At 36.5% G+C, this 59,950-nt stretch overlaps 9 protein-coding genes and 3 non-coding genes across 20 annotated transcripts; 3 read left to right on the forward strand and 9 right to left on the reverse strand.

Moving 5' to 3' along the window:
- Positions 1-2,433: 2,433 nt before the first annotated feature.
- LOC111446726 (exportin-2-like) lies at positions 2,434-6,076 on the forward strand. The gene is made up of 2 exons (XM_023085666.1): positions 2,434-5,493; positions 5,621-6,076. Exon 1 carries the CDS (start codon positions 2,560-2,562, stop codon positions 5,491-5,493), a length of 2,934 nt encoding a protein of 977 aa, XP_022941434.1. The 5' UTR covers positions 2,434-2,559; the 3' UTR covers positions 5,621-6,076.
- A 959-nt stretch (positions 6,077-7,035) lies between these two features.
- LOC111453403 lies at positions 7,036-10,021 on the reverse strand. 2 transcript variants are annotated; one of them, XM_023094503.1, is made up of 3 exons: positions 9,804-10,021; positions 7,870-8,802; positions 7,036-7,668 (listed from the first exon to the last, which is right to left on the reverse strand). In XM_023094503.1, the coding sequence occupies exons 2-3, from the start codon at positions 8,793-8,795 to the stop codon at positions 7,212-7,214; spliced, it is 1,383 nt and encodes a 460-aa protein (XP_022950271.1). In that variant the 5' UTR covers positions 8,796-8,802; positions 9,804-10,021; the 3' UTR covers positions 7,036-7,211. The 2 variants fall into 2 exon arrangements, with proteins under 2 accessions (XP_022950271.1, XP_022950261.1); XM_023094493.1 differs by having other exon boundaries at positions 7,870-8,806; positions 9,804-10,020.
- Positions 10,022-11,907: 1,886 nt separating this feature from the next.
- Positions 11,908-28,804, reverse strand: LOC111454255. 3 transcript variants are annotated; one of them, XM_023095691.1, is made up of 16 exons: positions 28,319-28,804; positions 27,015-27,976; positions 23,393-25,113; positions 22,483-22,912; positions 20,800-21,028; positions 20,148-20,312; positions 19,744-20,016; positions 19,053-19,304; positions 17,678-18,067; positions 16,204-17,565; positions 15,928-15,984; positions 14,483-14,917; positions 14,116-14,339; positions 13,609-13,742; positions 12,735-13,168; positions 11,908-12,565 (listed from the first exon to the last, which is right to left on the reverse strand). In XM_023095691.1, the coding sequence occupies exons 1-16, from the start codon at positions 28,418-28,420 to the stop codon at positions 12,479-12,481; spliced, it is 7,257 nt and encodes a 2,418-aa protein (XP_022951459.1). In that variant the 5' UTR covers positions 28,421-28,804; the 3' UTR covers positions 11,908-12,478. The 3 variants fall into 3 exon arrangements, with proteins under 3 accessions (XP_022951459.1, XP_022951443.1, XP_022951452.1); XM_023095675.1 differs by having other exon boundaries at positions 27,015-27,996; XM_023095684.1 differs by lacking the exon at positions 23,393-25,113 and adding an exon at positions 25,227-25,296 and having other exon boundaries at positions 25,364-27,996.
- Positions 28,805-29,821: 1,017 nt separating this feature from the next.
- On the reverse strand, positions 29,822-31,922 carry LOC111447184. Its single transcript, XM_023086252.1, has 3 exons — positions 31,735-31,922; positions 30,674-30,961; positions 29,822-30,128 (listed from the first exon to the last, which is right to left on the reverse strand). The coding sequence occupies exons 2-3, from the start codon at positions 30,921-30,923 to the stop codon at positions 30,094-30,096; spliced, it is 285 nt and encodes a 94-aa protein (XP_022942020.1). The 5' UTR covers positions 30,924-30,961; positions 31,735-31,922; the 3' UTR covers positions 29,822-30,093.
- Positions 31,923-32,821: 899 nt separating this feature from the next.
- On the reverse strand, positions 32,822-38,108 carry LOC111451571 (ORM1-like protein 3). The gene is made up of 3 exons (XM_023092048.1): positions 37,627-38,108; positions 36,767-36,915; positions 32,822-33,227 (listed from the first exon to the last, which is right to left on the reverse strand). Exons 1-3 carry the CDS (start codon positions 37,810-37,812, stop codon positions 33,089-33,091), a joined length of 474 nt encoding a protein of 157 aa, XP_022947816.1. The 5' UTR covers positions 37,813-38,108; the 3' UTR covers positions 32,822-33,088.
- A 1,600-nt stretch (positions 38,109-39,708) lies between these two features.
- LOC111441685 lies at positions 39,709-41,985 on the reverse strand. The gene is made up of 2 exons (XM_023078773.1): positions 41,424-41,985; positions 39,709-40,774 (listed from the first exon to the last, which is right to left on the reverse strand). Exons 1-2 carry the CDS (start codon positions 41,515-41,517, stop codon positions 40,038-40,040), a joined length of 831 nt encoding a protein of 276 aa, XP_022934541.1. The 5' UTR covers positions 41,518-41,985; the 3' UTR covers positions 39,709-40,037.
- Positions 41,986-43,383: 1,398 nt separating this feature from the next.
- Positions 43,384-49,099, reverse strand: LOC111441674 (bifunctional fucokinase/fucose pyrophosphorylase). Of its 2 annotated transcripts, none has more exons than XM_023078756.1 (7): positions 48,487-49,099; positions 48,036-48,303; positions 47,342-47,706; positions 46,852-46,978; positions 45,742-46,755; positions 44,893-45,623; positions 43,384-43,906 (listed from the first exon to the last, which is right to left on the reverse strand). In XM_023078756.1, the coding sequence occupies exons 1-7, from the start codon at positions 48,820-48,822 to the stop codon at positions 43,514-43,516; spliced, it is 3,234 nt and encodes a 1,077-aa protein (XP_022934524.1). In that variant the 5' UTR covers positions 48,823-49,099; the 3' UTR covers positions 43,384-43,513. The 2 variants fall into 2 exon arrangements, with proteins under 2 accessions (XP_022934524.1, XP_022934533.1); XM_023078765.1 differs by having other exon boundaries at positions 44,893-45,620; positions 48,487-49,098.
- Positions 49,100-50,206: 1,107 nt separating this feature from the next.
- Positions 50,207-51,586, forward strand: LOC111441689 (ATP synthase delta chain, chloroplastic-like). Of its 3 annotated transcripts, XR_002710218.1 has the most exons (3): positions 50,209-51,106; positions 51,289-51,371; positions 51,426-51,586. XR_002710218.1 is itself a non-coding variant. In XM_023078787.1 (2 exons), exon 1 carries the CDS (start codon positions 50,387-50,389, stop codon positions 51,074-51,076), a length of 690 nt encoding a protein of 229 aa, XP_022934555.1. In that variant the 5' UTR covers positions 50,207-50,386; the 3' UTR covers positions 51,077-51,080; positions 51,287-51,586. The 3 variants fall into 3 exon arrangements, 2 of the variants coding, with proteins under 2 accessions (XP_022934555.1, XP_022934549.1); XM_023078787.1 differs by having other exon boundaries at positions 50,207-51,080; positions 51,287-51,586; XM_023078781.1 differs by having other exon boundaries at positions 50,210-51,106; positions 51,289-51,586.
- Positions 51,587-51,930: 344 nt separating this feature from the next.
- On the reverse strand, positions 51,931-52,003 carry TRNAR-CCU. The gene has a single exon. It is a non-coding gene; the product is annotated as a tRNA-Arg (tRNA).
- An 80-nt stretch (positions 52,004-52,083) lies between these two features.
- Positions 52,084-52,156, reverse strand: TRNAR-CCU. The gene has a single exon. It is a non-coding gene; the product is annotated as a tRNA-Arg (tRNA).
- A 253-nt stretch (positions 52,157-52,409) lies between these two features.
- TRNAR-CCU lies at positions 52,410-52,482 on the reverse strand. The gene has a single exon. It is a non-coding gene; the product is annotated as a tRNA-Arg (tRNA).
- Positions 52,483-54,321: 1,839 nt separating this feature from the next.
- On the forward strand, positions 54,322-57,757 carry LOC111448937 (serine/arginine-rich splicing factor RS31-like). Of its 3 annotated transcripts, none has more exons than XM_023088732.1 (6): positions 54,322-54,418; positions 54,680-54,805; positions 56,373-56,485; positions 56,636-56,865; positions 56,970-57,263; positions 57,385-57,757. In XM_023088732.1, the coding sequence occupies exons 2-6, from the start codon at positions 54,700-54,702 to the stop codon at positions 57,413-57,415; spliced, it is 774 nt and encodes a 257-aa protein (XP_022944500.1). In that variant the 5' UTR covers positions 54,322-54,418; positions 54,680-54,699; the 3' UTR covers positions 57,416-57,757. The 3 variants fall into 3 exon arrangements, with proteins under 3 accessions (XP_022944500.1, XP_022944508.1, XP_022944517.1); XM_023088740.1 differs by lacking the exon at positions 54,322-54,418 and adding an exon at positions 55,734-56,248 and having other exon boundaries at positions 54,677-54,805; XM_023088749.1 differs by lacking the exons at positions 54,322-54,418; positions 54,680-54,805 and adding exons at positions 55,507-55,522; positions 55,734-56,248.
- Positions 57,758-59,950: the final 2,193 nt, after the last annotated feature.

Genomic DNA, 59,950 nt, shown 5'->3' on the forward strand with positions numbered 1-59,950 from the left:
ACGTTTCACATTTTTTTTGTTTAAACCTACTTAATTAAAATTTTAATTAATTAATTAATTTTTAATTTTTATTAATTTATTACACATCACTTAATTATAAAATTATAGTTAAGATCGTACTCATAGTAAAAGTTGTGTCCATTCATTAATCACTACAAATAGTTTGATCTATCGAGATTTGTTTGTAATTATTTAAATATTCAATTTTTGAACCATATAATTTTTTTTCTAGGGTTGTACTATCAATATCAAATTCATCTGTTTACTACAAATTATATCAAATTTATTCCAACGTAATTTTATTTTTCAAGAAAATGTTGTTGTAATATTGAATAATAAATTAAAATTAATAGTAGTAATACAAACATTTAATTGAAACTATAATATTCTTACCTATTTAAATACATATGTTTAATGTCACAAAAGTCTAACTTTTAAATATCCCATGTGTATCGACAAAAACAAGACATGTAGTCCAAATAGATAGTACACATCTGTCATGTTTTAGCATATTTTCATTATAAAAATCATTTATAACATTTTATTCATAATTATTTTATGTCTATCCAAAGAAATGTCTTAGTTCATAAAATTATTTATTTATTTAAATATTAAATATAACTTAAAAATTTTCCAAGACGAAATAAAATTAATAAATAAATAAAATACTCGAAATCCAATAACTAAAGAGCATCTAATTTAATTTTTTATTATTTGAAATGTAATATTTATGGTTGGAAACATAGTCACGACACATGAAACACGTGCGACCAACAAATCTATCTCATTTTCAGCAATCTTCATAAAGCTGCAAAACTGAAGCCACGTTAATACGGAGACGGCCAATTTGTTTGCTTGTTTTTTTTTTATTATTTAATAAATTCAGAAAATGATTTTATTCTTTAAAAAAAAAAAAAAAAACTTAGGATAATTGAGATGCCACGTTTCAGATTGTGATTGGAGGAATGGGGTAGTTATATATAAATGCTTTGTTGGTTCCAAAGCGTCAAATAAAACCAACTGCCCCTTCACGTGGTACGCACGGATACAAACAAATCCCGGGACCCACATCAATTACATTTTTTCTTTTCTTTTTTTGAAATAATCACACAAATGTTTATTTATTTAAACGAGGAAATATAATTATTAATATATATATATATATATATTTTTTTTTTTCTTCTTGGGTGGAGAAAAAACCCACGCGGCTCACGTGGTAATAATAGAAAGTGGACGTGAGAAGTTGCGTGGTTAAGATGGTATTTAGGGAAGGTGGACCCCGCAGTGCTGTTGATGACGTCATCGCCCAGTCTATAATTTTCTAATTTATCATTTTCTCCCCCACTTTATTTCCAATTTTCAAATCCACCCCACACTTCTTCTGTTTCTTATAACTCCGACACAACGTGTGTGCCCAACCTCCAAATACCCACTAAAATGTGCCAACTTCATAATTATTTTCAGATGGGTCCTGGGCCAAAAGTATGTGGGTAAAAGCTAGTGAATTGGGCCTCTGGGTTTTCAATAGCCCATTAAAGCTGGTGTGGAGCCTGGAGGCTAGGCCCATTATCCACTAGATTGTACAGTTACCCTGTCGGCTCAAATGATTGATTGGGCCTTCCAGCTGTTCAATGCAATTATTTTAAATAATTTCAGCCCAATTATACCAAATAATTTAAAAATACTCTTATTATTTTTTATTTACATTTTTGTAAAGATAGAGATAAAAAAATAATAATAATGATAGAGCTTTGAATGAATTAGTTAGTATTTTATTTAAAAAATATTTAAGATCCTTAAAACTTTTTAAATATTAAAAATAAATGCATTAAGAGTGTAAATTTGGATTAAAAAACCACCGTCCTACTTGTGATACAGATAGAAATCACACCATCAACGTTTAGTCATAAAAATACTACACATACAGGCATAACACACGAACAAATAAGTCTTGTTAGTCAAATTTTTAAATGTTGGGCTAGCATAAAAAAAATAATAAATCATACCGATGTCGAAAAAGATGTCCTTTGATGAATCAAATGTTGAAGATTTTTGGTCCAAAAACTAAAATATTTATATGAAAAAAAAAATGAAAGCGTCGATATTAATTGTTTTCAAATTGATTTTTCTTAAATCAAGACTTGGACGATGAAAGTCTCACATCGGCTAATTTAGGGAATGACTTCTTCCTTTTCTACTCACTTGTACGGTTCGGACTCCACAAAGGAAGAGGGAGTCGATCATGAATTTATAATCAAGAATATTCTCGAGGCCTTCTAAGAAAGCCCAAAGTAAAAACATGAGAGCTTATGCCGGGAGACACCATCATATACATTCAACTTTATTATATTTAAAAAAAAAATAGTAAATTGAAATAATTGGTATGATTTTTGGTAATTATTCATAATTTAAAGGTATAGGGTGTTGGGGGCAAGAAACTTTCCCGGTCTCTTCCTCCTAGGAGAATTGGATCATCACCTCTGGAATACAAATTCCCACTGAATTCGATTCCATCCCAAATCCGTTTCCGATTTGGGTTCTCATTAATTTCTATGCGCAATGGAGTGGAACCCAGAAACCCTACAGCTCCTTTCCCAGTGCTTTCTTCACACTCTCTCTCCCGCTCCTGAGCCCCGCCGCCGCGCCGAAGCCTCCCTTGCCGAAGCTGCCGACCGTCCCAACTACGGTCTTGCTGTTCTTCGTCTTGTCGCCGAACCATCTGTCGATGAACAGATCCGTCAAGCCGCCGCCGTCAACTTCAAAAACCATTTACGGCTCCGATGGCCATCCAATGTGTCGGACGACTCGAATGCTTCTTCTCTGCCTTCGATTCCCGACTCCGAGAAGGACCAAATCAAAGCCCTAATTGTGCCGCTTATGCTTTCATCTACTCAGCGAATCCAGAGTCAGCTAAGCGAGGCTTTGGCTTTGATTAGTAAACACGACTTCCCGAAATCGTGGCCTTCCTTGCTTCCGGAGCTTGTCGTGAGTCTGCAGAAGGCGTCTCAGGCTTCCGATTATGCATCTGTTAACGGTATTCTTGGCACTGCTAATTCTATATTTAAGAAGTTTCGGTATCAATATAAAACCAATGATCTTTTGCTTGATTTGAAGTATTGCCTGGACAATTTTGCGGCTCCCTTGTTAGAAATTTTTCTCAAAACTGCTGCTTTAATTGATTCTGCTGTGACCTCGGGTGCTCCTGCGGCCACTCTACGGCCCCTGTTTGAGTCTCAGAGGCTATGTTGTAGGATATTTTACTCGTTGAATTTTCAAGAGCTTCCCGAGTTCTTTGAGGATCATATGAAAGAGTGGATGAGTGAATTCCGGAAATATCTTACTATCAATTATCCTGCACTTGAAAGTAGTGGCAATGATGGGCTTGCTTTAGTTGATGAACTTCGTGCTGCAGTTTGCGAGAATATTAATCTTTATATGGAAAAAAACGAAGAGGAGTTTCAGGGGTACTTGAATGATTTTGCTCTTGCTGTCTGGGGCTTACTGGGGAATGTATCTCAGTCATCGAGCCGGGACCAGCTGGCTGTTACGGCTATGAAGTTTTTGACTACTGTTAGCACGAGTGTACACCACACCTTATTTGCAGGCGAGGGAGTGATACCTGAGATTTGTAAGAGCATAGTTATTCCCAATGTGAGGCTGAGGGATGACGACGAAGAACTATTTGAAATGAACTATGTTGAATTCATTAGGAGGGATATGGAAGGTAGCGATCTGGACACTAGAAGGAGGATAGCTTGTGAACTTCTTAAAGGAATTGCAACCAACTACAAACAGCAGGTGACGGACATGGTATCCTCTCAAATACAGCAATTGTTAAGTTCATTTGGGCTAAATCCTTCTCAGAATTGGAAAGATAAAGATTGTGCAATATATTTGGTTGTCTCACTTGCCACTAAGAAAGCCGGGGGCTCTTCTGTTTCAACTGATCTTGTAGATGTTCAGAATTTCTTTGCATCAGTAATCATTCCAGAATTGCAAAATTCAGACGTTAACGGTTTACCAATGCTTAAGGCAGGTGCGCTCAAGTTCTTTGCTGTGTTCCGCAATCTGATATCCAAACCTGTTGCATTACAAATGTTTCCTGATTTGGTTCGGTTCCTTGCTTCTGAGTCAAATGTGGTTCATTCCTATGCTGCTATTTGTATTGAAAAATTGTTGCTGGTCAAGGAGGATTCAGGTGTGGCCAGGTATAATTCTATGGATATTGCTCCAACTTTTCCCGAGATGATGACTAAGCTCTTTAATGCCTTTAAATTTCCTGAATCTGAGGAGAACCAATACATTATGAAGTGTATAATGAGGGTTCTTGGAGTTGCTGACATACCTCGTGAGGTTGCAGGACCATGCATTGTTGGGTTGACTTCTATTTTAAATGAAGTATGCAGAAACCCAAAAAATCCTGTTTTCAACCACTATATGTTTGAATCTGTGGCTCTTCTCATTAGAAGGGCTTGCGAAAGGGATCCTTCTTTAATATCAGCCTTTGAGGCTAGCCTGTTTCCCAGCCTTCAAATGATACTGGCCAATGATGTTACCGAGTTCTTCCCATACGCCTTTCAACTGTTAGCGCAGCTTGTGGAATTGAATAATCCTCCTATTCCACCAAGCTACATGCAGATTTTTGAGATCCTATTGTCACCTGAATCTTGGAAAAGAGCCTCTAATGTCCCAGCACTTGTTCGGTTACTTCAAGCTTTCCTTCAGAAGGCACCTCATGAACTTAACCAAGGTGGGCGCCTGACACAGGTTCTTGGAATATTTAGTAATCTGGTCTCATCTCCAAGCACTGCAGATCAAGGCTTTTATGTGCTCAACACTGTTATTGAATCTCTTGAATATAGTGTGATTGAACAGTACATTGGCCACATCTGGGCTGTTCTTTTTGGACAGCTCCAAAGTAGACGGACAGTAAAGTTCATCAAGTCACTTTTGATATTTATGTCCCTTTTTCTTGTTAAAAATGGTCATAAAAATCTTTTGGATACGATCAACAGTGTTCAGAATGGCATTTTTATCCAAATCTTGAAGCAATTTTGGATACCTAATCTTAAACTGATAACTGGGGCCATTGAGCTTAAGTTAACTGCAGTTGCTTCAACCAGACTTATCTGTGAGTGTCCAGCACTTTTAGATGCTGCATTTACTGAAGACTGGGGGAAAATGCTGGATAGCATTGTTACCCTTCTTTCTCGACCCGAACAGGAAAGGGTTGACGACGAGCCAGAGATGCCCGATATTGCTGAAAATGCTGGTTATAGTGCAAGCTTTGTTCGCCTATACAATGCAGGGAAGAAGGAAGATGATCCTCTGAAAGATATAAAGGATCCGAAGCAATTTCTCGTAGCATCTTTGTCAAAGCTTTCTGCTCTTTCTCCTGGGAGGTATCCCCAAGTCATCAGTCAGTATCTTGACCCTACAAATCAAGCTGCACTGCTTCAGTTCTGCAGATCTTACAATTGCCCGATAGCTTGAGTAAGTTATTTAATCCTGTGGGTTGTGATTGTTAACAAGTTTATATATCAGGCACGTGTTTCTGTTATTAATCTCTATAGTGTTAACATCTCCCTGTATCTAATCATGTACTCCTGCAACCTTTCAGGAGTTTGTGCTGAATTGAAGCAGGTTTTTGTGGACAAGTTAATCTTTAAACTTATTCATCTCTTGGCGTTATTCCATTTGGTGACCTATTCAAGTTTCATATCATCGTGTACTTCCACAGTTGTGGAAATGGTCGGTCAGGCGAATCAAACATGGTTTACAAAGTTTTGGTACAACGCTTCCTTCCTTCATCCTCTTTTTATGTGGTCAGTTCAAGTGTCTGTCATGTTGTGCATGCAGAGTCAGTCATGAACAAAGCATAGATGTCCATTGCGGTCTAAGAGTTGTACTGTTGCATCGAGTCTTCCTCTCCCTTTTGCTTCTATTCTGAAATTTTCTCTTGTCATTTTGACATCACATGTAAACACTTGTTATCTCATTGCTGTGATATTCAGCTGCAAGTTCATATACATAGCAGTTGGGTTATTGTGGCTGGTGTAGAAAGATTACTTTTTTACAATGTTCTTATCTGCATTTTATCTGGATGATTAGAAGTAATTACATTTTTTGATTGTTTGAATCTATGATAATAAAAGGTTAAATTACAAATATTTATCAGAAATAAAATTGCAAGTTGAGAAATCTATTAAATAGTTTTTATTGTATTTTAATCTTATGGAAATTACAGAAAGAACCTCTTAAATTAGGTTTTGACTAATTATATTCTAGACCTATTAACCAACTAAACCTCAATAATGTAAATGTATGGGAGAATGTTTGATGAGATCATATCATCATCTTTCATGGGTTTTCATGAATTGGGTTGCCGATCCGGATAACTCAAATAGGGTTCACGGTTTAACCCAACCTAATCCTCTATTTTTGAGTTGAGTTGGGTTGTCGGGTTTTTTTATTATTAGTTTTTTTTACTTATTCATCATACATTAATAACTAAAATGTCATGAAATTCAAATATCAAACATGGGTTACAAACTTCAAATATTCTTCATTTCATAATAATCTTAAAACTAGGGTTGGGTATAACCTTATTTTTCGGGTTGGTCGGATTGACCTAACACAACACAAAAGTGTAGGTCCAACTTTTTCGAATTGGGTAATTCAAATGGGTCGATATTACCGGACAAAAAGTTATTATTATTATTATTATTATTTTGTAATTTAGCCACAAAGTCATCTTCTTGATCGGAAAAGAAAGAAGGCAAGAGAAGAGAGAAGCAAAGAGAATAAGGTTAATTGAGTCCACTTCATGAAGTGACTCATGGACAGTACCGCTCCCTCAAGCAATACCCCCTCGCCAATAGCCACCACCACCTGCTTTTCTTGTCCTTTCAGAGTTCTTAAAAGCTAAAACATGATGTGGGAGAGTACTAAGAGTTTAGTCCCTAGAATTTGTCTTTACAGCAATTTGATTGCTTCTAAGAACTTCAAGTATGAAGTAAAATGAAGAAGAAAAGCTAAAGAATCGAAACAGAGATATATTACTTGGATCCGTTAGCTCAAATATGATCCTCATATATACAAACAACATTCTACATATTGTAAATCTATGCTACACAGATACACAAACAGAGCTTATACTTCATTCAGAGTACGTACCCTTCTCAATTCATCCTTCATTCTAAAATCTAGGCCTACAAAGAAGGAAGCATCCACCCTACAGTCCACCCCAGAAGCAATCCTGCACTCACCAGGCTCAATCCTACAGCTATGGCAACCGCATAAGTCGAAATATCACTCCCATGCCGATCCCGCTTGATTCTTTTCTGCCCCGTGAATCTCCGCCTATTCTTGTAAGGCATCCATGGAAGACCCATTGGAAAAAGAGTGGACATTGGGTGATCATTGTTCTTATTCTGCAGGCTTTCTAGTTGCAGCAGTTGAAACCATTGCTTATATGCAAAGAGTTGGGATGCTTGTCTGAAGAACAGCTCAACTATATGCTCCTTTTCGGCATGAGCTCGCTTTGCTGCAAGCTCAGCTTCCCTCGCACGGGTTTGAGAATGAAGCAGTGCATCCATTAGCTCAGCTTTGCTAGCACTGTCTTCAGAAGTTTGTGTTGTTTTTGTCAAATTGTTGGGAATTGTACAACTGCACTCAACACAGTAGTTCCAGTTATATCTTAGTAAGGCCTTGCTAAAAGATAATCAATCCATGCATTTGACTCGACTATTTAACTTGGCTACAAAACTGTTCTAAAAGAATGGCAATGGTGAGAGCCTACTAGAATATTCAACAAAGTTGCAGATCAGGAAATCATAGAAATATAGAAACCAGGAATTCACATTGTACCTCAAAGATTTATGAGGTCCACACAGCAAGTTCCCTTGCTCAGTTGATTCGCCTGGTTCTCTCTGTGTTTTGCCAAAACGACAAAAATCGATCCCGCAATTTCTGTGGTTTGACTCGAGCGTAGAACCCCAATTCATATCATGTTCATAGGATTGCTTTTGAGCATAAGGGTGTCTCTTAAGATTCAAACATGTTTTCTTAGGTGGCGGAAGATCACAATTTTCTATATGATCAAGAGATTTCTGTGCCACCCAATAGGCTAATTCATCTTTATCTGTTATCCACCACCATGGCTCAGACTTGTCCTCTTGAATCCAAGGAGAATCTGGATCAAAGTAAAACTCATCTTGTTTTTTGGAAACTGTTTTGCTGTTGAAAGAATCCTTATCTAAACATCCAAAGTTCGCTTTCATATCGTCTGTACCATCCAAGGTCTTTATGTCTTCATTCATAATGATATTAACCCTCTTTGAGCAAATAGGAGAGACACCATGATCAGTGTCTAGAGAATACCTGCTGTAATCATCAATTTCGCAGACAGTTTTGCTACCTTCAGTAGGGTGAATATCAATTGAAGTACACGATTTTTCGGTACCGGAATTTGAAGTTTCATTGCCAGCCTCCAAAGCATTAGAGTGTTCTGGGGTGAAAATCTTTTGGTATCCATAGCTAGATTGTGGCTGAAGCCACCATTTCGACTCGGGAAATAAACTAGAATATGAAGAAGCTCTGCTAAAAGGCATAAAACCTATGGAAGGTTGATCTGGTTCATCTGCTGCTGTATTGGCAGGTCCAGAATCAACAGGTTTGGTCGTTGAAGATGACGATTGACAGCAAGCTAATCTGGGAGCCCTTTTGGCATCTTCTTGAACAAAGCAACGATTTACTGTCCTCTGAAAAGCAGCCCTTGCTTCTGCTGCTGCCATCAAAGTCCTATCTATGACACAGCAAAGCAGAACTTTAACCAGATATCCACATGAAACAACTAAAAAACCAGAACATTGAGAGCCTTCAAAAAAGCACATAATGCAGAAGAACAGGTTGAAGATGGTGTTCAAGATTCATATGAAGCAGAGTAACTACTCATAACAGCCAGATTCGCAAAAAATTACGACCACATTAAGAAATAGTCCGATTATACCAAATAATTGTGTTCCCCTTCAAAGTGATGGAAAAAGGGGACAAGCTCAATTTCAGCAAGCATGCACAAAAATAAGGAATACTTCGACAACTTCTAAAGATATCAAGGAAATCAAGAAACAAGTTAACTTACTCCTATAGGTCACAAGCCAAATCTGGATCAGAAAACATTTGAAGTTCATGAACTTGAAATGAAGAGTATTAATTAGTAATCACAAAGAAGAGGAGATATCTGAGTTTGAATCCACAGTTCATATAATGGTGATTTCAGTTCAAGAATTGCCATATAGAAACTCACATTAGTTCTTGAGATATAAATTGGCAAAGTTGAACAACCTCCCCAAACCTCTTAATAAACACCCAAATGCAAGTTCTGAAGGATTGATTAACCCCACTTGATATTCATTTGTTTTGAACACAAATGGCAGCAAAAGGAACACAAAACATCATCCCAACCAGTTAAATTTAGCTGCATATTTGAAGCTTAAGCAAAAAACCAAACCCCCCCTTTTGCCCTTTGCTCATAAACATTCCCAAGTCCAAATCAGAAAGGATTATGTAAATTGAAATCAACATCAAGAAAGAAAAGGATCCAGGTTTAGCAGACCCAAGAAAAAAAAAAAACCCAGAAATCAAGCAACTCACCAACACAATCATTTTAACAAACAGATAGAACCCACTTAACAGAAACAAGCTGAACAAGAAGAATGAAAGCAACCCAATGATCCAAAACCCCTCAGAGATCCGCAAGAACTAAAAAAAAAAAGCAAACAGATTGTAAATTAAATGGGTACCTTGAAAATCAAGCTGAATCAATTACAGAATTTGGGTCAAACGCAAGGCTTTAAGAGATTAAAAATCTCGGGAAAAGAAATCTAAAACGAAAGGAAGAAGATGACGCATCGCGGGGGAGGAGACTGTAGAAGAGGTGTCAGTCTTCCAAATTCTGCCGATATTTTTATTGAATTTTTATCTTTTTCTTCATTCAGTTATCATTATTTGCGGTCGATTTCTGGAGGGAGCGCTTTAATAATCAACAACAAGATTGAAACAGAAATGTGGACTGAAACGGTGTCGTTACGTTCAAAACCCAACATTTTCTTGTCCCACTAGCTGTTTGCAAAAAACCAGTTTTTTTTTTTTGTTTTCAAATGGTTTTGAATAATGATTTTAAAAATTGTTTTTCAAATACTTGATTGGACCAACGTGACAATTACATATGACCATATATTTGATCAAAAGATTAATAGTTTAAATAAGAAATTAAGGATCACAAATATTCATATAACTCGAGAATCCGACCAATTCGAACTACTCAACCCAAATGGGTTAGATCTTTCTGTTTTTTTGGGTTGAGTTGAATTTTAGAAAAAATTGAAAAAATTTAAGTCGGTTTGCGGGTTGACATTTGTTTGGTTAGGTCAACTCCACTAACCCAAAATTATAACTCAACCCTACATTTAAGATAAATATGAAGATTATGAATGTTTGACGTTTATAACTTATGCGAGTAATGCATTGTAATTTGTGAATATTTAACATTTAAGTTGGATCGTGACCAATGTTAGTAACTCAATCCTACCCAACTAAATTGAAAATAGTAGGGTTGAGTTATTGTGAACTCTATTCAGGTTGTTTGGGTTATCAACTTAATCTACCCAAAAGTTACCCAAAAGTTCGGATTTGTTCAAAAGATTTCCTTAATTGAATCCAATTCATATGTACCTCGACGACCAAAGACGTGAGAAACTAAATGTAATGAAGGTGTTGGGCCCATGGTTTTGGGGATTTCGCACCTTGTGAGGGAACATAAATTGAAACAATGGGTATAGCCATTGAAGCATGATAGAGTTTGGTAGATGTTAGTTTTTGTGGTTAAAGACAATTAGTGGGTGATTTTTGCAACCCCCATATCGTATGGCTTTATCACTCAAAAAAAGTTTATTCTATGGGAGCCTTTTGCTTAGCCCACTGATTCAACCATGCCTTAATCATACCACCATGGAACAAAATCTAAATCGATTGACTACCTTTTTCTTTTTCTAGTTTTAGGAATAGTTTTAGGAATCATGCGAACTTAAGGAAGGATCAAATCCAATAATAAAAAAAAAAGGAGTGGAAAAATAAGTAATAAAATGACGTAGAAGAGAACCCAGATTCCAAATGAACGGAAGCGTGACTGAATTGATCCTGATCACTTTTCGGTACGAAATGAAAGAAGGGAGGAGATTCTTGAGCGAAAAAAAGGATCCAATAACTTCGAAAGAATTGAACAAAGAGCAGTATGAGGTGAAAATTTAGACTCATTAGAGAATTTGAGAACAAAATTAATTCAAAATTGTTTTCTATACACATTTTAGAATAATTGTCTTTTAATAAATTTGACATTAAGTATTAATATAAAGTAACGAAGATACTGTCTTTATTTTGATAATTGTAGCTAAACTACAACAATTTTGCTTCAATTTACCAAATACTAATATGCTTCATATGACAATTGGTTATTGATCTTCCGAAAATCAAAACAATCCCAAATGGAGCCTTAATCCAAACAAGTATCACGATTGTCACTAAATCATTTCAACTCATCGTCACATAAATTTTTTTCATCTAACATTCTATTAGATTTACTCCAACGACAGTTTCGAAACATTTGTGGATATCATGAAACAAAGAATAGAGCTTTAAGTTAGAGAAGCTTGAGGCTCAAGCAAAGTCTCTCTTGAGAAAGAGGAATGAGTCGGCTTGACGAGAGGCCCAGTCGTTCCAATCGATCATATTCTGTCGTTCGTCGATCAAGCAGTAATATATGATTAGACAAAAAAGAGGAAGCCAAAAATGATAATTCACATTCAATTTCAACTCTGCAAAAGTTCTTACAGAATGTACAGTGAAAGGAATGACACACAAAAGAACAGTTTTACTTTCCTTTATGACTGGGAAACCAGGACAAATAAAGTTTATTCACATCTCAAAAAATTTACTCAAACATCCAACATTATGGTATATAGCAGAATCCTTAACCTCAACGAAAAGAAAAGCTAAAAATTGAAAGAGAGAAGAACACCAATTATAGCACTAACCAGAAAATTCTTTGTTCACTCCATGTATGTCTGGATGATGCCTGTAGTCCATCCTTACTTCTATTCTGTTTGGGTTTGTAACAATCATAGCCAAGGAGCCTTTCCTTTACCTCATAACAAGATAATAGACTCAAGTTTGCTGTAATCCCTCAGCGAGGAAAACTAGCTTCTTCACTTCATAAGTAACTATTACTACATACGGTCACAGCATGTCGAACTCGACTTTGAAGATTACAGGACTGATTTAAGCTTATGCACCGAATGTCTTCTTAAACATGCTGAGTCCTACACACAACACAGTTCTTGTGCCAGACCTCTTTGGCACATCTCAGATTCCCACGTTTTTACAGTCAGTAACCAAACTATTGTGCCTGTTATGTATTAGATCATCCAAACTGAACCAGCTTTACCAAGCCATCTCCACCACAGGTAAGAAATCCACTTGAGATAACTTGTATATCAGTAACAGCGGCCTGTAGCATTACATAATTCAATGAGCTTTCGCATTGTGAAAGAGTTTGCTTCTATAAATGTATATCTTTTGATGTCTACCAGCAAATATACTAATAAAATATAAATTTCATACATGGTAAGAACTGAATTTTTACTAGTACTTCACAGAACGACAAGAAAAGAAGTTACCCGAACTACTTCACCGAAACCTCGGGAACTTGGTTGCAGAAAAGTGTGTCTATCATGCAACTTTGGCCAATGATGCACTAATTTAGCTCTTTTTGCATCCCAAAGTTTTACGTCTCCATCTTTACTTCCGGTCAAGAACAAACTTGTATTTGGGATAGAAGATATTTTAGTGACACTCCCAGAGTGAGCCTTCGGTATGTACCAAAGCATTCCATTTAAGTTTTGTTCACCAACGGTACTCGGCATGTCAGAATTCGAAGCATTGCTAATCATTTCATCTTTTGAACAGTTTTTTTGTTTCTTAGTCCTACCAGTGACTACGTATCGGAAATCATGAATTGCCACGTCTCCACCTTTGCCACCAGTAACTATGAGGGGAGAAACAGAACCGCTCCCTATTTCATTATCAAACACAGAAATAGAGCGAGCACCACCTTCGCATTAAAAGAAGGAAGATGCTTAGTACTATGAACAGGCCCATATCTAAATCAAAATTTTAACAGAAAAAAGAAATACCAGCTTTGACAACAGAGTATGTATACCATCAGCAGAAGATCTAAACGTTAAAGTGTGTCGTACAAGTCCACAAACAATCTAGGGCCCTGATAAAGTATTGGGGAAAATATATAATTTCTTGGTCTTATAAAACTTCGTCCTATAAGCCGACCAATAAAGAAATTCTCCGATTTGAAATAATACTAAATCTATCTCCCTGAAGTGGACAGGTTTGGCTTTATGCTCTTTTTAATCAACCAGGCAAGTCATACGTTTTACACAATGACTATTCTGCTTCATTCATTAGAAGATAAAGAATTTGAAAGATAACTAAGGTAAAATGTCTCGTTTATGAAGTTAAATATGACTTATAAGATACCTTCGTGACACATAATGGCTGCTTGGGAAGTTTTAGGTGGAGCCAGTGTATCCCATATGACCACATTAACTGCAGTAGAGCTATATCCAGCCACAGCTATTATTGATCCACTGGAAGTAACATAAGTGACATCCCTGCAAATTGACAAATAACAAGTTGAACAATGAAAATATACCAAGATATTAGAAGTTCTAAATAATTAACTTCCAATCTGAAACCTAAGAGTGAAAAACTATGTTAGAGTGAACTCAAACGCTTATACAGGAAGAAAGAAACAGAAGCAATATCACCAAATAAAGATCATTTGGCCATGGATATCCAGTTCAGTAAATTTTAATTCCACAAATTACATTGACTCCTGGGTAACAGCGTGCAAACTTAAGCTGAGTATGAAATGTACATGCTTGAAGATTCAATTTTATATGTAAAACCAAATATTTTTAGTAAATGTGTAAGAGTAGATACTAAATAGGTATTTCTTTGAGGCTCAAAAGTAAAACTACGTACGATGCATGGCCATTAAAGCATAAAGAAGATTCCGTTGGACGGACATTGCTTCTTCCTCCAACCTCCAACTGCCATGAGCATACGGTCCCATCTAATGCAGCAGTAGCAAATCTGTGTCCACATTGGTCAAACTGCACAGATGATATTGAGGCTAGAGCGTATGGTGGAGGCACATTTGCTGCAGGCAAGACACCATAAGTTGCAGTAGCTCTGTTCTTCCCGAACTGCATTAGTTTAAATTTACACCATCCAAAGAACAGTTGACGGTAAATGATTAAATAAATTTTAAAATATAAAGTTGGAGTTACTCGTATGTTCTACTGCACAAATCCACTACTCTAGAGCAAGAGATATTATTAGTTCATACCTCCCACAAGTATACATGTGTATTGGTAGAGCCAACCAAGAAAAGAGGTCTAGAAGGATGACTGGAGAAAGCCCTCGAATTTGTGTGTTCTGCTGTAGCTGGAGGGTCTACAAATTCCTCGAAATCCTCTTGTGTTTCCCAACCTAAGCCAGAAGCACCAACACCTGCATAACCCGAAATACCAAATGCTCCACCTCCAGTCAAATCTCTCCCAGGCCTTACAGATGATCCTACACCCAGAGTAGCACCACCTAACCCAAGGTGTGCCCCTTTGCTGCTCCCAAGACCAACACCAGGAAATACACACGTTGGAGCTGGTGTTGATTCAGAGGCTGCCCACCCATTTAGATTTAGAGGCCACTCAGAGTTTGACCAGATATAATCCTCATCATCTCTGGAGGCCATCCCATCTTCCCAGCTAACAAAAATTATACCCTGAATGCAACCAAGTTGGAATCAAACACCTTTAATAGACATGATTGCATACATATGATACAAGCCAGAGAACAGTTGGTCATCAACTTGGATAAATACTCGGTTACGTACATCTGCAAACATTGCCCTTTAAGCACCATATCTAAAATATTACTTCTTAGAAAAAAGGAAAAAAAGTTAATGCAATCATATGCTTCCTGCATTTGACAAAAGATCAATTTTACCAAATCTTCACAAACCGATTATGTGAACCCATATACTCACTAAAGAATCTTTTAAAGGTCATCAAAAGTTATTCTCTTAATACGTTTATTGAGTCTTCCAAAGATTTCAATCACACAGCATATAAACCTTTGCCACGAAGTAAGGTTCCACGTCAATAAGTTTTTAAGATAACAAAACAGAAGAACTGTACAGATTTGGAAAAAAACAGATGAAAGTAGAGAGAACAAAAACAGATGAATACACAACCTAGTTTTAAGCTAACAAATAAACTCCTTTCCATCACGCACAGTTTTTTTTTTCTTCCCAGAAGTGTTAAGTAGCTTTAGGTATGAGCTCCCAGTATAATAATTAAGTATAAGAGGTTCGACTTGCTATGTCATCCCTCTCGTGAAATTAGAGTAATACACTATGAAGGCTAATTTGAGGGTCTGCCAGAAGTTTGATGATCTTTAGCAAATTTCAAATTTCGATGATTCAAACCTTTCTTTTTTTTTTTCTTTTCTTTTTTTTTTTGAAAAAAAAAAAAATAGGAAGTTAGCATACTTTACAAGCATACTTCAATATAACCTCGCCATAATAGCCACATTGTGCACATAGTTTATGTAATTAGCAAACAAAGAAAGTATCAACTTCAAAATGGCTAAATGATTGAAGCCAAAACGATTGTGTAAGGTAGCACATTTTCTAATAATTGAGAAAATTGAAGATGAACTCAAATACTCCACACTAAACATCGGGGAGATTTGTAGTAAGGAAAAAAGCATAATATGAGGATGAGAACTGACCTTTTTATTGCTAGCAACTGCAGCTTGTCTTTGATCAACAGAGTTGATACACAATGCCTGCTTTAATAAAGAAATACACTCAGAACGTTATATCAAAGTTTTGAATATCTTTTTACTATAAGGAACATGCAAATTACTTTTCAAAACAAAATCAATTTCTGCCGTCTTAAATAAGAAAGATATATTATCAAAGAGAATTTTAAGTAAAAAGAAGCAGAAGTTTCCAATCCTAGAAAAGGGTTAGTGGCCACAACATACGATTGGATTGAAAATTACCTCTAAAAGCTCTCCATTCCTCCTATATATCTCTTTAGGTTTCTGAAAAGGCATGGCATCATCAAGGGTGGCCAATTCCTTGTCAGATCTGACAAGAGTTTTCCCATTACGAAGTAATTTACCAGGTGATCCAGTGGCATCGCTGACAGACCTACTAATATGTGCAGCTTCATGAGTACAATTGTGCTCTTTCCTTGTGATGCCATTGTAAATATCACTCCATCTTTCAGAGAGTTTACGATCAAAACAATGCAACATATGAACCTTTTCATGTGTAAAGCAGTCTGATATTAGATTGGGATTGGAAGTAACGTTCCATAATGTTTCAAATTCACCTCTGATACACATATCCATATCGTAAATCTCATCAGTATGGCCCTTGTCATGACTAGATAGAGACTGGCAAATCTGTTCAAACCAAACAGCAGTTGCCACGTACAGCTTCTGATCTAATTTATATTGCAGAGATGATACCAATTGTTTTAGTTGATAAGAAGAAACCTGAGCAAGGACGATAGTCAGTAGAGCAGTAAGACTCACTGATACCAATTCAATCACATCCTTTGAAATGGCTTTCCAATCAGATTTAATGGTTGAAAGACTTTGAGCCCATGTATCAAGGTTCCCAAGAATGATACTGCTCAAGCTACCCTCCTTAGATGCATTAGTTAAAGTAATCAACTTATGTTTCATGAATTTGGACATGTGATGCCACAAAACAGCCCCAATAATGTGCCATCTTTCATCTCCTGGAATTGAATGCACAATGTCATCACTTTGTGCATTAGGCATGCCTTCCAAAATCTGATGGTTATAATCTACATCGGTCAATAAATTTTGAGCTATCAACTCTCCAATCTGAGGGAGGAGTTGCTTCAGATGTTCCACGTCAATGTCATGAGGAGATCGTGCATTTGCCAAGAGTGGTTGCAGCATCTTAAGGAGACATTTTGAGTCTCTCAATAGCCAAGCAGACGTGAAATATAAGTTATATTCAACCAAATCAAGAATGGTCAGGAGCTTGGAAACAAGATCGTCTTTGAGAGAACCATGTGTAATTCTCAAAGCAGCTCTTAAACCCTGTAAGGATAGTAAGAGACCTTGAAGGTAGTACCACCAAGTATCGAAACATTTTGACCCTGTTTCGCCTTTGTGAAAAGATAAACTGCAAGCAATAGTGTACCGTGAAGCTGAAAATAAAATTTCTTGTGCTGTTTTGAGTAGTGACTTGTGCACGAGAGGATGCAAGAGGAAAGTATAAATCTTCTGGTTCTTGTCATCCGGGCATTCTTGAGAAGCAAATCCATGAAATATATCATATCCAATAAATTGTAGCCCAACATTACACAGAAAGACTAACATCTGATAAGAAAAATGGACAGGGAATGAATATCATTTGGAGAAAAGAGTGGAAGTATCTGACATATGAAACAATAAATTAAAGAGAGAATATCACACTCAGAAATCCACTTACCATACTAACAAGAGAGGCAGGAAGCAACGAGAACTTCATTTCAAACTGTGCAAACCCTACATTTAACTTACGCTGAAACCTTTCAAGAGATTTCTCATAATCCATCTCATATTCCTTCAAGCAACCCATGCATCCAACAGATTCTAAATTTATAGTTGGAAAGCTTGGATGCTTCCTTATCAATTTTGAGAAGTATTGAACTGCCAAATCCAATTTTGCTCGATACTCCAGATGGACTGCAAATTCAACAGAGAGCCAACTGGAGGAATCTCTGGGCGATTGCTTACAGATTTTTCTTATAGTCTCAAAACACAGAATATCGACTCCATTAGTCCCATCTGAAACTTCAGTAATGCTTCCACAGGTTGACATTTGTTCCAAAGCTTCAAGCTTAAAATCAAATGACAACGCCAGAAAAGCAAACACAATAAGTACATGAGGTATGGTATGGAACTTTTCAGAAGAAAGTTGTTGGATTTTCCTTTATTCTTTTGTATTATTATTTTTCCATTATGAGTCTATATTTGTAATATTCTTTCTATATCGATAGATGGTCTTTCTTCTATATAGAAGACCTTGTATTTGATTTGAATATAGAAGAAATACAATATCTTTATTTCTTCCCTAAATTCAAGTTGGTATTAGAGTGGAAGATCCCAAGTTCAAACCTATGTCATTTCTTCTCTAATCAATATTGATTTTGATTTGTTGAGTCTTTTATAAATTTCCAAGCTCACAAGTGAAAGGGAGTGTTGGAGTGTTGATATAATTAAATTTACTATAACCCATCACCTTAAAATTTTTTATTGATCGGTGATTTAACATAAATAAAGCTTTCTCTTGGTTATCTTTTCAATAATAATAATAATAATAATAAGTTCGTCATGTGCATATTTAGAAGTGAAAATCATTTTTAGTACAGATACATGCTACAGTTAGGACCAAGACAATATCTATGATACTGAATCATCCTATTCCTTGGTCTCCTTACCCATTTTGAAGTCTTCAATTTAACACATATTGTTACATCTATTGGATTGCTCAATTGGATTTTGGGTTTTCCATTAATATGTTGCTGATTTCAGCAAAGAGTTATGAAGATTGTTATCAAGCTTTAATAATTTCTCATGAATTGGGTATGGTTTATGGATTTTAAATCATTTTTAGAACTTCTTCCCTATGAATTTCAATGGACACTATGTTCTAACAAAAATATTCTTTTTATGTAACAGCTTGATAAAATATGCAATTATTGCTTAGAAATTGTCATTTCTACTCGTGACTGGCTTAAAAATTGCTTGAAAATTGTTATAGACCTTTTCTTTAAGCAGATAAACCATCCGAATAACATCATTAACCAAATATAAAAACTTACAGGAAGACCACATCTGTTTAAAGCAGTAGCCGTCATCAAGGTTGCAATCCGACAAAGGACCTCAGCAGATTGCTCTCCAACTGCTTTCTTCATGCTATTTTTGGTTGCTAACAATAGACAATACAAACCAACGCTTGGGTCTTGTAAAGAAATATGTCTACTTGAAAGAAACGGTATCCCAGTAACAGAATTTGACTCTGACTCCAAACCAAGCGCGTTCAGGAAAGATTGAGAGTAGTTTCCTAATTCCCACTGCAAGTGAAAGAGAGGAAATTTTAAGTTCTTGGTATACCAAATCCAAGGAAAACACATATATTTCACTTCTGCTGTCCTATTTTCATATTCATCATTTGTTTGAAGTGGTAGATGCAAATAAAACACATACAGTTTAAACATTAACTATTATTTATGTGGTTCGATAATCTACCGATTCAATCGCTCGTGCTAACGTGGAAATGACTTGAGGGGGTGCCTTTCCAACTTATATTAAATCATAGGTTTTTTTAAGAAAAAGTAAGAAAGAAGAGGAGTGACATGACGTTTATTAAGATGTCAAGGCGGTAAGAGGGGTGTGTTATGCAATAATTAAATCATATGGTGAAGAAGTAATCATTTTTAAATGATAGGAAAAATTTGTATTCGCATCTATGGGAATGTATTTTGCATTTATTTCTTAAAATGAATGATGCACCTCAAGAATGCTTGCAAGCCAGGTATCACCCTTCTCAATGGCAGATGGAAGCATGAACTTTGTTATTAGGTGTTGCTGAAGAGGTCCACCACGCCCTTCAACTAAAAGACTAATTACCAGTGCAAGCTGCTCATCCCCAAGATTTTTCGCACAGACTCTGATAGCAGAAGAAGTATCACCACCAAGCAAAAAAAAAGCAACAGCCAATTCCAGTTGATGTTTCCCCATTAAAACATAGGCATTCTTCAAAGCTGCTGCCTTATTTCTCTCCTCCTGAAAAGTGAAAATTAAATGAAACCACATATTAACATGATTTAAAGGGGAAAACGACCCTCCAAAACTGTTCTCTTGAAAGATCGTGCACATAAATTTGACATTTTCCAGATGGCATGTCAAAGGAGCACCTGAAAATTGCGTGAAAGAAATCCCACCAAGGGTTTATCTTTCTCATCCCTGCTAATTTTTAAAAGGCCAGCTAAAACTTGGATTCTATTCAGTGTGACATACAGAAGCATACAATCCTTGGGATCTTTTTTCTTCAGATATTGGGATCTCGCCAGTTTCTCCATCTGCATATAACATGGACCAATTAAAAAGAAAAACAAGAAAGGGAGTTAAATCAATTGTAGATAAAGCCTTTTCAATTTTCCTCATAAAGACATGATGTTTCCACTCAAATGAACTTATCAACAGGATGATAAACTAATGGTAAATACTTTTTTCAATACAGTCGGATTTGAAAACATTTATCCAATGGTGTTCTAAAACCCATGGCCAAACCTCATTTAAGTAGACAAGAAAATCATAATCTACTTCAAGTGGATGGCTAAAAGATTTTTAGGTTGCATTCATTTTTGCAGGAAAAGAAATGTATTTTTTTTATATGAATTAGGACAACTGCCTTGATCTACATTAACCAGTACCCAGTCTGATGTTTATATAAAGAGTTTTCACAAAAAGAAAGACAAATACCTAAGTATTGAAGAATCAATTTGATTTCTATGATTAAGTCGAGCTAAAGAATTTATACTAATATACAAGATCTCCAAGTATTACCCTTGCACGCAACTGTGTTGTATTAGTAAACCAAATTCCAACACCCAAACTTCGCATTTCCTGCCATGTTGGTTCTTTAGAGATAACCGAATCCAATAGATTTTGCTGACAATCAGAGTGATAGGCCCATCCAATCAATCTTGAATCAATGGTCAGCTCTTCCAGAGATGCTGATCTACCATCACGCCGAAGAAATCGCAGTTGTTGAAACCTCAAAGCAATCCAATATCTAGAGAATGAAAATAAATAATCACTACAACATGGAACAAGAAAATTACATGATTGAATACTACAGAATACTACCCCATTTTGAACTAGTTAGAAGGGAGTAAAATTACAAAAAAGAAAAAGGTAGATAAAGTACGCCAGGATGAGTAACAAAACTTCGTCAAATTAGGAATTCAGGAGCTTTTCCCTCCATATCCAAGTCACTGAAGAGCCTACGGTTTATTTTTATATATAAATTGTTGTTCTAACTGGATTTTTCCCCAATACAATAACCTTATATTTAAGTATGGGACCACATATTGACCCAGATTGTAATCACTCGGGAAAGCTTTTTGTAATTCTTATTGATTTTCCATCCCTTCAATCAATTTCATAACCTTTTTCCGGATTAATATATATATATATATATATATATATATATTTATACTTTTCTTTTTCAGTGTTTTGTATACTCCTGGGTTGCAAATGAATATACAACCAGAAATGTACATTCTTGCTTAAGAGCAACGAAACAGTAGAAGTGCTTGGTCACCCTTTGCTTTCACATAGAACACATAACTGTTACTTGGAAGCATGGTTGGACATTTACAGTGAATTTTTTTCAGTCATGTTAATAGTTAACACGCCCTTGAAGAGCAAATGGAAGAGCTATAATTGAATCTTCGTGCGGTTTTTGTGGTCGTTGAGAGGAAATATTCTAGATACAAGACTTCAACAGCTGGAGGTCCAGTAATTTCTTGGTGAAGTTCTTGGTCAAAGAATTATCTGAAGAAAATGGGTTTAACTAAAATTAAACTCGGCCACTGAAATTACAAAATTTAAGACTCTCTTCCTCTATGCAAAGTTGTACTCCATTTCAACAATTGGATATGCTCCCTAAACTAGCAAATTTGAGTTCTGTTTAGTTCTTCTAGTCAAAATCTTTTAATAACAAACATTTTCCTCCCACACCTCTTATACAGCAATATTTTTTTGGTAACACGGCATAGAGCTGTGGAAGGCACAACACTTGAAGGGCAATATCCTTCGTTTGATCCACAATCAATTCTCAAAGTGCTAATAAAATTTCACACGTCAAACTAGCAAATCAGGGATCTCTTTACATGGAATCTAAGGTGTATAGACTATACACTAACGATTACAAGGGTACCATACTCTACTTGAACGATCAAATGAAAAATATAGAAAAGAAAAGTAACAAATGTTCAAAAATTAATGAAATAAACTGTACATGAACTTATAATCAATTGAAACATTGAAAACTGGAAAAAGAAAATCCACGGTTTCACAATAAGAATATATGTATATACACACACACATATATATATCTGCAGGGCATAGTGACAGTGAGGCATATATAAGAAAACACAAATAGTGAAAATGAGGCAAGGGTTTCCACACGCCGTTTAACAAAAAGTGTAATTGAGAAGTTACAAAAGCATTATTGTAAAGTACCTTCTCCCGGGCTCATCAAGACTTTCGTAGGCAGATGCAGAAGATTTATTACTGATTTCATCAAGAAGATCTATAATTGCTAGAGTTTCTGTCTTCTCCATGCTGGTTAGCCCTGCTGATTCATAGAACTTCTCAAGAGGCTCAATAAAGGTGCTGAATTCAGATTTCGTAGAGGACGGAATGAATGAGCTGTCGTTACTAATAGAATCCCAATTGAAGGTCCATGGTGAAACACCTTCCTTAAATTGGGATGCTAAGCCATTCATACTCCACTGAACTTCTTTATCAGTAGAAGTTTTCGCAACTCCTTCAAAATAATCTGACAAAAGGATCTCCGGAATAGTATTGGTTGGGTTTGCAGAGCTCTTTTTATCAGAAGAAAGATGCTCAATAAGATGACTCAAAGCTGAATATGCACGTTTCCACTTACCTATTCAAATTGAGGATTGCAAATCTTAAGCCCGAATGAACCACTAAATTTAACTGTACCGAACAGAGAGATGATAAAAATTCTACAGAAATTTACCTAAAATTAAACTGCTAATGGTTGATTATTTTGCAGCCTCATGGTGCATTTTATCTGACCATTTTAAAGACGAATTATAGTTTTCTTCGAGAAAACATGGAAATTAACAGTTTCATGCTTTAACCAGAAAGTAGGAAAATAAATGTTTAGTTAGCTGTGGCTGGTGGCAAGTCAACAAAAGTAATAAAATTAACGAGACTAAAAATGTAAAATTTATCAGATATAAAAATAAAACAAATGGATAAATGGATAAAATATTCTCTGTGCTCATAAAAGCATATAATAAGATGGATCGTAATGAATTATTGTTGGAAGCTTTTAAGGGAAAATCCTTAAAAAAAAAAACAACCAAACTTGCCGATAGGCAGTAATTTATATAATCACCTGAATATATATTAACGAGGAGAGCATGAGGATGAAAAGAGGACAGTGATCCACACAGTTTATCAGCTATATCAGGCATGCTTATAAGACCAAGCGAAGTTGTACTTTTCATCTGTGCACCCCGTGGATACGAACTATTCGATAGAATATTGGTTTCAGCATGAATGTTTGTGAGAGATCTTGGTCTACGTTTGCTGTCATAATTATCATCTGATAATTTTCTGATACTGCAACATTCATCAGCAAAAACAGCGACATCAGTCCCATTGACATGGTGATTTTTAGTTTCTCCAATGTAATAAGGGCTGCACATAGCATCATGGTTTTTATCCCCAAGGAACAGCCATGGACTAACTATACAAAAGTAATGATCATGTATAACTATTGCTGTGCTCTTCGGCCCCCAGAGGAAGCCACAATTAGATGGTAAAGTACGAGCAAACCCAATGCAGATCCAAGTCTCAGTATCCAAAGATTTTGTGATGCCTGACAAGGTCTGACCAAAATGCTTCAGGGAGTACACACGCAATTCATTTTGCAAACAAATTCCAAGTAAAAATTGACCATTTCCTAAAGTTAACCAGTCTACTGCAATGATACTGCTTTCAAAGGACAGTTCATCTTCAAACAAAAGGGTCCCTGCACCAAGGCATGCAAGCTCCCATAAGCGAACGTTGCTGATATTAGGTTTATGGCTGTTCTTGCTAATTGTTGCAATTTTCCGTCCACAATCGGTCAAACACAATGCAGTAATGGGGCCTTGATGAGTGACAACAACACAAACAAGCTCCCAAGACACGTGAAAGATCGATGGTTTGCCTACATTGCTTCTCCAAAGTTTCAAACTTCCATCAGCAGAGCCAGTAGCCATAATATATGCAGGGGTATATGGTTCACCTGAAGAAGTTAATTTTTGCTGCACAGGAACAAAAGTTCCTTGGTGCACCACGGCAAAACTTGTAATCTGCTCATGAATTTGAGAATTTGGGAACTGTGATGAGCAAGGGATTATACTAACACAATACTTTTTGCTTCCAAAAGAACTTTCAAATGTCAATATACTGAGCTCAGCTATATTTTCATCATCAATACCACAATTGCAATGTACTCCAGTCCCAAAGATATCATAAGTATGTAAGGTGATTTCCCATGATAGTGCCTGAAATCCTTCCATCCATAGCCCTATTAACATAAATTTATTGAATCTATATGTTGTATTACAATCAGAAGGCAAAGAAATAGAAAATATATCAGTTGGACCATTCTCAAAAGGACCATGACCAGTGAAAGGTATGGTACATAAGTAGTGACATTCAGTATTTTCTCCATCACTTTGGCTAATCCTAACAGCAAAAAAATCAATTCCTCTCGCATGTCCCATCAGAAGAATCAGTTCTTCATCCAATATTGATGGTGCCCACTGCACACTTGTATATTTTGAGCATGAATCTTGAGTTACGAGTTTTCCACAAAGTTCCCAGGTATGATTAAGTGTTGGAGGGCCTAATACACAGGTGGAGATACTAGATAGTGACCAGAAAAGAAGCAAGCCATTAGAGTCCAAAGAAGCAGCTACTTTGACCTCACAGTTGTATGGATGTACAGCAACGTGTAAGATTTTTCCAGCATGACCACTTAAATTCAATTGGGTAGTAACTGAACGAGAGAAGAAATTGTCTGACCTTTTTTTGTCAAAGGATACATCCCCTACGTCAGTTGATGTCTGANTATAATAAGATGGATCGTAATGAATTATTGTTGGAAGCTTTTAAGGGAAAATCCTTAAAAAAAAAAACAACCAAACTTGCCGATAGGCAGTAATTTATATAATCACCTGAATATATATTAACGAGGAGAGCATGAGGATGAAAAGAGGACAGTGATCCACACAGTTTATCAGCTATATCAGGCATTAACGAGGAGAGCATGAGGATGAAAAGAGGACAGTGATCCACACAGTTTATCAGCTATATCAGGCATGCTTATAAGACCAAGCGAAGTTGTACTTTTCATCTGTGCACCCCGTGGATACGAACTATTCGATAGAATATTGGTTTCAGCATGAATGTTTGTGAGAGATCTTGGTCTACGTTTGCTGTCATAATTATCATCTGATAATTTTCTGATACTGCAACATTCATCAGCAAAAACAGCGACATCAGTCCCATTGACATGGTGATTTTTAGTTTCTCCAATGTAATAAGGGCTGCACATAGCATCATGGTTTTTATCCCCAAGGAACAGCCATGGACTAACTATACAAAAGTAATGATCATGTATAACTATTGCTGTGCTCTTCGGCCCCCAGAGGAAGCCACAATTAGATGGTAAAGTACGAGCAAACCCAATGCAGATCCAAGTCTCAGTATCCAAAGATTTTGTGATGCCTGACAAGGTCTGACCAAAATGCTTCAGGGAGTACACACGCAATTCATTTTGCAAACAAATTCCAAGTAAAAATTGACCATTTCCTAAAGTTAACCAGTCTACTGCAATGATACTGCTTTCAAAGGACAGTTCATCTTCAAACAAAAGGGTCCCTGCACCAAGGCATGCAAGCTCCCATAAGCGAACGTTGCTGATATTAGGTTTATGGCTGTTCTTGCTAATTGTTGCAATTTTCCGTCCACAATCGGTCAAACACAATGCAGTAATGGGGCCTTGATGAGTGACAACAACACAAACAAGCTCCCAAGACACGTGAAAGATCGATGGTTTGCCTACATTGCTTCTCCAAAGTTTCAAACTTCCATCAGCAGAGCCAGTAGCCATAATATATGCAGGGGTATATGGTTCACCTGAAGAAGTTAATTTTTGCTGCACAGGAACAAAAGTTCCTTGGTGCACCACGGCAAAACTTGTAATCTGCTCATGAATTTGAGAATTTGGGAACTGTGATGAGCAAGGGATTATACTAACACAATACTTTTTGCTTCCAAAAGAACTTTCAAATGTCAATATACTGAGCTCAGCTATATTTTCATCATCAATACCACAATTGCAATGTACTCCAGTCCCAAAGATATCATAAGTATGTAAGGTGATTTCCCATGATAGTGCCTGAAATCCTTCCATCCATAGCCCTATTAACATAAATTTATTGAATCTATATGTTGTATTACAATCAGAAGGCAAAGAAATAGAAAATATATCAGTTGGACCATTCTCAAAAGGACCATGACCAGTGAAAGGTATGGTACATAAGTAGTGACATTCAGTATTTTCTCCATCACTTTGGCTAATCCTAACAGCAAAAAAATCAATTCCTCTCGCATGTCCCATCAGAAGAATCAGTTCTTCATCCAATATTGATGGTGCCCACTGCACACTTGTATATTTTGAGCATGAATCTTGAGTTACGAGTTTTCCACAAAGTTCCCAGGTATGATTAAGTGTTGGAGGGCCTAATACACAGGTGGAGATACTAGATAGTGACCAGAAAAGAAGCAAGCCATTAGAGTCCAAAGAAGCAGCTACTTTGACCTCACAGTTGTATGGATGTACAGCAACGTGTAAGATTTTTCCAGCATGACCACTTAAATTCAATTGGGTAGTAACTGAACGAGAGAAGAAATTGTCTGACCTTTTTTTGTCAAAGGATACATCCCCTACGTCAGTTGATGTCTGAGAAGATAAAATTGACCACACCAAGGAATTACAAGGCAACAACTGAATCAAAGAACACATACTTGGGGAACCAGACGGATAAATCCTTGAGATTACAACTTTCTTGAGGAGAAACTTGTTACTCAAGTTTGTACAACCATCAATGTAATGCCGTCCAACTTCAAGTCCTTTGAGCTCTTGCTTCTTCCACAATGTGACTCGAGGGAATCTTAATGGGGATACGTCATCAAGACAATGTACAGCCCAAAAAGTAACCAATGATCCCGGACCTAAACTTATTAGCCACTCACAGCTTCCAGCCCTGTTGTGTTCGAATCCTTCGGAGAAAACTTTCTTAGTTAATTCAAAAGGTTTGCACATACCTCTAATCTCGGTTGCCCATGTTACAAATAAATCCGTGCCAAGAGTTCCATTCAATGCCTGATTTACCTCAATGACAGCAGCAACAGAAAAACGCCTTCTCAATGACTTTTTACTATTTACATCCTTACTAAATTTTTTTACTTTTCCATTTTCAGTCTCACTCCACAATCTCACAGTTCCATCCAAGCAGCATGTCAGAAGCACATGTCTTGGTGTATTCTTGGAACTTCCTTTCTCTTTAATTGAAGTCCTCCATTGAATCATAGTTATAGGTAGAGGATGGCATAACTCGCTTTTCACATGTCCGTACTCCCCTTCACTCTGACAGACCAGCACAGATCGGCAAGCTTTATCAATAAACGTGTTATCCATCTTCGATATCCTTGCTTGAGATGCCGTTGCAAATGGTCCCTCGGTAGACCAGCTTGCGGAAACAAGAGTTTGGGGTACATCCGGTTTGAACTTCCAAGCAATTTCCCAGGACCTGTTAGTGTTCTTCCACAAAACAACCTCTACTCCACCAGCAATAATTCCATCTCCTGCAGCCGTCCACTGAATGGCCTCAACCTTCAAAGATTGCAGAAGCACGGAATTCTGCCTCCAACAAAAAGAACCTGAATATGAGTAAACCAATATAATTTAAAGGTGTCCAAAATTGAACGGAAACGATTCAATGTTATCAGCCTCGCTCTTAAATGAGCGAACCCAACTATTTCCTCACCAAAGTTCGTTAGAACACATGTATTCATCACCATTACCTCAATTTCCCACATTGTTGGCGAAACCAAGTGGAAATTAACTTCATAACTATCCTAGTAAAGACACGCTGAACTAATTGGCACTAAATCCAATATGTCACTTCCCAATCAGTTCCTTCGCCCATTTTCCCACGAACATACAGTAATGAAATCATAATAACTGTAAACTGTCGCGTACCTCGAGAAGCACCCAAATCATGAGAAAACACCCATATCCGGTTGCCCACAGCTGCAGCGAGCTCGCCCTCCGACGGTAATACGGGAGACCAAGATACGGCATTGACAACAGATAAGTCGTCGCCAGAGAGCTCCAGTACCTGGCGAAATATGGGTCCAATTGTGGTTTCTTGGGGAGACAGAGGAGAAGGGAAGTGAGAAATCACCAAAACGGATGAGGCTCCATAAGCGACCCATGCATAGCCAGCAAAATCTGGAATCCAGTCGATGGAGGAACCAGCGAATCTATTCGGGGCGGAAGGGATCGGCTCGGATCCTAAAAGAGGGAGAGGGAGACGATAGATAGGATCGATCTCCGAGGCCGTTCCCGCCATGGAATTGGGCCTGATCGGAATAAATGGAGGGGTTACAGTGATCGGCGACGGAAGCTCATCACTGGGACAGTTGAATTAGCAAGTTATGCATTCAAGCTTCTTCCTTTGCGCGAATCTCAGTTTTTTTTTCCATTCAAGTATAAGATGCAACTGTAACCACAATATCAACTCTCCATAATTTTTCTCTTTTTTTGGGTAACATTTCAATAATTAATTTCTCGGTAATTATATGTTTTATTTATTTATTTTTATTTTTCGAGATAGTTAATAAATTAATTTATGGTATATTCCATCTATATAATTTAATTTAAGTTAAATGACAAATTAGTTCATGTATTTTTTTTTTTTTTTTTCTCGAGTACTCGGTTAGCAAGTTAAATTTTTCTTCTTCTGCCAACCTCCTATTGTTCTTCTTCTTCTTGCATTTTCGCACACCATCGGTTACAGCTTATTGTCGTTGTCGATAGTCGATCGTCACGCACCGGCCTTGCTAGCACCATTGCTTCTCTCTAATTGCATTGTCACCCCACATCAGCCGACAACTACGTTGTAGAGATAGTGCCAACAATCACAATCGTTTTCTTTACACTTATTGTAACGACCCGACTTTTCGCACACTTATTGAGTATAACTTAAAATATATGAAAATATGCTAACAGAGACTCAAATGTGTCACTTTCGAACTTCTAACACAGGCTCTAGCTTATCGTACTTTAGATTACTCCTCATCTATGTGCCAATTTGAGTAAACTTCTTTTTTTATTTTGAATGTGATTCTTCAACATACATTGGTATTTCATCCAGCCATACGAGCGATTGTAGCAAAGAGCAGAAGCCTGGCTTCTCCATTTCTCCAAAGTCAAGAATGCAGTAATTGGGTCTAAATTCTTATTCAGGTCTTGCATCCATCTTCGATCCTGTTAAGATTTCTGAACCTTTCATCCCTCATATTAGTCAATTATCTAACGGAGACTTTACAAGAGATGGTAAACTTAAGCATAACTCAATTAATTAAGAGATATCTTTGAGGGGATGTGGGGAGAATATTATTGATAAGAAGAAGAAAAAACTGTTGCTAGGCAGGGAAACATGATAAGATTACTAGCACATGATATCCACCAAAACCCAGCTTTACCAGAGCAAAGCAACAATCTGTATAAACTTTATACCAAAAATGATTGCATTTATTGTCATTTGTGCTTGATCTATAACTACAGAAACAACCAATAGCTGAATTGGAGTCATAACTTCGAAAAACTTACTGGTTATTGCTTCCAATTTTTGTACAACTTCACAGTGACAATAAAAGATGTTTTCCTTTATATGTGCCAAAACTAAGAATTGACAACAAAACAAAAACCCAGAACTGGATGATCTTATTACAACTTCATACTTCTGTACTCTACTTGTCAAACTCCCAGACCACACCTCCATCCTCTGCAAGAACACATCGAAAAAGAAACTTCAATAGTCAATCACACTGTCTATTTCTTATACACATCAAAAAGAAAATGTTAAGTCATAGATTTTGTCATTGAACTATCAATTTTGTGTTCAAGACATTTTTTTACATAAAAAAGTGTATCTAATAGGTCCCTTAATTTTAGAAATATCGAGTAGGTTCTTGAATTTTCCATTTAGTTTCTTATATGTCCCTAACATATTTGAAAATTTAATAAACTAATTGATCAATTTGAATGAAGACTTTAAAATTTCAATTTCATGTCATGTAGGATCATAAATTTTAAAAAGCACGAATGATTTTAAAGTTTCAATTTTATGTCGAGTAGGTTCTATTGGACACAAGATTGAAAGTTTAAATATCTATCGTATCGGACACTTCTAAAGGAAGTTTGAGAAACCTATCGATAATTTAACTAAAAGAAAAACAGAGGAAATAAAAAAGCTATGAATTATGGATAAGGTTAATGGTATTGCTAGGATTATGAAGTAAGACTATTAAAAGCAAATTCAAAGCTTACTTTTAACTTTATCCTTAATCCATATCTCCACCAGCATCCCAGCTCCAATTCCACCTGCAATACACGCCCCATAGAATGCAAGGACCGAGGGAAGGGATCTTCTAGGAAGAAAATAATACTCTGGAATTTGCCTAACTTTTGTTGGACGCCTTTTCTTTAAAATGTTTATAGAGCTGGGATCTTTCTGCATATCGCCACCCACGGCTTTCCAATCGACTCCCTTGAAAGGGTCTTTTGCCTCTTCTGCCATAGCTGTCTGTTGATTGCCTCTAACTCAAATCTGATACGCTTCAAACCAAAACCAAAAAGAATAAAGGTTCAAATTACTTGTTTTGCATAAGAAAATGATTCACTGAAAGTATGAAATGTGCAAAATGAAGGATAGGAAAGCCTCAGCCTCAGCCTGGCTAAAAGAATAGATTTACAAGAAAACTTTCGAACTGGATCAAAGAGAAGATAACCTATATAGTATGAAAAAGGGTTGGATAATCTGCACCAAAGTAGAGCCATAAGAAACCAATATGCTCCCGGAAGAACTCTATTGTTCCTTCCCAACTAAAAATTCCAAAGAAAAGCCCTTGATTATTCCAAATAAGTCTAAGCATTGGGAGGGTGATCATGGAAGCAAAGTGAAGAATGTTCATTTAATAATATTACTAGGAAGAAAAAGGTACCAAACGACGGTAATGCCGGAAAAGCAATGCTACTGAACAGAGGATGGAAAGGCAATCCTGAGTTTCTTCGCCAGTGTTTGCCTCACTCACAGCATAGAATTCAAGCACATTCTTCAGTTTTGATTTGATTACAGATTTTTAACATTTAACCCAATTTCCAGATTTTACTTAATCAACCCAAGTCCAATTCTACGACTAAAAAACAAAAAATTAAACAAAACTTAATTCATAACATAAACTAAACACAGCACATAAATTATAACCAAGAAAAGTAGGAAAATGTAGATGTCATAATGTAAATCGAAGAAATCGAGGAAGGGGGCGACAGCAGAAACTAGAAATGGAAAAATGGAAGAATCGGAAAACTAACAAAAACTTCAATCCTACCAGTCCAAGGGAGATAAGCAAAAGAATCGAAAGCGGCCGGAATTGACGTTGTGCGACGCCGTGAGGGCGGTGGTCCAGTGGATTGTATTAAGCAATGAGAGATGAAGATTGATTTCGAGAGAGAGTTGGGGAAAGGCACAGATTCACGATGAGCAAATTAGGGCAAACTCTTTTTTTTAATTAAAAAAACCACCCAAAAATTATGAGTCTTATTTCAATAATAAACTGAAAATATATATATATAAGTCTTTTTTTTTTTTTTTAACGCTGAATTTTCAACTGTTTCTCAAAAAAAAAAAAAGCATTTTAACTTTTAAATTTTTTTAGTAATATTCTTCCAACTTTAAAAAATAACAGGGACGATGATAAGGTTTATAAACAAATAATACTCTCTCCATAAACAAATAATACTCTCTCCTTTGGTGTGAGGTTTTTTTAGAAGCCCAAAACATAGCCGAGAGCTTATACTCAAAGTGGATATCATGTTCGTCTAACATATTATCAGAGCCATGTCCTAACCTTAATCGTGCCAATAGATTGTTAAATTCTCAAATATCGAACAAAGGACTCTAAAAGAAAAGGAGTCAAGCCTCCTGAAGGCAGTAAAAAAATGACTAAGACTCCAAAAGAGTCGAGCCTCGAGAAGTTGTTAGATGATGAAAGTCTCACATCAACTAATTTAGGGAATGATCATGAGTTTATAAACAAATAATACTCTCTCCATTGGTTCCTAAAGTAAAGTCATGAGAGATTATGCTCGAAGCGGACAATATCATACCATTGCGGAGAGTCGTGTTACCTCATAGATATTTACCGTATAATAACATAAGTTTTTTCCCTTTTTTTTTTTAATGACTAAAGAAAAATTAGACGTCTCGCAAAATACATTTCTAATTTAATAGAGTGAATTTGAATTGTTAGGTTCCTCCTTTGGGTTTGATCACTTGTTATAAACACAATAGAAATGAGAGCTGAAAATCAAGGTTCATATTTATGAGAGATGTATAAGAACAGAGTAAGAATGTGAGTCCCCAGCAGGTGGAGTTCTTGTGTGCAGAAGAACCAACCCAAGAACCATTCAAGTGTGTAGTCCTAAAAATTACTTTATAATAACAACAGTGAAACTCAAATGCATCAACATTTCTCCACTGTAGAAAAGATAATTGGATTTACTTAAATTCATTGAGCAACAAGCGGAGGGAGCGAGCAGTCGGTACAAAAAAAGAAAACTACGAATTTTTCAGTATCCTTCCTGTCCCAACTACTATACAAAGGTATAACGTTTTACCAGGTTGAGAGACGAACCAGAAGCGTTTTGGGCAAGTCAAACCGAAAATCTCTTCATGTGAGACCTTCACTTGTCTGCGTTGATCCCGAAGATGCGTACCTTGTGCATATGAGGGAACTTGGCAATAACTAGTACGATTACTGCTAGGGTGTTGAGAAATAACATTGGATGTTGATAGTCAGTTGTGTGTGAGGCTATCAAGTACCTGTACAATAAGAAGAACAAGTTAATGAAGTTTTCTTTTTGTTCATTTCAAATCACAAGGGAAGGTCGGATAATAGAGTAGAGCCAAAGGTTCCGGATTTCATACATTTCTTCTCTTTTAACGATAAATAAGTTGTTACGTTACAAGAATATGCAATAGTTATCAACTCTTAGTTGTCCTTCCTCTTACCTATGTAATTTGTTTGCCGGGAAAGGAGCGAAGACAATAAGAAGTTCAATATAGCAAGAACCTTCGGAAAATCTCAATCTCTAAAAGGTGCAAACTTGTTATAGGGTCGCTGAGTTCGGGTGGTATTAACATGGAGGACCCTATGCCTTCCCTTAGTCTAGTTGACATGGTCTTCGTACGAATGACCTCGAAGACCCGATGATCTTAGTCTAGTTGACATGGTTTTTGTACGAATGAACTCAAAGACCCTCATGATCTTAGTCTAGTTGACATGGTCTTTGTACGAATCAACTCAAAGACCCTCATGATCTTAGTCTAGTTGACATGGTCCTTGTACGAATGAACTCAAAGACCCTCATGATCTTAGTCTAGTTGACATGGTCCTTGTACGAATCAACTCAAAGACCCTCATGATCTTAGTCTAGTTGACATGGTCCTTGTACGAATGAACTCAAAGACCCTCATGATCTTAGTCTAGTTGACATGGTCCTTGTACGAATGAACTCAAAGACCCTCATGATCTTAGTCTAGTTGACATGGTCCTTGTACGAATGAACTCAAAGATCCTCATGATCTTAGTCTAGTTGACATGGTCCTTGCACGAATCAACTCAAAGACCCTCATGATCTTAGTCTAGTTGACATGGTCCTTGTACGAATCAACTCAAAGACCCTCATGATCTTAGTCTAGTTGACATGGTCCTTGTACGAATCAACTCAAAGACCCTCATGATCTTAGTCTAGTTGACATGGTCCTTGTACGAATCAACTCAAAGACCCTCATGATCTTAGTCTAGTTGACATGGTCCTTGTACGAATCAACTCAAAGACCCTCATGATCTTAGTCTAGTTGACATGGTCCTTGTACGAATCAACTCAAAGACCCTCATGATCTTAGTCTAGTTGACATGGTCCTTGTACGAATCAACTCAAAGACCCTCATGATCTTAGTCTAGTTGACATGGTCCTTGTACGAATCAACTCAAAGACCCTCATGATCTTAGTCTAGTTGACATGGTCCTTGTACGAATCAACTCAAAGACCCTCATGATCTTAGTCTAGTTGACATGGTCCTTGTACGAATCAACTCAAAGACCCTCATGATCTTAGTCTAGTTGACATGGTCCTTGTACGAATGAACTCAAAGACCCTCATGATCTTAGTCTAGTTGACATGGTCTTTGTACAAATCAACTCAAAGACCCTCATGATCTTAGTCTAGTTGGTCTTTATACGTATGGCCTCGAAGACCCTGATGATCTTAGTCTAGTTGGTCTTTGTACGAATGGCCTCAAAGACCCTGATGATCTTAGTCTAGTTGACATGGTCTTTGTAAGAATGGCCTCGAAGACCCCGGTGATCTCTCTCTCCTATGAGTGGATCAATGGACATATTTATCCGCCGTATAGGCAATTGGTTTTGTAGAGAGGTAAAGGAGTTATTGGATATAGTCTTAACGTACCACTCTTTAAAGAATGCAAAAGTTTGGCCACGGACAATCCTCATTATGGTCAAAAGAGTACTCACGAAGAAAACACAGACTCATCCTAGGTACAATGTTGTTTACCAGTAAATTATCTAATATTTTTGCTTCCTATAGCCATACCTCTCTCGTGGTAAATTGGGAAGGTCGTTTGTAAGCATCATAGATCATAGACTCTTATAAAAAAAGAACATATATGCGTACGGCTTTAGCAATGTCAAACCAGTATAAAAGAGCAACCATGAATCTGAAGCGAAAATGAAAACTCAAAGATAATAGAGTTACTCAAATAGAACCAGTATTAAACAATAAGAACTGAGCTAATCCTGAAAGAGCTGAAAGAGGGGCACACCAATGAGCAATGAAAATGTGTCCAAAAGGAACCCCAGTAAGGATTTAAGTCAAGAAACATGCAAGAAAAGTAGATCTCGAGATTCCGAGTCTCTAATACAGACAACGACAATTACGTAAAGTACAGTAATGACATTTCCTTCTTTGGATAATGTCTGTACAACCAATGTCCTCAAGAGCAAGAATTCAAAAGAACTATTAAGAATGTTTCTGTTGTGAGATGTAGCATTAGACAAGTCTAGATGCACACCAATTTATCCTCCTATTGGTTATGAAAGAAACCTCGAATATTCCACTCGTACATCTTTCGATCCAAACGTGTTCCAGAAAAATTGAAAATTCAGATATATCTCTCCTGATTCCAACAATTCTAAACTTTAGAGGTCTTTGGAACTAGAGATCTATAAATGTCTCGAGAACACTACTCTAAGCAGAGAGTCTAGAGTCCACCCATGGTGCCCGACGTTTTTTTTTCATTTCTAATTAGAAGTCGAGAAACTCTCCCTCATAGAGCCCACCCACGGTACGATGCAACTCTCCCTCCCAATACTCTCAGGCTTTTCAGGGTGCCTTACATATGGTAGCAAGTTGAACATCGTGTCAAGTTAGGATAATGAGATACATACATTGATCGCCATGAAACTCATAAGCGAAGTAGTACAACCCAAGCACTATCCTTATCATCCCTCATCTTTTCCCTTGATCACAATTCAATTGTCATCTCTCAATCCTCTCAGTCTGTCCCTAAGTTCATGTTCAATAGTTCTTTCCAGTTACCACTTGTAAGACTTCGAATTTATGCTGTAGCTAAGACTGATTAAACTCCAACAAGTTTGATGTTCAAGTTCTAGGGTACACATTTATAAGGCCCTGGATCCGTACTTATGGATTGGATCTGGGACAAAAAATGAAATTAGTAAGCAAAAATCCGACGAAGGCCAAGTTCATGAGAAGAACTGTTAAAATGCCCAACAAAACAAAACACAAAAAACACAGCCCATTTCGTTCGGTTCAGCTTTGTTGGCCTAGTTTGGTTTTCCACCGCCACTAGGAAAATACGACGATTTGCCAATGTCATCGTATTCAAAATTTTGCAGCAACAACCATCATCTTATCATTTAGAGGCTCTTAAGATCAGTGTCTACCGCCATAGCTCTCAAGTTCGCCAACTAAAAAATTTGTAAGTTTAGGTAATAATCCCTAGAATCACAAGCCTGGAGATTTTGAGTTAGAAAAAAGAGGTCATTGAGTCAACAGAACTCTCCAATCAATCATCAGAAGAACTATGAAGATGATTTATACATATCAGAGAAATATCACACAACAATATAGAAGAGAACATAGAAAACATTGGCTGTCAAAAACACGTAAAGTATGAGTAAGACATCCTTAAAACTCTCACTCAAATTCATGAGTTCAGGAAAATAAAACAACAAAAAACAACTCAAATAAAAGCAGTCTAAAATTTGATTCAGAATTATTTAGTACTTAGGTTTCGTAATATAATAGATAACTTACAGCACCACAGGAACAACAGTCAAGAATTTTCGGTTGCGGGTAAGCTGCTTTCCGTTATCAATCTGCTCCCACCATGTCAATCTGTTGTAGATCCCTTGGTCTTCAGCAAATGGTGTCCCTTTCTTCCAATGGAAGCAGTGGTAAGTGACCTGAAGTAAAAGACACAGATTTCTATCATTTTATACACGGAGCATAAGAACGTTCTAAATCATTCTAAGCTGATCGCTAGGACCACACATCGAGAAAATTACGAACGGAGTTCACTGACTCTTAACCCAGAAAGATTCACATTTACACATAAAAACATGTATGGCAATACATCAAACACAGGCTGAAACAATTATGGTCTTTTCAACCATTTCTAATCACATTTCACCCGTTTGGCTTCCACAAACAAACTTAGTGCCATTAAACTAAACAACAGCCTAAGACTATCAATGGCTCGAGGCTTGAAATAAAACAACACGGAAAAGGGTTATGAAATCAAAGATACTAGAATGTTTATCTACTACAATATCCCTCCGCACCAAGAATCCAAAGATGAACATCTGAAACAGTAAAAATCGAACAGAAGAAATGAATCTCTTTCTATCAAAATTACTTACATGCAAGTACAATAAGCATATAATTACCAAACCAAGCATGAATCCAAAATCAAATTCACAAAGCCAGAACAGTTGGGCTATCCATCCTTGTTTCATTTTCACAAAATCAACGAAAACGAAATCACAGTAAGATTAAATTGAAGAGGATTAAAGCAGCATACAAGTCAACAACAATCCAACGTCCATGATGATATCAAGGGAAGGAAACAACACCCAGATCAAAAAGAAAAGAAAAAACAAAATCGATGCACATACAGCAAAATGAGATAGATTGACGATGGTCCAGGCCATTCCAGGAGAGCAGCCAAATACAGAGAGAACGAGAAGCCAAGTGAAGAACAAAATGAGAATATAAGTCGTCCAAACACCAGGATAAAGAAACCATTCCGTGTTCCTATTCAGATCCGCCGGAGGCATAGCCTTGACATAGAGATTAGCCATCAACCCAGATTCTGATTTTGCTCCGAAACACCGGTGATGCGAAAAAATCCAACCTCTCCTACGGAATCAACTAAGAAAAAGAACGGAATTTGCAAATCAAATCGCAGCGATTGATGGCGTGGTTAATAGTTCAAATATTAGAAAGGAAACCCAGATGGCTTTTATCTAGGTATGGTTTCTTTCGTTCGTGGGGTTGGGCAATGATCGAAGAACAGAGCTTAAAATTGGGAATCAAGCTCTGATGATAATAATAAGAAAGCACTAACCCTTACCCACCGCCCCAACACAAGAAATAAAAATTTAGGTCCGACTAATTAACAGGAATTTATCCCTTTCAATTCTCCTTTTTCCTTTTTTTCTTTTTATTTTAAGAATTTTATAGCCTTAAAATAACATTTTCAATTTATTTCCTTTTTACTTTTTTTAAGAAAACATTGGACGTCCCTTACATAGTAATTAAAGCTTGAGTTTCATTAAAAAAAAAAAAAAAAAAAAATTATATACTAAATTCAACATAAACCCTAGATCTAAATAGTTTATAATGATTATGAAGAAACACAAGCTTATTGTACTCGAGTTTAGTCCAATCTCATCTAAAAGTTTAAGATTGAAACAACCCGATTCTCCTTAAACAAAGTTGAATCGAGTTAGATCGAGAAAAACTTTGGGTTCGACTCCAAGTTTCTCCCTTACAGTTGTATTCAACTGGTTTGAGGACAGAGATTATATTTTCTACCCTGACTCCAGCCCACTTTTATATATATATCTATATATATAGAGTTGATAAATAAATATTTTTTAAGGGTTAGAAAATTATATTATACCACTTAAATTTAATTTTTCTTTTAAATATAAATTATATTAGAAATTGCAACCTATTTATTAAAAAAATTTGATCTCCACTGATTCTCTAGGAGAATTTTCACACTAATTTCTGCAAAAATAAATGAAAATTTGGGCAAAAACAAAGAATAAAATAGGAGGGGACAAGTTTTCTCGTCCTTGCCCAGTGGACATCTCTAACTATGAATATATATATACACATCGGTTGTCGAAGATTTTATTTATATAATTTGTGTTAGAGTTGTTAGATTAGTCTATCAAACTTTATTGTGCGATGGAATTTATTGTCTAAGGCAACGTAGGATTGTCCAAAAGACATGTTTTTTATTCCATTCATAAAAGGATAATGGCTCAACATTCTAACTTTGGTTTCAATAAATTGAGAATCTTTAGGCATTTATGGTTCATGTTCCGGCTCCGAGAATTCGGTATGGAACCAATCAGATCTTTCAACGGAATTAACCCATGAACGGTGAATGCTTCTGAAGCAAGCACGGTTGAAGAGTGAAAGTTACCGGCTCTAAGTTTTTTCGATTGTGGGACAACGATGGTGTGACACTTGTTCTAATCTAACGAACAAGTGAACCATGAGACATTTGGACTTCGCAAACAACGTCGACGTATGCTTGAGTCTCGGGTCATATTTGCAAGAAATGTTTTATTAAACGTGAGCGAGAAAATACACTTGAAAACAATTTGAAAGAATGGAAGAAAACAACATTACGTGACTATAAGCAAAGAAAGAAACACCACGACTTAAATAGCATATAACTCGAGTTAGGATGAATCGACGACTAGTCGCATCCTCCTATATTACATTTTGGGGCATTTTAGCCTAAACAGGTGTAGACGTGATTTTAGTGAATAGTCATACACTCACGTATTGACACAACATGAAATGGTAAAATCCTATCTAAGATGAAAACATGTAAGAAAGGTTTGGAATGGGCATGCGGCCATGTACAACACGTCTTGAACAAGCATGACCGAGACATCCAACATGCGGCCATAGACAACACGTCTTGGACAAGCATGACGTCACGCCCTCGTCAATACCATACCAAGAAACTCATTAGCTTAGCTTTTTTATTTCTTATAATAAGATAGAATCACATTCTAACAAACATTTTATCAAAAGAACAAAAAAAAATTAAACCATCCAAGTCTAATGGAGACAGACATATATTGGTTGTGAGTCTGTGACATCCTGACAGTGATATAGCTGACTACTTAATATTCATGATCAGGCTAGTTCATTCAGGTTAAACTAACAGTGTGCAACCAAATAACATACCTATAAGAAGGAAAGAAGACCGAGCAATTTCGAGTCGAGGATCAAATCTATGCGAAGCAGCTCCCTGGAACACGAAAAGGAGTTGAAATCACCTGGCCACAAGCATTTTCGAATCTTCATTGTTCTTGGTGGTAGTTTGTTCGTGTTCTTCTTCTTCATCGTCTTCGTCTTCGTCTTCGCCTTCTTCGCTGCCCATTGACTCGAGAAAAAGAGGCAAGTCCTCGACAGCCACCTTAATCACATCAGTTCGAACGCCAATGTCGGTGGCATATCGACTCATGGTGTACATTCCAGCAGTCATCACAGCCATGCCAACAGGACTTGGCATAAGCAGCTTCAAAGGAGAGGAAAGAATGGCAGCCAAGGGAGCACCAATGACAGAAGAAGCTTGACCACTTCTTCCAACTCCAAGCCTGTCTACAATCAGAAGGCCTGTTTTGCAATATAAAGCAAAATCCTCACAGTTGTTTTGGAAGACATTGTAGTTTCCGAATCCATTTTGAAGAAGATACATTGCTCGGTGAATAACGACATCGAACGAGTCGGATGTAGCAGTGGTGCAAGTGCCACCCCTGACCCTGGAAAGGAAAACTGATGGGGTGACCCCATAATCAAAGCAGTAAAGGGATCCATTTCTTAGGAAGCAGTCCAGACATGAAAGGACTACCCCGCTGTTCAGCTGTTTGAATCCACAGTCAGGGAAAACCGGACAGGATGATGGATTGCTTGAACTTGAACCATAGAAATCAGGAGGTGTGTCAGTGTTTGAATTTAAGGTTCTTTGTGGCCTAAAATGCACAACCTTGCTTCCCCCTACAAAGATGCCTACATGGAGAAACCAGTGGATTCATGGTCGTGCTTAGTTTAGAATGTAAAATCTTATACACGAAATTTTGTTCTAAACTGAAGTTTCAAATGAAAAATCCTATGCATACAGGTCTTAACGAGCTGAAAATTGCAAGGACCTGCTAAGGCAATCAATATCCAGCCAAAAGAAAGCAAAATCAAACAAAAACTTGTGGAGTGGAGGAATTCGAACCACTCGAATCATTCTTCATGAGAGTGTGGAAACCTCACCCTAGCAATCGCGTTTTAAAAACCGTGAGGGGAAACCCAAAAGGGAAAGTCAAAGAGGACAATATCTACTAGCAGTCGGCTTGGGGCGTTACAATATATGCTTTAACGAGTTTAGCTATGCTCGGATCGGACTTAGAATCCGATTTCTATCAGCATTAGGATGAAACACACAATTTATAGAGAAATGCACTTGAAGTGAAACGAAGCTCAGACAATATACATTAGCAATAGAGTAGCTAGAACAATAATGCTGAACAATGAACAACAGTTCATGCGATTTACTCCCAGAAATAGAAGAATCAGCCAGAAAAAAGAGAACCCCAGAAACAGAAATAAGCGGATAAATGAAATTCAGATCGTGTTCATCGCATAGAGGGGAAGAAACATAGAGAAATACCATGATGGGAATAGGCGAAAACAGCTCTATAAGTGTAAATATGATCGCCTGGTTTGATTTGGCTTCTCTCCACTCGATTACTGATCAAACCCATTTGCTTCCTTCGCCTGCTCTCTCTGTTTTCTGGGTCTCTACTTCTTCATCGAACCGCCAATCGGAACAAATCTGGAGTACCCACCACAGTCACTGACTCGACTGAAATTATGACTTCCTTTTGGAAAAGAAGGAAAAAAACAAAGCGGAAGAAGCGAAATGTGTGGGTTACGGTGTGGCGATCAATGGTTGGGTGGTGCGAGAATCAGTTCAACGAACCCATTTCGCTTTTGGGTCTCGCTTTTCTCTTCCGGATTTTTGCTTTAAAAAGGCACCATCATATGAAACACCCTATAAAATTGTTCCTGTTTCGATCCCATTTCGCTCAATAGATCAACATTTCCACTGCTTAATCCAAACAAACAATTTGAATAAGATCACAGAAGATTAAACGAAGGGGAAAGGCGACTTTTTATTGCAAGAAAGAAAAAAGGAATTGAAATTAGATGGGTGCAATAATTATTGATTTGGAAATTGGTTGTTGGAATTGGAAATGGAATGGAAAGTGAGTAATGAGGGAATCTTTTGTGCTTTGGATTCCTTGCCATTGTTACAAGTTATGCTTTGGCTAATGCTTTAAGCATTTTGTTATTCTTTTCCATCTCCACAAAATAAACTTAGAATTCTATGTTCATTTGCTTTCCTTCACTTCCCCATTCTGAATTATGTTATACCTTTTGTATTAGAACAATACATGACGATGTTTTTATTTATTGTGCTCAAAATGAATTCAATGTAATGTGACGGATGAAGAAACGGTAGTAAAACATCTATCAATAAAATCAAGTCAATGACTTAAAGAATTCAAGAACGAAACAATATCATTATAAAACTTCAACTTAAAAATGTAGTTAGATTCCGATGATTACTGGATTGAAGGAGAAGAACATTTTTTTTTTTTTTGTTAGTTTGTATAGATAGAAAGAAACTTTTTCAGGTAAGAATATTTTTAAATACGGTGAAAGGTTGCGAATAATAATTTAATTTTTGAAAAGTCAATATTGATGAAATTTTTTGAAGTTTATAAATATTACTCAAATGTTATTCGTAATTTTATTTGGGATATTTTTAATTTATTGATTATCAAAATTAATTTTACTAATGATTTGATTAAATATAAATCAATAATAATTTATTTAAAGACATATTTAATTAATTTTTATAAATAGAAGTTTCTTAAATAATGAAATTACTTCTTTACTAAAATGATTAATTAACCAACAATATCTTTAGGGTAATTAATTAGCTAATTAGTATTAGTAAAATTGAAATTTTGATTTTATAATAACTAATTACTTAATTATTATTATTTTTAATTAAATCATTCACTATTAATATATCATAATTTTAAAACATAATTACCATTGAAATTAAATTTATAATTAATAATAACGAACTAGAACTAATTGCAATTAATTAAATATCCTAATTAAATATTTTATTATAATATTTATTTTATACATATTATATAAATGATGTTTTGAATTATTTTTTACCATTTTATTATCTTATTTAAAATAATTTAATCCACTACGCATCGTATTTGATTGTGAAGTATAACATATATAAATAATTCTTTAATTTGATTATTGTACTAATTATTTACCATTAAAACATTCATATAACTTTATTAAAATTGAAAATAATTATTAAGATTATAGTTAAATAAATTTAAAAACCTAAAATTTAATTCATATTATTCATAATCACAAAATAAAAAATATTGCGTCTTACCACACACGGTTATACTCATCCCTTTCCCTTTTCATATGTTTGCAGGCTGTCGGTCGAGGTAGAGTTGTGTGGTCACAAGCTGTCGGTTGAAGTATGATGCACAAGAACGAAGAAACTAGTAACGAGCTGAAAATTTAAATCCGAAACGAACTACAAATTCAATAGCACACATCAAGCAACAATATGTTCTTCACTTTATTTCACAAACATGTTTAATATGAATAGGGATGAGAATAAATAAATAATAGCAGAATTCAAAATCTCTATAAAGATATGCTCCAATTGTAGACTTTAACGTCGAAGTTCTTATCATCTTCAAGCTTGTTTCTCAATTCCATGGCTAATACTGAAGTTTTAGCCAATAATAAAGCGAACCCTCCGCCACCAGCACCCACCAGTTTGTACCCACAACAATAGGGGTCTGCGAATGCAAACAGCCTATCAACAAACTCATTGCTGCAGAAAGGATCTAGCTCCTGATGCAGCCGCCATGTCTCCATCATTATTTCTCCTAGTTCATCGACGTCACAGTTCATCAGTGCTTCTCTTCCGATCTTTGCTAGCGTGGCTAAACGCTTAATGCTGGATATGAGAAGGTTATCGCGTCGGAGATATCGAGTCACCACCTTGTGAAGGACTTGATGTGCAAGTCGGACCTGCATATCAGCTAAACCATATAAGCCCAGAACAACAGAGTTGCAAAATAAGATATTAGATTGTAAGATGGTTGAAGCATATGTTTTTGGTCAGAAGTTCAGATTTGAATCTCCACTCACATACATATTGTTGAACTGAGAAGAAGATATGAGTGACCCAACAGAGTTAACCATTACATCAAGAGGTTAGGAATCACGGATCTCTACAATAGTATGATATTGTCCACTTTGAACCTAAGCTCTCATGACTTTGCTTTGGGCTTCCTCAAAGGCCTCATACCAATGGAGATTTATTCCTTACTTATAAACCCATAACTCACTAAATTAGCCAATGTGAAACTCCCTTCCAACAATTCTCAACAATCCTCCCCTCGAATAAAGTACACCATAGAGCCTCCCCCGAGACATATGGATCCCTCGAACAGCCTCCCCTTAATCAAGCTCGACTCCTTCTCTGGAATCATTTTTTTACTACACCTTTGAGGCTCACAATTCTTTGTTCAACATCTGAGGATTCTATTCACATGGCTAAGTTTAGGGCATGACTCTGATACCATGTTAGGAATTACGAACCTCTATCATGATATGATATTGTCCACTTTGAGCATAAGCTCTCATGGCTTTGCTTTGGACTTCCCCAAAAGGCCTCATACCAATGGAGATGTATTCCTTACTTATAAACCCATGATCATTCCCTAAATTAGCCACCGTGGAACTCCCTCCCAACAATCCTCAACACAAGATAATCTAAAAAGTGAAGAAGTCAAGTTTACAGTTCATTCTTAATGAGAAACAAGCAAAGTGATATCACAAGAACGAAAAAAAAACGACTTTTAGTATCCAAGAAGTAAGATTGATATCAATCTCAGAGAAATCTGCACACATATCACACTTTCAAACGTTCATTTATATTAAAAGAAGCTTATAGTTTCGAAGCTCGACAACAAAGGTCGATTCGGGGAAGTGAGGAAGTTTAGGAAGCTTACTTGACCAGTAAATACCACAAGCAATCGATTCTGCAACTCGGAGACCAAATGAGGTGTTGATAACAAGGGGATAACTTGAAGACGTAATGGGATTCCAGGAAAACTTGTGGTAAACTTGATGCCAGGATACAAACCTCCTATTTGATCCTGCCAGCCACCTCCAGTCCCCATAAGCTGCTCTAGTACCAATACAAGTCTGGCAACATTTTCATTGCTTTCATCACCATCAGTTATCTGAAGAAGACCTTTTACCACAGCAGCAGCTAAGATGCTGGACGTTCCCAGACCGCTACCACGAGGCACATTTGCCCAAGTCTTGATTTTCAAACCAAAAACTGTTAGAATATGATCGTGAATAATGCCAGTCACAAGCAATGCAGATTTGACGAGCCGGAATGGATCATCACTATCAAATGGAGTGGTAATCGAGTTAAGGTCTTCGATATGTAACTCGTTTCCAGCATCATCATTGAACTGAACTCCAGAAGTTTTCGTTGTTTCTATACAGGTCCCAACTGGAAGTAAACCTTCCAAGTTAATCGCCATGTTCAACACACAACCTGGACGCTCTAAGCTCCATGGAGGAGTGTCACTCCAACCACCAACAAAATCCACACGTACAGGTAAGTCAACAGTTACCTTTTTATGGTGGATTAATTGGTTTATGCTATTATCAGAGAGGCTATTTCCATGTCCCAGTCTATCAGTGTCAGGCTTGTCCAAGAGATCTTCTAAAGATGAAAAAAAAAGGTGGTTATACATTAGGAAATAAAATAGAATAAAGTTCAGATCAGTAACTATTTTGACAAGATAAACGATCGAGACAGTGACGAATACCGTGTTTTCTACCTTTAAAGCCATATCTTACAGCTGAAGCAGTTTCATCAGCAACTGCAGCCCAAACTTCCCGTTCCAACTCTTGTGCTGCTGTCTCCTCACTGCATGCTCGAAGGAGATCGACTTGCACCTGGTGTACTCGGCTCTTCGGAACAACTTTAATGTTCTGGTCATGAAATTCAGCACACTTATCTAGAAAACCCTTGCAAGTTTCTAATCCCAAAAGTTCTTTCTGTTTTATTTCTTCGCATAGTTGGGACAAATTACGTCCAAGCATGCCGAAGTCGATACAAGCCTTAGCAATTCCAGCAGCAAGTTCTGCTTGGTGATTACTAGATCCTGTACACATTTTAAGAAAATTGATCGACCTGTGTAATTCTTCCAGACTTACTCGATGAGAACTTTTCCATAACCGAAGCAAGTGCTCTGTTTTTTTGTAACTCAAGCCCATCAGCCACATAGCCAAGGTAAGCATCTCAAAGTAGGAAAGAACTGGAAATATTCTAGCATTCCATAAGCACTTCTCCTGAGTTCCTGCTGTTGCCCATAGATCACTTTCTTCAATGCCTAAATCTTGCAAAACCTTCTTCCAAGGCTTCCCACAAAATGTCCCGCCCTTAGAGACCGACATTTTCGGGTTATCATGAAGTCCACAATATACAATGACTCTTTCGGTGTAGCCTCCTAATGGAACCTCCCAAAGACAATGACGATCGGGAAGCATAAACCTAAATGCATCTCCTGGTAACTGATTGTTAATTCCTGATATGTTAACACTAACAACTATACATTGAGAACCAATCTGTACTCCAGCAGAAATGGAAGAATCATAAATGAGAGAGTCTTCTCCAACTGAGACTTCAGACCCAATTTTACTGGAAAGGATAACAACAGAGGCTGCAATATCAGATGCTGTAGTAGCTGGGATAGAACACAAGTGTCGTCGTCCAATAAGTTCTGATTTTTCCCCACTTAAATGATCCAAAACTTCACTCGAGGTGCCAAAGTGTAAGAACAACAAGTCATCTGCAATTTAAAAAATCATACAAGAATAACTTTAACTACGAAAATTATAATGCAAGAGGATCTAATAAACTTCAGTTGCAAAGATGTTTGACATACAGGCACAATAGCTGAACATCTTATGCCTTCCCAGCCTACGAATCAATTCTTCACCCATAGGACGTGGCTGCAACCATGCGTGTTTGGCAGGAACCCAAGCAGCTACCAGATCTTCATATAAACTAATCTACACATACACACGAACATTTATTTGATACATAAAGCATACCGTTGCTTAAAGTACTAAGAAATATTGAGATCTTCATTTCCAACAAATTAGGAAGGGAAGAGGCGAGGACGTTGCGACCACCATACCAACACAAGAATCAGAAATGTGTGAAAACAATTTCCACTTGCAATCCAAGGAAAAAGAAACAAAAAATGAAATTTTTTACAGAATAAATAAAAACAGACAACTTCACTCTTTCGTATTAGTGTTGATTGGCATATGATCTAATCCTAAATAGAGAGATGTGAATGTACTCCTATTTTCTACTGCTTTGTTTCTTGTGCAATGTTAAAATTTAAAAACTGAATATTAGTAGCTTGCCTCCTTCCCACACTTCAGAAGCTCTGAAACCATAGGTTGGCATGAACATGCAAGCAAAGCTAGCTCAACCCATCCTTTACCTCTAACTGCTATTATTCCAGTGTCGAGAAGCGTTCTACCATCACTTAAAACTGCATTGTTCTTGGTGAGTTCATCAACACTCGGTTTCTGCAAGAGATTGTCGACTAGACTGAGAGTGTAACCACTGTCAGATGTCCCAATTTTAGATGCCACAATAACACCATGGTTGGAAGCAATATCAAGGGTGATAGGAACAGTGATTATGCAAGAGGCATCCTCTGGAAGAACCAAAGTGGATGCGTCAAAACAAGGTAGAACATCACCAGTCATCGTAAGTATGCCGCCTGTAATGACCTCAGCCAATCGCCCCCATCGAACAAGAAATGAAAGGAAGAAAATCAGTAATTGAGCATCATTATATAATGATAATGAAACTCCAAACAAGATGCTATGTATATTCTTTATTTTTATTTCTACTAATTAGAACAATGGCTCTAAGTAGAAACTTGAACCAATTGTCTCCCTTCTCTATGGAAACTTAAATGCACGTTGAAAGTATTAAACAAGTGTTCAAAACTCCAAGGTAAGAAGAAACCAAGGGAATATCAAGAAAATTATAGCAGAGCAAACAATCATGAAACTAAAACGAGCTGGAAAGAGAAGAGAAGACAACCTTCACTTTTAAAAGCCTGTCTTGCACATGAAGCAATGGCAAGAATATGGTCAAAGAGCAAAGGAACAGGGCCATCAGGATCATCAGCTGCTAAATAAGGTAGCGGCAAGAACACTTTCCCCATGGGATTTGCCCACGGTACTCTTTTCGAGTCACCACCAGCATGAAGCAATAGTATATGTTTTTTGGATATGAAGCTAGCAAGTTGTGAGAGAGATACTTCATTGTCATTATTTGGCGACTTACACCCATTACTCATAGTCTCCACCTATTACATGATTGAAAAAACCCAACAACAAAATCACGCTAATCAACAAATCTAGAATAGCAGCATTCTTTAATCCAATATCGTGTCACTTATGCAGGGGAAACAAGAAATAAGGATGAATAACGATCATAGCAACGCCTAGGCTCAAGCGCAAGGTTTCAAATGAGGTGAAATGAACATTACCTCAATACTAGGAACAAGGCCGAGCTTCTGATAATGTCTAGCAAGGGCGTGAATAGCATTAAGAGTAGCAGCTCCAGAGCCAATCCGCTGGCCATTGGGGTCCGGCACGGCAAGGGTGATTGTCGAGGGGGCAATTCGCCCAATACGCTTAGCCCGATTGAGCTGCCATTCGTAGAGCCGAGCTTGTTCGGGGCTAGCAGCGGTGAGCACAATCGCATCCCAAGTGGGAACTCTCGAGGGGTGCCTCACAGAGAGCCGTAAATGGTACCATGATTTTCTTAGAATTGATTGAAGATCGGCCTTCTTCTGTCTGGGTGTCGAGACTCTGGGTTCCATCGTCTTCCTCGGAATTTGGAAGAATCGTCAAGAAGTTTTGGAGTGTTGAAATGGGTGCCGGTGGATTTGAATCGAACCGAGAAGAGCGCGATGACAGGGATCGGACTGGGGCCGAAAACCAGGGGACCGGTGGACCATCAGGACCCTCTCGCTATAAATGACGATCGCAGCGGCAGATCTACTGCCGTCAACTCATGGTTTTTATAAACCATTTTTCATTTGCGAAGAACAACCCACCGTCAAACTCCAAATCTTGTGGAAATGTCATACATTCATGAAAATAATGAATTAATAAAATTTTGTATTGGTCAAAAAATAATTCAAAATTATTTTATTTTTAATTCCTTCTACGCTGAATATATGTTTTTAAGCATTTTTGGGATTTTATTTTAGAAGACTCTCCAAGGATGGTTGGTACATGTGTAGAGTTTTTGCTCTCGTATTAATTATTTTATTTTAATTTTTTTATAAATAAAAAAGATTCACCGTACTTCTATCTTAAAGACTAAGATATCACATACAAGAGTGATAATGATTCGAGTCATACCTATCATTATAAGCAATAATCGAACGAACTAAATGGAATAGTTACTTACACGCGTTAGTGATCACTTTTTATACTAAAATCGCTCCTAATTCATTTCTATTTCTTCCAGAATTCTCAAATATTCTCTACAATAAATAAAAAAAATAGGAATGACAATGAAACTCACCCATGCACTACTCACCTCTGTACGGAAAATAACATAAAAAAATTACTCGTAAATCATTCCAATTTTCATTAAAAGATTAATATTTATATAATTACAGAAGTAAAACAAACTTTTGACTAGTATGTAATTAGGAACCATTGGTGAATAATTAAATTTAGTGAAATAGTTATATTTATAGATATAAGGCGACATATAATACATATTAGTGCAACTCAAGTCTATAGTCGAATGACATACAATTCATGGAACTTATAATACGTAAGTTCATAAAGTTTGTTATGATAAATTTATTTTAAAGAAAAATTTGAAATGTTTAAATCAATATTTAATATATTTGAGATATTAACGATAAAAAATATTCCGTTTAAAGGATTCAAATTATTATTTAATACATCATATATATTAAATATAAAATAGAATTTTATATAATATATATATATATATATATATATATATATTATTGTATCATACACTACACTAACGACAATAGTATTTTTAATTTTTTTTTAAATTTAAAAGTATGGTTTGGAAAATTCAAGAATATTAAAAGAAAAAAATACTAATAATTTTCGTCCAAAATAATAATAAATAAATAAATAATTTAATTGATTTTGAAAATTAAAAAATATTATTAAGAAATCTGATAAATTCATGAACAGGACAAAGAACAATTCGTCATCAGCAGAATCATCCCCAATTTTCGACTTCATCGAAGCGTCCAGTGGTTGAATCCATGGCGTAGAATCACTGCCTTATCTCCATGGCGATGAAGCTCCACGTAAACCCTAGCCGGCACTCATCTTCCTCCGATTAACGCTACTTCCCTCTCTCTCTGTTTCTGTTCGTCTTCCATGGATACTCTAACAAGCTCTGTTTCAACTCTCAGAGTTCCATCCACTTTAGCTTCATCTCGCGACCTTCTTCACCTCAAGAATTACTCTGCTCATCTTCCTCATCGCTCTCCTTCTCGCAGATCCAACTCAATCTCCAAACCCCCTAATTTTCTCTCTACTCACAAAACCCTAAATCCGCTTCCGTTTTCTTCTTCCTTCTCCTCTTCCTCCCCACGCCGCTCCTCTTCGCCGTTACTTCACCGTCGGCCTGCTGCTGGATACGCCGCGGCACTCGTCGATGCATCGCAAACTACCGGATCGATTCACTCGGTGGCGAAGGACGTTGGGAGATTCTCGAAGGTGTTGAGAACGAAGCGAATCGGGGGGTTTTTGAACGATCCGTTTGTAGTGGAGGAGGAGAAAGGGCGATTGGTGAGGGAAATTGCGGCGAAGGGAGGGTTTGAGAAACAGGTGGTGAAGTTGACGAAGATGTTGATTGAGAAAAAGAGATTGGGGATTCTGAATGAGGTGTTGAGCGAATTCGAGAGGATTTATGATGAGCTTTGTGGAACTGAAGTGGTTTTGGTTTCTTCCAACAGGAAGATGCAGGAAGAGGAGCTGTTTGGGATTGCGAAGAATGTGCAAAGACTTAGTGGGGCTATGAAAGTGAAGGTTAGAAGCTTCATCAATGGCGGATTAATGGTGTAGAAGAACTTAATCTGTCTACAGAAGCTTTGAGTATGTGTTCAATTAACTTATCATTTTGATTACATTTCTTCTTCTTCAAGCTTCTACACTCAGCCCATTTTCTTCTCTTCTTCTTCTTCTCTTTTCATCGCATTCTTCAGCCACCCAATGTTTGCCTTCTCCTAAACAAAAATGGTGGGAAGCAATTTAATGGGTTTGTTTTTAATTTGCAGAAATCCGTGCTGGAACTGGAAATTGTCGTGGTTTTCGAATTTTAGGTAATCTCGACCCCCACCCCAACCCCCACCAAAAGGGCCTTCCAAGCGAGATTTCCCTACCTCATAAATGAATATTAGAACAGTTCCCTCCTCTTTCAACCAACATTATTGTAGCCCTTTTCCTCTGTAACTTCACATATGATACGAGAAGTAGATCCAGAAAAATTAGTTTTGGTGGAACACATTATGTAAATATATGTTCAACTGGCACTCTGTGTTTGTTTTGAATCTCTGGAACTTTCTTTTGCAATCATTAATGTAGCGTTGTATGTGGAAATTTATGGTGCATTACGATGAATTATTGTTGCGTAAAATCATTCAACTTACTATTGTAAGTTTATGGGTGAAGTTTTAAGATGGTGCCATCGTAAGAATGTTATTGTCCACGAGAATAAAGTTCTAGATCATTGCTATAAATACACCCGCTTAATTTTATAGAGAGGCAACATAAAATAAATGAGAGAATAATTGGGAGACAGGCATGAGTTCCACCTATTAAATAAATAACTAAGATTGAAATGTAAATAATCCATAAATCAAAGACAAAAGTAAAAAAAATAGGCTGTCACGAGAAAGATTGAATATCGAGATCATGAACGCGCCAGGTAGGGGTCGAACCTACGACTTTCTGCTTAGGAAACAGACGCTCTATCCACTGAGCTACAAGCGCTAGATGAGAAATCTATTAATGGAAGAGAAAAGTAAATAAAATAGACTGTCCCGAGAAAGATTGAATATTGAAATCACAAACGCGCCAGGTAGGGGTCGAACCTACGACTTTCTGCTTAGGAAACAGACGCTCTATCCACTGAGCTACAAGCGCTAGATGCAAAATCAATAGATGATAAACAAATCTAAATAAAATAGGCTGTCACGAGAAAGATTGAGGTAATAAACGCGCCAGATAGGGGTCGAACCTACGCTCTATCCACTGAGCTACAAGCGCCAGATGCAAAATCTATATAGATGAAAGAAAAACCTAAATAAAATACTATATAGATGAAAGAAAAACCTAAATAAAATACTATATAGATGAAAGAAAAACCTAAATAAAATACACGGTTTGAGATCACAAACGCACCAGGTAGGGGTCGAACCTACGACTTTCTGCTTAGGAAACAGACGCTCTATCCACTGAGCTACAGGCGCGTTCTGATCTTTTACGACTACCACAAGTAAACTCAATTATTGAATTGGTAACTCAAATTTATTAGATTAGATCAACTGACATTAATTATTCAAAAAAGAAGAAAATAGTGATAAGCTTAGCCATTTAAATACTTATTTATTTAAATTAATAACTTAATATCAATTTGGTGTTATGAAAATTTTGATAAAAATTTATAAATTATTTTGATATTCAATAACAAATCATTTAATTTCTGCAAATAGTTGGGATATAGAAAAATGTTTTTAAAAAAAGTAAATGAAATACGAAAACACGAACTTACAAATTTTAATATTAGTAATTAAACATATAATTAAGCATTTAAGATTTACTGAAAAATTTAATAGTATAAAAACAAAAAAGGATGTTTTAAGCCATATTTTATGAAATTCGATTAACACAGCTTTCTATACATACGATATTGTCGGAACATAAACTCTCATGTCTTTGTTTTGGGTTTTCCAAAACGCCTCATTGAAGAAAGTATTCCTTAATTATAAACTCACAATCATTTCCTCGTTCCAACAGCATAATTGCTCGATTCCCATTTCTGTAAGTCGGGATTGGGTGGCGGTGTTGTTTGACATGTGTGCGAAATTGGGAATGTTGAAGTCTGCACGCCACCTGTTTGATGAAATGCCGCTTCCAGATATACCCACTTGGAATTCGATGATTGCTGGTTATGCAAGGTCCGGCGACATGGGGGGCTGCATTAGAATTGTTTGACAGAATGCCTATGACATGGGTGGTTTCGTGGACTGCAATTGGTATAATGGGTCTGCTAAGATGGTATGTGCCTTAGTAAGTTCAGATGTGCTCACATTGATAATTTTGATACCATGTTAAACTGCTCCATATTCTAATTGTTGAACCTAATATGTCGTATGTATAATCTTTTATGCATATTCTTAATAACTACTTGTATTATCGAATCGGTCTCGTACCAGGTACGAAGCATGAGACTTGATGATGTGAGATTCGTGGGGCTTCTCTTGGGCTGCAGTTATGGGAGCATGATTGCTAAAGGTCGACAACTCTTTGAACCAATGGAGAGTAAGTTTCCAATTACTTCCAATAGCTATTTGTTTGGTTGATCTATTAGATTCTTGTCGATCAGAATATGCTTATAATTTTGATCAAACAAGAGCACTTGATTGAGATTCAAATCACTCAACAAGTTAGGTCGACCATTGTCAAACTTAAATGATTTTAACTATGCAATCTAAGCTAAATAAAATTGCAAAAAAATTTAGCCAATGGCTAAAAGAATGTACAAATGCTCGTTTTATTACCTTTTTCAAGTCTATTTTACAAATATAACAGTAATGACTTTATATATTATTAAAATGAAGACCCTTCACCTTCCATCGATGAAGCATTTTAAGAATTCTAACTTTTATACTTTATGACCATAATAAGTCACGGTGCATACCTTATGACATAATTAGCTACTATGTAAATAAGCCTTAAAATTTTAATAGACGTTGTTTTTTTAATATATTTTTTTAAATATTTTTAATAAAAAAATTTAAACTAATAATAGAAACCAAATGGAGTGTGATTCAATGCATAGAGGGTAAAATAGTATATTTACACACGGCTTCACTGAATGAACTCATAATTGGTCCTTCTTCCGCTTGAGGCTGAATCGATTTTATCACTCTCAAAATTTTAAATCCCCAAAAGACCCTTTTGGACAGTCTAACGGTTCAATCTCCGTTGATGAAAGTCTTGAATAAAAAGCCGGATAATCGGACGGTCTGAAATTATCTACAGTGAAAATACTAGGGCTTTCTTCTGGTATTTAAAATGAGCTAAAAATTGGATCATATAGGGCTCTTCAAAAAGATACAGGCTTTCTCTTCCTCTTCCTCTCTCCTAGGGTTTTTCTTGTGTTCGAGTCCAAGAATCTGCAAGGTTTGTTTGTAATCATTTGATCCATGCTATTCTAAGCATTTTTCATTCGCTACTTGATCGATTTACTTCTTGTTTCTGGTCAAACTCTGAAAGTGAGTTCTTCGTTAACGCATTCCTTTATCCTCTCTTATACCATTGATCTCTTATAGTTTAACTGGAAAAAGAATAGATATCACTATGTTGGTGAAGTTGTTTACTAGTTTCTTTTTATGGTCTTCTCATTTTGTTAACCTTGGGACTTGTTGGCTTTGTTTTCTACAGCGCGTTTGATAGTATCAACGATGAAGCCGATATTTGTTGGGAACTTTGGGTATGACACCCGGCAATCTGAGCTGGAGCGGGCATTCGCCAAATATGGGAGGGTCGATAGGATCGACATGAAATCTGGTATATTGCAATTTCTTTGTTATACCATGCAGTGTCGTTTTTAACGAAGATGTTCTAATGTTGAATATTTCTATTTCTAAGGTGGTATGAGGGAACTGTGGTGCTTACTTCAATTTTTTTGTTTTTGTTTATTGCGAAACTGTAAATTTCCTTACCTAGTTTTGACATGCGAAGGTAATAGATGTCTGGAAAAGACTGTGTTCAACTTGATTTAGGATATGCGTATTGGATGTTGCATTTGGATTACGGGGTATATTTTAATTAAATGCTGCAATATTCCCAGTGAACCACCTTCCTTTTGTAGTGTGTCGATCTTGGTATTCTCACTAGGACCTGCATATATGTATGCATTCATGGATGACTTTATTGTTTTGGGATTTACAAAGTGTTGTCAATTGTTATTTCCTTGTTTAAACTTTCTAGTTGCTGATCTTTTTCTTGTTACTTATGGGCTTTTAGTTTCGCTTTCATTGTTTGTAATCATCTTAATTACTCTATATTTATTTTTAAATTTTATATTTGTCTTCTGGAATTTTCTTGTCTCTTACCCACCTTCCCTGACATCCTTAATCCTACGTAGTTATCGTTCAGTTAATGATTTTAGACATCTTGGGTTTTCTGGTGTATGAAATTATGGTATTTTAGTGCGAGGATGTTCCACTGGTGCTAATACTTGGTATTTCAGTGCGTGGGATGCTCCACTGACCCTAATACTAGGTACAAAAGTTGTGTCAAGTTTTTATCAATAAGACAAGAAATTGATGTTTTTTTTTAAAATTCTAAAACCCTGTTCAGTGACATGGATGCATAGCTATTATGCTATGATAATATCCGCTGATCCATTTTTTCTGATGAAAACTTGATGGGAGGCAAAAATTTACTATTTTTATGGGGAAAGCCTCCATATAAGATGTTTCTTTTGACGCAGGAATTTCTACTAAGGAAAATGAACCAAGCTCCTATCTGGGCTCATCACCATCTGTGCATAAAAATTAATTTGGAAGGAAACTTCCTGCTTGCCTGCTTAGCTTCATCTAAAGATATCATCATCCTGATTTTTCTTCAATCAATCATTCGTCATTCATCTACCTCTTCACTTAAGTTGCAATACACCAGAATCGTCTTAATGGATTGATCTTTATCTCATGCCTCATCAATTAAGTCGCAATTCATCAGAATCGTCTTAATGGATGTTCTATATCTCATGCCTTGCCTACCTATCACCTCTGATCATAGGACATCACTGAATTCTGGTCATGCCTTCCATTTGATAATAGTGGCTGAATGAATCTGTCTTGCCATGCCTTCCATTTCTGAACTCGTGCTGTGTGAAAGGCGAAGCATGGTTGAAATTTTGGATTAAAACCTTTAGTATGCAACCATCTTATTTCATCATGCAACGTCTCTACAGCTAAATGTGCATCAGTCTTCCCATATTTTCAGGTGTTGTACTTTTTATAGTTTATCCCAGGGAAAGAAATCATGAGCCTGAGTGACAATACCTGCTAAATAGATAATGCTTCAATATCTTACCGTATTTTATATCTCTAATTGTTCTATTTTGCAGGTTTTGCTTTTGTTTACTTTGAAGACGAGAGGGATGCTGATGATGCTATTCGTGGCCTTGATAACATGCCATTTGGTCATGATAGACGCAGATTGTCTGTGGAATGGGCTAGGGTAGGCCTTTCTCCCACCGTTGTTGCCCCCTTTTTTGGGTCTATGCATTTTAGAAGCTGGTTTATTTCATGCTTTGAAAATCTCTCTTTCTTTTCATATATGGCAACCAATAGTTGATTTTAACTTTAGCTTTTTGTTTGGTTTGGTTAGGGTGAACGGGGTCGTCATCGTGATGGATCCAAGTCGATGGCAAATCAGAGGCCAACCAAAACCTTGTTTGTGATCAATTTCGACCCTATTCATACTAGAGTTCGTGATATTGAAAGACATTTTGAACCTTATGGGAAGGTCCTCAATGTTCGCATAAGAAGGAACTTTTCATTTGTACAATTTGAGACGCAGGAGGAGGCAACCAAAGCCCTTGAGTGTACCCACATGAGGTTAGCAGAGTTTTGGGTTTCCCACATGGTTGTTTCTCCTTTCAATTGGCATATTTAATTTCTTTTACTCTCTAAAATACTGTATTGGCTTTATAATTTTGCAGCAAAATATTAGACAGGGTTGTGTCAGTTGAGTATGCTTTGAGGGATGATGGTGAGAGGGGTGACCCTTATGATGATAGCCCCCGGAGAACAGCATATGGGCGGCCTGGGGATAGTCCTTACCGGAGGTCACCTAGTCCGTTGCGCCGTCGACCAAGTCCTGACTATGGGCCACGCAGCCCTGCTTATGACAGGTATAATGGCCCTCGTGAACGACGCAAGAGTCCTGATTGTGAACGACGCAAGAGTCCTGATTATGCTCGGAATCGAAGCCCTGAATATGGCAGATACCGCAGGTAATTTTTTTTTTTATCTTTTTGATAGTTGGCTCAGCTTCCATTTGAGTTGTTGTCGCATATCTCTTTTAGCTTATAAATTCAAGCTAACTCCCCGTTTTTCATAACTATGTGTTGACAGTCGTTCACCCATTCGGAGGTCAAGAACCTGAAGAAAAAAGCTAATTTGGATTTTCAGTTACATTCTTAGGTGTAGGTAATGGTGGAGTGTTTAGATATTAGTGACAAGTTCCTGTACTATAAAACCAACCCCTATATTGACTACTTGAACAATTGTTGGTAGTTTGGGGATGATGATGAAACACGTTTCTCTGTTTTTGCATTAGTAGTTGCTTTGGTGTACAACGTTTTACCAAGGCTGTCCTGTCTTAACGATTTGTCAGTGGCCACGAGCCGGCGTCCTTTCAGTTAGTGTTAATTCCTGGTTTACTTCTATCTAGTACGTCTTGTCTAAACGATTTGTGGCATTGCATGAGCTTCGTTGAATTCCCTCACTGAGGCCCTTTTATTTTTCATCATTTCTCTCCGCCCCCAAGTAAGGTCAGTTCTTTTGAATCTCTCTTTGTTTCTTATGAACTTTTATTTTGGAAGGCTTCCCTGCATGGCAACTTGGTGATAATTAAGTTTTAAGAACAACCGGAGGTTTAATACAGGACCCATTTGATAAAATTGTTCAAATTGCCATGAGGGGCCATCTTCTAAGGCTTATGTGAGTCCCTTGACCCAATTGAGAAAATTATTTGTTCCTTGAGGAGCCTAGCATTCTCCGCAGCACTCTTTCTTTCTCCAATCGATGTAGATCTCACAACAACGTTCCTTCTCTCATCGATGTTGGTCTCAGCGTTCTCATTAGCACTCCTTCTTTCTTTAATTGATGTAGATCTCACAATAACGTCGTTCCTTCTCCAATTGATGTAGCACTCTTTCTTTCTCTAATCGATGTAGCACTCTTTCTTCCTCTAATTGATGTAGATCTCACAATAACGTTCTTTCTCTAATGAATGTGGATTGTACTTGTCTAATAAATCTCTAAACTTTAATAAATTGTTTGATTTTTAAAATTTTATTTTATTATCTAATAGGTTCTAATTCATTCCGTATATTTTAAAATTAACATCTTCTTCTTAGGCATAAAGTTAGTGTCAAATTAATTTTTAAAGCTTTTAAATATGTTTGTGACGTATTAAATTTAGTTTATAACTAAAACCTGTAATTCAACTTATTAAATTTAGTTTAAATACCATTATAATTCATATATTATGAGTTTCATTTAAAATATCCAATTTTAGTGTTTATAATTTTAATAAAAATCAAAATTGTTTCATAAAATATAATGAAAATTAAAAATACATATTTATTAGAATTAAATTGATCTAAAATGGTCCTCCTACCAAACAACTACCCAATTTGTCCACATTTGAACATTTCCCTTAAGAATAAGATACAAATTTCATCAAATAATAATTAAAATCAGCCCCCTAACTTTGACTAAATATTAATAATAACATTATATCTCATTCCATGCTTTCATTTTCCACAACAAATCAATCATTTCATTCAAACCTTCATACTCTTCAAACTTTTATTAAATTTAATATTCAAATATTAATCTCCTAAAATTCTATTTTAAAATTCCATAATTTTAATACTTTCATGTATATAAGAATATTCTTAATCTGATCTAATTTAACCTACCTACACTCTTAATCTTGGTATGTTTCGGTAACTTTGATTTTTTTTCATTTGATTGAGATTATTTTTTAATATTAATTACGTATATATATATATTTTTCTTTTTGGCTATGATACATATAATTAATATACCTATGATCAATTTTATAATAGAAAAAAGGTTTTATTATTTTATTATTTTATACCAAGCTAAAATTGAAGTTATTTAGACATAAAAAGATATTTAAATGCAAAACTATTTTTTTTCTAATTTTAAAATGAAATACCCTTTGACAAAATTTGAATTGGAAATACTAAAATTATTCTATAATTATATTAAATCAATCTAGATTTCAAATTAAAACAAACCTATTATCTACAAAATCCCTTAATATAGGGATGGTTAGGTATTTTCAAAATACAAAACAAATTATAATTAACATTCTTTGGAATTTACTCATTTAATACATATTCTTATGTTTAAGAATACCAAATTTTTAAAAAATAAAATTTGATCTCAAAAAATAAATAAATTCGTTCGTGAAGTTTTTCTTAATAAGTTCCGAACAAGGTCGCAGTCCAACTTCATTGTCTTTCATATACCATCGTCACTTCTTTGAGCTCTACGATCTCGGTTATAGTTTCAGTGTTTGAGTTTCTAGGAAAACTAACGATCTCAATCATGGTATCTAGGAATCTACTCTGTTCACAGCTATCATAGCCAACTTTTGCGAACTCATTATAATCTCACTGTTCAAATCTCTCACTATTTCCCTCATCGGTATCATTGATCATCAAGACGTCGACCATCATACACGTCTAATGATTTAATTTCAACCCACGAAACATCGTAATATCAAAAGGAACAAAAAGTTGATATCCTAAACAATTGGGGGCAATAGAGTGGGTAATAAGAACCACAAACACAAGCCCACAAGCTTCACAAAATCACAAGTTTTTGACAATACAGACAAGCCAGGCGGCCCCGCCAGTGTGTCCCAGCCGTGCGGAGTGAG

Source organism: Cucurbita moschata, unplaced genomic scaffold (assembly GCF_002738365.1).
Source record: "Cucurbita moschata cultivar Rifu unplaced genomic scaffold, Cmos_1.0 Cmo_Scf00001, whole genome shotgun sequence".
NCBI lineage: Eukaryota > Viridiplantae > Streptophyta > Magnoliopsida > Cucurbitales > Cucurbitaceae > Cucurbita > Cucurbita moschata.

Excerpts from the sequence above, each read along its gene's own strand:
- LOC111446726 (XM_023085666.1), top strand. The coding sequence starts at position 2,560 with ATGGAGTGGAACCCAGAAACCCTACAGCTCCTTTCCCAGTGCTTTCTT.
- LOC111453403 (XM_023094503.1), bottom strand. The coding sequence starts at position 8,795 with ATGGCAGCAGCAGAAGCAAGGGCTGCTTTTCAGAGGACAGTAAATCGT. Across the intron at positions 7,669-7,869 it reads GGACCTCATAAATCTTTGAG|TTGTACAATTCCCAACAATT; the intron begins GTACAATGTGAA and ends TGTTGAGTGCAG.
- LOC111447184 (XM_023086252.1), bottom strand. The coding sequence starts at position 30,923 with ATGGCAGAAGAGGCAAAAGACCCTTTCAAGGGAGTCGATTGGAAAGCC. Across the intron at positions 30,129-30,673 it reads GATTAAGGATAAAGTTAAAA|AGGATGGAGGTGTGGTCTGG; the intron begins GTAAGCTTTGAA and ends GTGTTCTTGCAG.
- LOC111448937 (XM_023088732.1), top strand. The coding sequence starts at position 54,700 with ATGAAGCCGATATTTGTTGGGAACTTTGGGTATGACACCCGGCAATCT. Across the intron at positions 54,806-56,372 it reads TAGGATCGACATGAAATCTG|GTTTTGCTTTTGTTTACTTT; the intron begins GTATATTGCAAT and ends TCTATTTTGCAG. Across the intron at positions 56,486-56,635 it reads TGTCTGTGGAATGGGCTAGG|GGTGAACGGGGTCGTCATCG; the intron begins GTAGGCCTTTCT and ends TGGTTTGGTTAG.
- LOC111441685 (XM_023078773.1), bottom strand. The coding sequence starts at position 41,517 with ATGGGTTTGATCAGTAATCGAGTGGAGAGAAGCCAAATCAAACCAGGC. Across the intron at positions 40,775-41,423 it reads TTTCGCCTATTCCCATCATG|GCATCTTTGTAGGGGGAAGC; the intron begins GTATTTCTCTAT and ends TTCTCCATGTAG.
- LOC111451571 (XM_023092048.1), bottom strand. The coding sequence starts at position 37,812 with ATGGCTAATCTCTATGTCAAGGCTATGCCTCCGGCGGATCTGAATAGG. Across the intron at positions 36,916-37,626 it reads TCAATCTATCTCATTTTGCT|GTCACTTACCACTGCTTCCA; the intron begins GTATGTGCATCG and ends CTTTTACTTCAG. Across the intron at positions 33,228-36,766 it reads ACTGTTGTTCCTGTGGTGCT|GTACTTGATAGCCTCACACA; the intron begins GTAAGTTATCTA and ends CTTATTGTACAG.
- LOC111454255 (XM_023095675.1), bottom strand. The coding sequence starts at position 28,691 with ATGGCGGGAACGGCCTCGGAGATCGATCCTATCTATCGTCTCCCTCTC. Across the intron at positions 17,566-17,677 it reads CTGCCTCTCTTGTTAGTATG|ATGTTAGTCTTTCTGTGTAA; the intron begins GTAAGTGGATTT and ends TTTTCTTATCAG. Across the intron at positions 13,169-13,608 it reads AGCCATTATGTGTCACGAAG|GTGGTGCTCGCTCTATTTCT; the intron begins GTATCTTATAAG and ends TTTAATGCGAAG.
- LOC111441674 (XM_023078756.1), bottom strand. The coding sequence starts at position 48,822 with ATGGAACCCAGAGTCTCGACACCCAGACAGAAGAAGGCCGATCTTCAA. Across the intron at positions 46,979-47,341 it reads TTCTGAAGTGTGGGAAGGAG|ATTAGTTTATATGAAGATCT; the intron begins GCAAGCTACTAA and ends GTGTATGTGTAG. Across the intron at positions 45,624-45,741 it reads TGTAAGATATGGCTTTAAAG|AAGATCTCTTGGACAAGCCT; the intron begins GTAGAAAACACG and ends TTTCATCTTTAG.
- LOC111441689 (XM_023078787.1), top strand. The coding sequence starts at position 50,387 with ATGGATACTCTAACAAGCTCTGTTTCAACTCTCAGAGTTCCATCCACT.